Genomic DNA, 71,788 nt, shown 5'->3' with positions numbered 1-71,788 from the left:
TGACAGATCTTTCTTATTTTTTTCTCCGGATGCCCAAAATCAAAATATTGATCATATTTTTTTACATGTTAAAAACATATTTTATACTGGACAATTTTATCATTTAACTATTTTCTTAGTATTTAAATTTTTATGTCATCTATAATCTTTTTATTAGATCTTTTCTTATTTAAACTACTAATTTTAGTATACGCGCTTTGCGCGCGTTCAATTTCACATGTTGCCATATTTCCTTTTTAGTTTCGGCAAGAACATATAGCCCTTAAAGATTTAAGAGTTTTTCTAAAGATACTTTTTGAAAAGTTATTCTCAAATTCATTCGAAGAGACACAAATAGATTGGATTAGCTATAATTTTATTACGATTCTTCAAAAAAATTCAAATAACACAATAGATTAATTGTACATGAATTAATTATTTTTTAGGCTTAATTGTATATGAATTAATTATTTGTATAACTACGGTAAGAATTTTAAAATGCATATTTAATTGCTTTGCTCTCAACAATTTTACGTGCTTCATGTACTTTCCATGAATCTATTTTTATGTTTTCTCTTTGGTGATGATGTAATAAAATATGATCATCACGTTAAGCGTCTAAATATTACTTATATGGCTTTGTTTTCAATTACCACAATTTATATAAGGTAAAATGCTAATGGAATTTAAAGTTCTAAATATTAGGACTTTTACCTAGTTTAATAAGGAAAGATCTAATAAGTAAAATTTGAGTTGATTCTAAATTCCTAAATATTAGGAAAGTAATTTAAATTATAATTTTATCCAATGCAAAATATATTTTTAAAGGGTAAAAAAGGCGAACGATATTTTTCTAAGGGCCTTCGTGTTTTTAATATAAATATAGATATAGATATAGATACATAAAATCTTAATATGCAGGACTTCAAAATTAATTAAGATTAGCTTTTATAAAATTGTTCTAATGTGTAGATTTTAGCTTAATTATAATGAACCAAATATGTTTTAACTCAACAAAAAACTAAATATGTCCGTATTGAAATTGATTACGATAAGACCGTAAGACTTATCATAATCAAGTAGACTTTGTATTGAATTCAGATATCATTAGATAATATCAATAAAATAAATTGATGTCACAATTATGAAACTTATATAAAGAAATAAAATTTACACCACATACCATTTAAAACCATTTATTTGAGATAAAAAAATAATTTAATTAATTATGCCATCAGTGCACACCAAATTGCTTGTGAACAACACATGACCAATATATTAATTTAGTTTACAGGTTCCATTCCTTTCTACTGTTTACGTTATTTTATCATGACAATAACATATGTCCCAGCACTTACTAAGGGGTAAGCATAAGAAAATTAATATCGATAGTCATGGCCACATTCGTAACGTACCTTAGAACAATTTACCGAAAAATATCAATTAGCTCGAATAATAAACATGAGGATAAGCGAACAAACACATCTGTAACGACTCGATCGGTCGTTTTGAATATTACAACCCTGTTTCCCCATTTACTGCTCAAATTATGCTTTTACATCTGTTATGTGACTTGTCGGGGTAATTAATTCGGGTCCGGTGAGTTTTTGGAATGAATTGGAACACTTAGTTCTAAGGTTTGAAGCTTAAGTTGAAATAGTGATCGGATGTTGACCTATGTGTAAAAGACCCCGAAATAAAGTTTTGATGGTTCCAATAGCTCCGTGTGGTGATTTTGGACTTAGGAGCGTGTCCGGAAAATTATTTTGGAAGTCTATAGTGAAATTTGGCTTGAAATGACGAAAGTTGAATTTTTGGGAAGTTTGACCGGGAGGTGACTTTTGATATCGGGGTCGGAATCCGATTCTGGGAATTTGAATAGGTCTGTTATATCATTTATGACTTGTGTGCAAAATTTGAGGTCAATCGGACGTGAATTGATAGGTTCAGGCGTCGTTTGTACAAATTTAAAATTTTAAAAGTTCATTAGGCTTGAATTGGGGTATGATTTGTGATTTTAACGTTTCTTTGATGTGATTTGAAGGCTCGACTAAGTTCGTATGATAATTTAGGAGTTGTTGGTGTATTTAGTTGAAGTCTCGGGGGCCTCAGGTGAGTTTCGAATGGTTAACAGATCAAGTTCGGACTTAGAAGAAAAATCTAAAAGTTTATGCCATCTGATACAATCGCACCTGCGGAGATTGGCTTGCATGTGCGAGCTCGCAGAAGCGAGCATGGCAAGCGCATAAGCGGACGAGAGGCTGGTGAGGCAGTGGTCGCAGGTGCGGACGGGTGGTCCGCAGAAGCGGTGTCGCACCTGCGAAGGTTCGATCGCAGAAGCGGAAATGAGGGGGCTAGGCAACTACGCAGAAGCGGACACCTTCTCTCAGAAGCGGACTTCTTGTCCGCATAAGCGATGAGGCCGCAGATGCGGCTAAAAATCTCGCAGAAACGGAAACTCCTAGACAGTGCAAAAACAGAGGGGTTTCGAGTTTTTACCATTTTTGGGCATTTCAAGCTCGGGCTGGGCGATTTTGAGCGAGGTTTTCACGGGGATTCTTGGGGTAAGTTACCTGTGATCATTTCTACTCCATAATATTGAATTATCATCGAATAATCCGACTAGATTACGTATTTTTGAGGTGTAAATCGGGGATTTGAGCCTAGGGATTTGGAAATAAGATTTGATGATTTGGAGGTCGAGTTGATATCGGATTTGGATAGTTTTAGTATGGTTGGACTCGTAGTTGAATGGACATTCATATTTTTTTTAACTTTTATCGAGTTCCGATACGTGGGTCCCACGAACGATTTTTGAGTTAAATTTCTGATTTTTGTTGGAAAATTTGTGTTTTTATATGGAATTTATTCCTAGAATTTGTATTGACTAAATTGAATTAATTATGACTAGATTCGAGCCGATCAGAGTCGGAAAATCGAGGGAAAGGCAGTCTACTTGATTGATTGAGCGTGATTTGAGCTAAGTGGCTTGTCTAACCCTGTGTGGGGGAAATTCCCCTAAGATTTGATACTGTTGTAACCATTTGTGATATGTGAACGTCGTGTGCGCGAGGTGACGAGTGCGTACACAAGCTAAATTTGGAAATATCGGTTATTGCTGAGTAATCTTCTTTTAAATTCTTTAACTAAGTTGCCTTAGTATATGTAGTGATCATTGTTAGCCTAATATCACATGTCTACGTGCCTTAACTCTTACTTGCAATATGTGTAACATGCTTAGCTGAATTACCTGCTTTCCTCGATTTGATTTAAATCTTTAACTGTAAGATTTATTGCTGAAAAAATTGTTGTTCCTACAATTACCTACTGCATATTTATTTTGGGACTACAAGGCAGTTTCTCGGGAAATTCCCTGTACTACATATTTACTTTTGGGACTACGAGACGATTCCTCTGGAGATCTCCTTGTACTGGATATTTACTTTTGGGACTACGAGGTGGTTCATCGGGAGATACCCCTTGTACTGCATATTTACTTTTGGGACTATGAGGCGGTTCCTCGGGAGATCCGCTTGTACTGCATATTTACTTTTGGGACTACGAGATGGTACCTCGGGAGCGCCCATGTTGTTTACCTCTAATTGTTGTGTTGTTATCTTTCTGTAAATTTTGTTTATTTCTCAATCACTTCATTACCCTATTATAAATTTCTGCCTTATTTACTATTAATTCTAGTATGGCCTGACCTGACCTCGTCACTACTCTACCGAGGTTAGGCTTGGAACTTACTGGGTACCGTTGAGGTGTACTCATACTACGCTTCTGCACATCTTTTTGTGCAGATCCAGGTACTTCCTACCAGACCAGGTATCAGTGAACTAGTTGTATACGGAGACTTCAAAGTGCATCTGCCAGCGTCCGCAGACCTCGGAGTTCCCATCTATCCTTATTATGTTGTGTTCCTAATTTCTCTTTAGACTCTGATGTATTGAAACACTCAGAATAAATTCTTAGAAGCTTGTGACTTATTTCTACCGGGTTTTGGGAGTTGAAATTTTTGGAATGCAGTTTTATATTTATTTCATATGTTGAGAATTTGGCTTCAATTTTATTTTATGTATTTCTGCAAAAATTATTAGGCTTACCTAGTCTTAGAGACTGGGTGCCATCACGACATCCTACGGAGGGTGAATTTGGGGTCGTGACAAGTTGGTATCAGAGCTCTAGGTTCATAGGTGTTATGAGCCACAAGCAGGTTTATTAGAGTCTCGCGGATCGGTACAGGTACGTCTGTACTTATCTTCAGGAGGCTATGGAACTGTTAGAAAAATGTTCACTTAATTGATTCCTTATCGTGCGCATTGTTGACTTCGAAGTTATAAACTCTTGTCTTTCTATTCTCTCACAGATGGTGAGGACACGCACAACTGGATCTGATGATCAGACACCCACGCCCCTTGTTGGAGCCGCAAGAGGCCAGGGGCGGGTCAGAGGCCATGCCAGAGGCCGGGGAAGACCACGTGGTACAGTCAGAGCGCCGCACGAGCTGCTGCAGCAAAACCACTAGTAGCTTCGGTTAGAGAACAAGCACCTGAGACGCCTGTTACTACCCCTGCACTTCAGGAGACTTTTGCCCAGTTCTTGAGCATGTTTGGCACTCTAGTTCAGGCAAGGTTGATTCCACTTGCTCCTGCCACATCTCATACCGAGGGAGGAGCACAGACTCCAGCCGCCCGTACCCCAGAGCCACGGGCCCAAGTTTATCATGCCCTAGAGGTTATACCAGTAGAGCCAGTTGTCCCAGTTCGGCCCGAGGATCGGGTAGTAGTTTCAGAGGGGGAGCAGCTCAGGCTCGAGAGGTACAAGAAGTACCACCCTCCTACTTTCAGCAGTTTGGCTTCAGATGATGCTCAGGGTTTTCTTAAGGAATGTCATTGTATCCTCCGTACTATGGGTATTGTGGATTCCAGTGGGGTTTCTTTCACGACATTTCAGCTTAGAGGAGTGGCCTACCAATGGTGGCGAGCATACGAGTTGGATAGTCCGGCTGAGGCAGTTTCACTCACTTGGACTCAGTTTTCAGATATATTCTTGAGGGAGTATATTTCTTGAAGTCTTAGAGATGCATGGCACACAGAGTTTGAACAGATGCGCCGGGGTTCTACGACCGTGTCAAAGTATGCGGTTTGATTCATAGATTTGGCTAGGCATGCACCAGCCTTGGTTGCTACTGTTCGAGAGCGGGTTCACCGGTTTATTAAGGGGTTCTACCCTAGTATCAGATTTAGTATAGCCTGAGAGTTGGAGATGGACATCGCATACCAGCAGGTGGTGTCTATTGCTAGGAGATTGGACGGTATGCGGATCCAGGAGAGAGAAGAGAGGAAAGCTAAGAGACCCAAAGATTCTGGCACGTATAATAGTTATCGTGTCCCATCTACAGCTCGTCAGGGTAGGGTTTATGAGAGTCGTCCTGTTCATTCAGCACTTCCAGCCGCCAGCAGTACTCCGGCCATTCCTAGGCCCAGGATCCCTATTATGCACCGCCAGTGTCTAGTGTACCTCATGTACGGAGTGCTTCCAGCGGCCAGTTCGATCGATCAGGCTCGAGCCAGTTACAGCAGCCACGTACTCCGAGATCTTGTTTTGAGTGTGGTGGCACTCGTCATATGGTTAGAGATTGCCCCAGATTCAGGAGGAGTGCATTTCGCAGGTCCCACCTATTCCGTAGGGCCCTCAGGCTTCTTAGGCCATGATTACTACTCTAGTTGCCACTCCACCTGCACATCCAGCTAGAGGTTTAAAGCTTAAGTTGAAATAGTGACCAGATGTTGAACTATGTGTAAACGACCCCAAAATAAAGTTTTGATGATTCCAATAGCTCTGGTGATTTTGGACTTAGGAGCGTGTCCGAAAAATTATTTGAAAGCCCGTAGTGGAATTTGGCTTGAAATTACAAAAGTTCAATTTTTGGAAAGTTTGACCAGGGAGGTGACTTTTAATATCGGGGTCGGAATCCGATTCTGGAAATTTGAATAGGTTTGTTATGTTATTGATGACTTGTGTGCAAAATTTGAGGTCAATCGGACGTGATTTGATAGGTTCCGCCGTCATTTGTAGAATTTGAAATTTCAACATTTCATTAGGCTTGAATTGGGGTATGATTCGTGGTTTTAGCATTGTATATGCAGTACTCGGGAGATCCCCCGATACTGCATATTTACTTTTGGGACTACGAGGCGGTTCCTCGGGAGATCCCCTGTACTGCATATTTACTTTTGGGACTACGAGGCGATTCCTCGGGAGCTTTTGGGACTACGAGGCGATTCCTCGGGAGATTTCCTTGTACTGCATATTTACTTTTGGGACTACGAGGCGGTTCCCCGGGAGATCCCCTTGTAATGCATATTTACTTTTGGAACTACGAGGCGGTACCTCGGGAGCGCCCATGTTGTTTACCTCTAATTGTTGTGTTGTACAAATCTTTCTGTAAATTTCATTTATTTCTCAGTCACTTCATTACCTTATTATAAATTTCTGTCTTATTTACTATTAATTCCAATAGGGTCTGACCTGACCTCGTCACTACTCTACCGAGGTTAGGCTTGGCGCTTACTGGGTACCGCTGTGGTGTACTCATACTATGCTTTCTGCACATATTTTTGTGCAGATCCAGGTACTTCCTATCAGACCAGGTATTAGTAAACTAGCTGTACACGGAGACTTCAAGGTACATCTGCCAGTGTCCGTAGACCTCGGAGTCCCCCTCTATCCTCATTATGTTGTCTTCCTGATTTCTCTTTAGACTGTGATGTATTGAAACACTCAAAATAAATTTTTAGAAGCTTGTGACTTATTTCTATCGGATTTTGGGAGGAAATTTTTGGAATGCAGTTTTATATTTATTTCATATGTTGAGAATTTAGCTTCAATTTTATTTTATGTATTTCTGCAAAAATTATTAGGCTTACCTAGTCTTAGAGATTAGGTGCCACATCATGACATCCTACGGAGGGTGAATTTGGGGCCGTGACAACTTCCACGTATAAATATGCTTCTAGCAGCATTAGCATGATTTGATGCTAGTAGTTATTAGATGAACAATGAATGAGATCTTAAAAGCTATTCCGCACATTAGGAATGGCTTCTTATTTATTCAATCTTGTTATGTGTTTTCTCTGAGAAACAATGTAAGAAAGTTTCAAACAGATAATATTCAAATAATAAAGTTGGTTAGAAGCGTGTCGGCATCTTAAGGAATTAAACCCTACATGTATATAAAAGAATCACAAATTTATTTTAAAAAAAAAAACAAAAAATTACGGCAATAACATAGAACTAAATTGCTGACAAAAGAATTTTAATTTAATACGAGTATAACTTAAATATACCAATAGTTTAAAAAAATATTTATATTATTAGGTCAGTCAACAAAAATCTACAGATAATCCTTCATAAAAAAGTGAGATCTATAATCTTCTATAAAACTTAAAGATGAATATTATTACACTTATAATATAAGTTAAAACTCTTATAGTAATATTTTCCGGATTGCGTTTTTTGCATAACAATTATTCAACTTGTGAGTTCTTCTTAATCTTTAAAATCTTTGTACTTAGAAATCTAGTATAACTTTTTTCTATGTGAGTAGAATTAAGGTTGAATGATTTTCAGTTTCGTTTCTTTTACCAAGTACAATTTAACAATCACCGAATGCAATATATTAGAGTTATGATTCTACATGAAGTGTCGTTAGAGTGACATGCCTGAATGTACTAAGATACAATCTACGGATGTAAAAATTATCAAGAACTAAGGAATCATTTGTTTGGAAACGAGTTATCACATGATTAATTATCTCGGGATTAGTTATTATAGGATTAGTTATCCCACCCTCCTATAGATATTAAAAAAATATTATAATCCCGGGATAACTAATTTCAGAATTAGGTATACAACGATTTTATCTCAATCAAACATGGGATAAACTCATCTCAAATTCAATCCTGAAATTAATTATTCATTATCCCTCGTACCAAACGAGCCCTAAGAGTCGTGATATCCCTAGCATTAAAGTTGTACGCAACTAAGAAAACTACTAATGTTTTTTTCCCAAAGCAATGAAACAAGGAGTACACACTAAGCGCCATTGAGCTCTCAAGAAAACAGAAACATGAAAAAATGATAGGAACATAGATCCACCAAAATAATAAGGTATACCAATAGGTAGCATAGATCCTTGAAAACCCACACGAATCGTAGCAAAACAAAGACTGCGTAATCAAATTTATAAACTAAAACGTCAAATATCATAGGTTAGTTTGATCTTGAGCGGAGAATCAGACCCGTTTAAAGTCAGTAAAACAACATAATTGATAGCTTGTTTGGCCAAGTTTCTAAAATCTACTTATTTTGAAAAATATTTTTTTCAAAAGTGCTTTTCAAAAAAGGTATTTTTGGTGAGAAATAGTTTGTGTTTGGCTAATTAATTTGAAAAGCACTTTTGAACAACAATTAGTGTTTGACTAAGCTTTTAAAAGTGTTTCTAAGTGTATTTTTCTCAAAAATATTTTTCAAAAAAGTATTTTTGGAGAGAAGTTTTTTTTTCTTCTGTTTCTCGAAAACTGCTTCTATTTCTACTCAAAAATACTTTTTTTGATAAATACCGAATTACCGTATCGAAACATAAATTTTTGGTATTTAGTATTTTGGTATTTGGTATGATATTTGTTTTACATTTAAAAAAAAATTGATATTAGATATGGTGTTTGGTATTTTTTTTTTAAAATACCGAAATACCGATATCGTACCGAAATATATACTGGATTAATTTTAAATATCTTATCATCCTTGAAGCCCGCAATTACCAGAGAGCTTCAGGAGAATGTTTCTAGTTCCATGTTCTTTTGTTAAAGCATGTGCGCCACCTATTTTTGTCTATGTGGTTAATGGATGTTACCCGAATGGTTTTTGTAAACAACACTTGTGAAAAACTTATTTTGGTCACATTTTGAGAAGTTTACTGGTGTATGGTATATTACGGAGATGCAAGTTAGAGCTTTAGACTAGACATACTTACATGTTGATGAAGTTTGTAAACGTTATTCTAATCTTATGCTCCTGTTTATAGAAGCCCCATATATGATGTGTAGTGTTGTTGTATTCATAAGATTAATTTTGGCGGCTAGTTATAATTTAAATTTTGTTGGCTAGTTAAGGTGTTATTCTCCCCTAAATATAACGTTCAAAATTTGTTTTAGAACCGAATAAACCGAAACCGAAAGGCGAAAAATCGAATCATACAGAATTTAATTAGGTACGATATTGGTATAACATTTTAGGATATTGAATACCGAACTAAAATGTCTAAATACCGTACCGTACAGAACGATTAACCCCCTTACTTTTGACTAAAAAGACACTTTTGGCCAAACACGCTACGAGAGTCTAACCTAATAAGCAATAGAATTGTGAGTTGCGCAGAACTCAACTTTTCGTTCAGTCTTAGGATTCTTTTATTGATAATTTTCTAACCTAAGTAGGATTTTATTAAGATTCAATAGTAAATCAGGCAAAGAAAACGTATTAGTTTATAGTTATGTTGAGTAAGGAAACTTTATATGATATAAAATCTTTATTGATTTTCAGTCCCAAAATTTAGGAAAAATTTAATAGAAAAATTTTAAAGTCCTAAATATTACCAAAACATTCAAATGACAATTTTGTCATGTATAAACTTTATTTTTTAAAGGGTAAAAAGGACGAACGACATTTCGTTAAGTACCTTCGTGCTTTTAATATAGCACTAGTTTTTGGGTACGCGCGTTGCGCGTATCCCATATCTTAATGAATACAAAACTTTAAAAAATCACATCAACATTATAGAAGTTCCTAAAATGATGATTGTTGATGCTATTTAAACTCAATAAATGAAAAACTCTACCCATAGAAGTTCTTAATCTTAAATCTCAGTCAATATTTTAATTTAAAATTTATTAAAATTTTATAATTTACTACTTCAATTTCACAAGTTATCATGCTTTTTTTTTAATTTTTGTAAAAACATATTGTTTACCCTCAAAATCGGATAACAATTGAATTTATAAGTGATTTTAAGGATACATGGATTAACTTGATACAAAATGATAAATTAGATTGCAGTTGAAATAAATAATGACAAAGTAAATGCAAACCACACGAATTGAATAGTATCAACCTTGGAAGGTTAGCCACCCTTGAGTCGGGTACGCTTCGATCGGTGTCAGGATACAGAAGAACAAGAGCTTAAAGAGAAATGATAATAATGTATTGCTTTGGGATGCATGTTATAATGTGTTGAATGAATTATCAGACCCCCTTTATATAGTAGAGGAGTCTTACTTTGGGTACAATTTCATAAAAGGTAAAAAATCTCTTGATTAGCTGAATGTCGATTCCTTACTGATACGCGCTGAGATTCTCGCCGTAATACCCGACCGATCACGGGTATTTCGGTCTTCTGTTGGTTATGCTAACAATATTTCTTCGAGCTCGATCGGGGATAAGGTCGACTCTAGGATTACAGACTCAATGTTCTCGAAGACATGCATTCTGACCCCGGATTCTAGCTCGGTGGGACTTGGGGTCGATCTTCAGTCTTTAGTTGTCATGTTCCAAGCCTAACCTGTCCGTGTCGTAGGCGAGCTCGATTCTAACCATATATTAATAGTCCCCTCATTTTTCGGAGAGTAGACGACAAGAAACGACATGACCTTTCGATTCTTTCTTCGACACCACACGATAGAACAGTCAAAACGTCTCGTCAGTCAAGTCTTAATGACATTAAATATTTGTCAGTTGCTGGTTGGCTACTCCTGGATGCGAATCGTCGTTGAAAAACTATAAATACCCCCTCATTTGCTCATTTAAACTTTACATTCAAAGTTTCTGCCCTCGTACCTTAGCAATCTCAATATTTTCAGGCACTTATATTTGAGGTCTTTTTATATGAACTTATGTTGTGTCTTCATCCCAAACCATTAAGTGTACTCTTTTAACTTCCTCTTTTTCCTTATTTCCTCTCCATAAAGAAATGGCGAAAACTTACAAAATCGTTCCCCAAAAAGAAACTCTTTCTACCTCGCGGTCGGCTGAACCAGCACCGAAACCTCATCTAAAAATATTCATCCCGGAGGGGTGCCCGATCAATGCTAATTTTAAAGTCGAAAAGCCCTGCTCCATACCAGGCCGGTGTGAGGAGGTCTCGAGGTACATCTGCTTGATCACCGAGGATATTCTCTCCGAAATCAAGAAGGATTGTAACTGGGTTGACAAACATGTGGTGGTTCCCAAACCTAATAAAGCCATCACCACCCACTTCAAGGGATTTTTAAGTGTTTACACTTATCCCTTTGCGTTGGGGCCCTTGGACCCGATTATCGTCGACTTTTGCAAAAAAATACAAGGTAACCCTCAATCAAATTCACCCTTCTTTCTGGAGGATCGTGATCCTCCTTCGTTTCTTTGTAAGTAATATCGAAGGGTGCCCTTTCACGATCGACCACCTTATGTGTTTATACATTCCCCGACTCTACCGAGGGGGACTGAACAAGCTCGTCCATCGGGCCAGTAAAGTCATATTCTCGAGTATCGATGAAGATAGGGATCGAGGTTGACTAAGACGTTTTGTCCGAGTGAGGACCTCGGACTTGATCCTAGCTGAGCACATGTCGTTCCCTGAGAAGTGGAACATGAAACGTAAGTATATAATTTTGCTTCCAAGATTTTATTTATCGCCATTTTCCCTTCTTTCTTATCGATGTTCTATGATGGTGCATCTGTTGCTCGGATCCGGAACGCAGTTCCTTGACTCAAGGAGTGGGTCGAGGGCATCGTATCACAAAGGCCTTATTCCGAGCACTCGTGGCGCGAACTTTCAAAGGGCCGATGGGAGGCCCGTTTGCACGGTGAGATCTCTTTCATGAGTAATACTTGTTTTATTTCTTTTTGCTGGTTTACCCAAGGATGTCCAAATGAGGCCCCCATCCAGTAGTGATGATATCCCCACTGAGTCCCCTGCTCCGAAACAGGGTGGAGAGAAGAAGAGAAAAAAGGCTCCGAGTTCTCCGAGCTCGGAGAAAAAGAAACCAAGAAGGAGGCTGATCCGCAAGCCAAAAGAAACCTCCAACTCCTGAATACTTGATTTGGACTCCCTCTACCGGCTCAAGGACAAGTCTGAAGAGGATGAAATTTTAGTGGCTGGGATCCATCGGTCCCTGAAGAACGGGCATCAACCGAAGGGGGGACGATAGAGGCCAATCCCTCCCAAACTCAAGAGGTCAATGCATCAATGAGGGTCGAGAACCCTCAAGATGTCGGTTCTTCTCTGCCCGGTGTCATTGATATAACAAGATCTCCTTTGTTCTCAGACTCAATGTTCGGTGAAACTCAAGAGGCGAAAGAGCGTTCAAATGAGGGGATCCAAGGAGCGAACGATCCCATCCAAAGCTTTTTTGATGGTGTGGACTCTATTGCTATGGAGAATGTCATCGGATTGGGTGATTTAGAAGTACCAAGAAGAAGTCCACCCTCGGGGACATGTGGGTTTAGCTCGAGCCCGAGATTAGTCAACTGATTCCGTGTCCCGAGTGTCGATCCCGGTCGGAAGCGGTCAATCGCTATCTCTGTTCCGAAGGATGCCCGAGTCCTTTCTGCGCCTGTTGGGATAGTTAGTTACCTCCGGTGCCTAGTGACTAAAGAAGACCAGTCAAAGATGAACGAGGCAGAATCTTCATGCTTGTTCAACGAAGCACATCAGGCATTGAATCGGGTGTGGTGTTACCAAACCTTTTTATTTTCCAGCTTTGGTTACTTAATGACCTTAATATTTTTCCTTGTAGTCGGAGGCCTCGATGCTTCACCACGAGACCTTCCTTCGATATGGAGAAGAACTGAAGCTCCTCGAGGCAGAAGCCAAAGAGCTTACTGAGAAGAGAGATATGTACAAACTTCTCAGTGAGCAACACGAGGGGTTGGTTAAGAGCCTCCGAGCTAAGATGGAGGTGGCTCAAAATGAGCATGCCGACTTGGTTGAGCAGGTAAAAATATTTGAGGTTAGTGATGGAAACCTAGGCTCGGTGACTAACGGTCGGAATCCGCAGGTCTAACAAAAAATCGATCAGATCGATCAACTGCGAGTTAAGATGGAAGTTGTCAAGGCCAAGACCAATGAATAAAGGGGCAGGATGGATCGTCTGGCCTCGGAAAAGGAGGTTGCTCAGGCACAGCTGACTTTGGTTGAGGTCCATCTTCGAGCAGCAAAGGAAAAGGCCGAGGTGCAGACCAAAAAGGTCGAAGAGCTCCAGCCTTGGCTAAGTTCAGCTGCCTCTGATTGAAAAATTATGGCCAAGGAACTTGAAACGGCCAAGTCAGTGGCCGCAGTGGTTAAAGCCAACACCGACGAGGTGGTGACCCAATATAAGGCTGATGCCGAGGCGGCCCAAGATCGCTTGAAAGATATTGTTGAATACGAGAAGCGATAGTCACGAAGAGAGGCCCTCGAGGAGGTTCATGCTCGGGGTTTTGATTTATCGGCCGAGATCGAAATTGCTAAGGGCTCGAGGCCGAGGCCAAGAAATTGGTTTACCCCGAGGAAGAAGAAGAAGAAGACTTCGAGGGTTCCGATAGAACTGGGGGCAAAAAAGACCAGGCTATTTAGACGCCTTTGTAGATGTTTTTGCTTTTTTCGTACTTGTGCATTTTTGCACTTTTTGTCAACGCCATTTGGCCTTTGTAAAGACTGTATATAATAGGCTTGTTTTTCCCTTCAAAAGTTTGAGAATTTGTTTTTCCTTTGCTTTATTCTTTATGTTTGCAAAGATCAAAATGCCTTAGCATAAAATAGTTAGGTCATGTTCGGAGGTTCGAGCAGGCCTTGTCTTCGACATTATTTTGTTAAGGCATCGTGGGGGTTCAGTATTTTTCCCAAAGTACTTATGATTTTTGAGATTATAGTTTGCCGAAGGTAGCCTTTAGAACTAGTTATGAAATTTTGAAGGCCTTGTTTTTAGTTACAGGTCTCAGACATCTCCGAGCCATTTTAATATGGCCGTAGCCTTTACTTCGGGTGTTGCACAATGGGCTTGTTACCCCGAGTTACCCCGGCTTGCTTAAGATAACAGTCCCCGAATGGGGGTGGCCGTAGCCTTTAAGGTTCAGGCGCTGCCCAATAGGTCTCATGCCCCCGGGCTCCGATAGCCCGAGCCGTCCGAGTTTTGTTTTTGGACGACAGCCCTCGATTAGGAGTGATCGTTTAAACTCAGATAAAGGCGCCCTTGGGCTCGATACCTTTAGGGGATCGAATGTAAGAAATTTCTTAAGAGGAAAAGAAAAAATAGAAATTCTTAAGGGATAAGATATTTATTTGCAAGGTAGAAACTTCTTTTTATTATTATGTGCAATAGTTACACATATGTACAAGTTTTGTGCCAGGGCTCAAGTAGTCTATGCGTGCACGGTTCATTTGACTTTTTGGCCCTTACATTAAATTCTATCGATCGAGTCGAGACCATTCAATCATAAAGTTTCCTTTCTTGCTAAAGTCGTTATCCGAGGGTGATGCCCCCCAGTGTTTGGGGCCGAATGTAGAGATGCCTCTAATACTGTTATCGTGATCTTTGATACCAGTTAGTAACCGACCTTCAATTCTAAGTTAGTACGATTTATTATTGCCTCGTTAAAAACCTTGCCGGAAAACCCATTTTTTACAAAACCGGTTCAAGGGAAAAAAGTGCAATGTGTGCTTTCAGGCCTAAAGATTGTATTGTCCTTTGATTATTGCATGTAAGTATTAGTTCGTAATGTAAATAAATAAAAGGAAATGAATGGGGTCGTATTAACAGTAGTACCGCTTCAAGTGATTTATTTTTCAGTTGTTTGGTAGTTACTCATTATTCATTGTTCCGAGCTTGTACGATCCTTTACCAGTGATCACGATAATTTGATAAGGTCTTTCCCAGTTTGGCCCCAGTTTTCCTTCGTTCGGGTTCCGGGTATTTAGTATGACCTTCCTTAACACTAAGTCCCCGACATTGAAGTGTCGAAGGTTGGCCCTTCGATTGTAATATCTCTCGATCCGTTATTTTTGGGCGGCCAACCGGACAAGGGCTACTTCGCGCCTTTCATCTAATAGATCTAGGCATGAGTTCATAGCCTCGCCGTTCGATTCCTTGGTTGCATATCGGAACCTGAGACTTGGTTCCCAGACTTCGACTGGTATTAGAGCTTCGACGCCATAAACTAGTGAGAATAGGGTGGCCCCGGTACTGGACTTCGAGGTCGTAATGTATGCCCATAAGATTTCGGGCATGATTTCCTTCCATTTTCCTTTGGCATCGGTCAACCTCTTCTTGAGGTTTTGGAATATGGTTTTGTTGGTCAATTCTGCTTGTTTGTTCCCACTAGGGTGGTAAGGTGTTGATAGGATCCTTTTGATCTTATGATTTTCGAGAAACTTGCTAACTTTGCTGCCGATGAATTATTTCCCGTTGTCGCACACGATCTCGGCCAGCATTCCGAACCGACATATGACGTGGTCCCAATTAAAATCGATGACTTCCTTGACTTTTTCGCATGCCTGGGCTTCCACCCACTTAGAAAAATAGTGAGTCAAACAATATAAATTAAGCCTTACCAGGTGCCGACAGAAGGGGGCCAATGATATCCATTCCCCACTTCATGAACGACCATGGTGACAAAACCGAATGCAGCAGCTCCCCGGGCTGATGAATCATCGGAGCGTGTCTTTGACATTTATCATATTTTTGTATGAACTCCTTCGCGTTCTTTTCCATATCGATCCAGTAGTAGCCGGCTCTGATCACTTTCCGAACCAATGATTCGGCACATGAATGGTTTTCACAGGTGCCTTCGTGGATTTCCCTCAAAACGTACTCGGTATCCCCTGGTCCTAGACATATCGCGAGCGGGCCATCGAATGTTCTTCTGAGCAGGGTCCCGTCTCCGGACAGGCTGAACTGAGATGCCTTTGTACGTAGGGCCCTTGATTCTTTTGTATCCGAGGGTAATTTTCTGGTCTTCATATATTCTATATATTTATTCCTTTAGTCCCAAGTTAGGCTCGTTGAGTTAATCTCAGCATGGCCTTCTTCCACTACCGATATCATAAGTTGTACGACTGCCCCCGAGTTGAACTCGTCGTCCTCGACCTGTCACAACCTAATTCTCCTATACGCCGTGATGACACCCAACATTACCGCTAAACAAGCCAACAGTGAATTAAACCATGTTATGTCTCTTTTAATAAGTTTTCAAGTAATTAAATTTTACTTAATAATAAATTAGGGAGTGGGGAATTTAATAACTGAAATGAAGACAACTGAATGGCAATCATGATGATACAAGTACTCCAAAACTATAAAGTCTACTAGTGTGTGTGCCAAGATCGGAATTTAATATAAATATGAGCCAACCTCTCTGAAGAGTACGTGGTCACAACCGGAATGAAATGTGCCGACTTGGTCAACCGGAATTGAATACAAGTACACCCCAAACCAAATTGAATCAACTTATGAACTTCAAGTTCTTCCAACTTACTCTGAATGAGCCGAAACATACTTAAACTACTCGGAATGAACCAAATTTTGCGTGCAAGTCTTAAATCACCATACGGAGCTATTCCCCAGCTCGGAATCCCAAACGGACCTCGATAACACCAAAACTTACTCCAAACCAAATTTAAAAAACTTTTAAACCTTTAATAAGCAAACTTTCAACCTTAAGTGCCGAAACGCTCCCGGGTCATTCAAAACCCGATCTGAATATATGCCCAAGTCCAAAATCATTATACGAACCTATTGGAACAGTAAAATTCTGGTTCTGAGATCGTTTACTCAAAATATTGACCAAATTCAAACTTAGCCTTTTAAAAACCAACTAAGGAACTAAGCGTTCCGATTTCAACCCGAACCCTTCCGAATCCTTAACTAACCATTCTCGCAAGTCATAAAACAGTAACATCATGTACGAGGAGTCTTATTTAGGGGAACGAGGACCTAGGAAGCAAAACGACCGATCGGGTCGTTACACGACCGATGACCCTAAATTAGCGAGGGCATCGACCTCACTGTTTTGATCCTGAGGTACGTGTTGCAAAGTTAATTATTTGAACCGATGTAATGTTACCAACAACTTATCCAGGTACCTTTGCATTCGTTCTTCTTTAACTTCGAACATCCCATTAACTTGGTTCACCAGAAGGAGGGAGTCACACTTGGCTTCGATCACCTCTGCCCATAAGCTTTTGGCTAGTTCGAGACCTGCAATCATGGCCTCATATTCGGCCTCGTTGTTAGTCAATTTCACAGTCCTAATAGATTGTCTGACTACATTGCCTGTTGATGGCTTCAATACGATTCCATGTCCGGACTCTTTTGCGTTCGAAGCACCATCCGTAAAGAGGGTCCAGATCCCCGAGGAGGTTCCTGAGTTGATTAATAACTCTCTTTCGACCTCAGGTTACGTCGGCCACAAAGTCTGCCAAAATTTGAAATTTAATGGCTGTCTGGGGTCGATATTCAAAATCGTACCCACTGATTTTCACGGTCCATTTGACCAACCGGCCCAAGAACTCGGGCTTATGCATGATATTCCTCAACGGGTAAGTAATCACGACACATATGGGGTGACACTGGAAGTATGGGTTTAGCTTTCTAGAGGCGCTTAGCAAAGCGAGCACTAGCTTTTCTAGGTGAGGGTACCTAGTTTCGACTTCACCTAGGGTCCCGGTAACATAGTAGATTGGAAATTGCGTACCTTGCTCTTCCCGGACCAGGACTCCACTTACTGCTATCTCCGATACTGCCAAATACAAGTATAGTTGTTTGTCTGTCTTCGTTGTGTGAAGCAGCGGTGGGCTCGATAGATATCGCTTGAGTTCCTCCAAGGCCCGTTGGCACTCCGGGGGCCATGAGAAGTTATTCTTCTTCTTCAATAGTGTGAAGAACCAGTGGCTCTTGTCGGAGGACCTCGAGATGAATTGCCCCAGGGCGGCTAATGTGCCCGATTAATCTTTGCACGGCCTTCACGTTGTCCACAACCGTGATATCTCTAATGGCTTTGATTTTGTCGTGGTTGATCTCAATTCCCCCGTTGGATACCATGAATCCGAGGAATTTATTTGACCCAACTCCAAACGCACATTTCTCCGGGTTTAGCTTCATATTGTATTTCTTCAATATGCTGAAGGTTTCCTTCAAATATTTTAAATGGTCCTCTGTTCGCAGGGACTTAACCAATATATCGTCAATGTAAACCTCCATTGATTTTTCTATTTGTTCCTCGAACATCCAGTTTACAAGGCATTGGTAAGTGTCACCGACGTTATTTTAATCCGAATGGCATCACGTTATAGCAGTATGTGCCGTATTTAGTGATGAAAGAGATTTTTTCCTGATTACCCGGGTTCATCCGTATTTGGTTTTACCCGAAGTAGGCATCGAGAAAACTGAGCATCTCGTTGCCGGTTGTGGCGTTGATCATACGATCGATGTTGGGCAAAGGGAAAGATTCCTTGGGACATGCCTTATTCAAATCCTTATAGTCTACACACATTCTTAATTTGTTCTCTTTTTTAGGGACTACTACTACATTTGCTAACCAATTCGGGTATTTAACCTCCTGAATGGACCCTATTTTAAGGATTTTAGATACCTCGTCCTTGATGAAAGCATGTTTGACCTCGGACTGGGGTCTCTTCTTTTTCTTGACCAGATGGAATTTCGGGTCCAAGCTTAGTTTATAAGTGGTTATCTCCGGCAGGATACTTGTCATATCAAGGTGGGACCAAGCGAAACAATCTTCATTAGCTATAAGAAATTGAATGAGTTTTTTCCTAAGCTCGGGGCTTAACCATGTGCCCATGTATACCTTTCGATCGGGTAGGTGTTCATTCAATACGACTTGTTCAAGTTCCTCGATCGTTGATTTTGTAGCGTTAGAGTCATCGAGGGCTATAAAAGATCTGGGGACCTCGTAGTCATCGTCCTCATCTACCCCTCGTTTCTCCGATTCTATCGAGGTTGGTATCAGTGATTGCTATTTGGACCCGTTTTTGACCATATGGTTCGGATCCTCCGATGTTGAGATTGTGGATATTGGGATCACTTAATCGACTGCGAACATTTCCTTGGTGGCCGATTGTTCCCCATAAACTATTTTGATTCCGCTGGGTGTTAGGAATTTCAGCACTTGGTGCAGTGTTGAAGGCATTGCTCTTATGTTATGGATCCAAGGCCTCCCGAACAAAGCGTTGTACCTCATGTCTCCTTTGATCACATAAAACTTAGCTTCCTAGATAGTCCCGACGGTGTTCACCGGTAATGTTATCTCACCCTTAGTGGTTTCACATGCCATGTTGAATCTATTTAGAACTCGGACCGCAGACACGATTTGATCTTGTCGACCGAGCTGCTCCACGACCCTCGATCAGATGATGTTGGCCGAGCTACCTGGATCAATTAACACATGTTTAACTCGAATTTTATTTACGAGTACAAATATTACTAGTGTATCATTGTGGGGTTGCACGATCCCTTCCGCGTCCTCGTCGTTGAAAGACAAGGTTCCTTCCGGTATATAATCTCGAGTTCATTTCTCCCTCGTGATGGACACTTTGGTGCGCTTCAACATCGGCCCTTGAGGGACATCAACCCCACAAATGATCATGTTAATGACATGTTGAGATTTTTCTTGTTCGATCTGTTTGTTAGAATCCCTATTCCTGAAATGATTCTTGGCTCATCGCTAAGGAATTCTCGAAGATGCCCATTGTTGAATAGTCGGGCTACTTCCTCTCTCAACTATCGGTAGTCCTCCGTTCTGTGGCCGCGAGTGCCGTGATATTTACATATATGGTTAGGATCCCTTTGGGTTGGATCAGATTGTATAGGTCGAGGCAATTTGGTAGCTTTGATATGTCTGATAGCTGATACAATGGCGACAACATCGACATTAAAGTTGTATTCCGATAACCTCGATGCTTCTTTAGGGCCGATGGGCCTATCAAAGATGGTTTTGATCATGAGTCCCCGGTTGCCCTGACCTCGATCACTTCTCCTTTCATATCTCATAGCGTTCCGCCCAGATCCATTGCTTCTTCAGTCTCCATTATACGGCTGATACCGATCCCTGTTTGGTCTCAATTCACGATCGATGTCTCTCTTTACTCTGTCAATGGTTATGACGGGATAAACATACCCCGAAATGATCATCATCCACTATGATCTTTGATTGATACCGGTTATGCACGTCGGCCTAAGTAATGACCGGATATTCTATCAGGTTTTGTTTCAACTGATGTGAAGCCACCGAGCTTCGAACATTGAGCCCTTGGATGAAAATCTGAATGGCCCAATCATCAGCGACCGGTGGCAGGTCCATTCGTTTCATTTGAAACCGGGACACGAACTCTCTGAGCATCTCGTTATCCTTCTGTTTTACTTTGAAAAGGTCTGATTTCCTGGTCTCGACCTTGATGGCCCCGGCGTGTGCTTTCACGAAAGAATCCGCAAGCATAACAAATGAGTCAATAGAATTAGGAGGTAAGTTGTGATACCATATCATAGCCCCTTTTGACAGGGTCTCTCCGAACTTTTTTAACAGGACATACTCGATCTCATCATCCTCCAAGTCGTTCCCTTTGATGGCACATGTGTAAGAGGTTACATGCTCATTTGGGTTGGTCGTTCCGTTATAATTAGCAATCTCGGGCATGCGGAATTTCTTAGGGATCGACTTTGGAGCCGCGCTCGGAGGAAAAGGTTTTTGCACGAACTTCTTGGAATCCAGACCTTTCAATATTGGCGGTGCTCCCGGGATTTGGTCTGCCCTGAAATTGTAAATCTAAACCTTTTGTCATTAGCTTCGATTTCCTTCTCCCCTGATTCTATCCGTTTTGTCAGCTCTTCGAGCATCCTTATAATCTCGGGGTTAGCCCCCGATTCATTTTCATTTGACCTTTCTGCGGCCGGTTTATCCCTGCGAGTGACTTCCCGGGGTGGATCGGGTTCAACTCTACTCGGTGCACGACTTTGGTTCTGTAACAGAGCTATCACCGCCTGTTGAGCCTGCAACATTTAGAATATCACCCGTAAACTGATCCCGTCTCCTCCAATGTTTTGTGTGTTTTGACTTTTGAGTTGCCGATGAGGCTCCACCACATACGCTATTCTCGAGGTCGGTAGGCAAGTTTGCGTCGATAGCAACATGTGAATTAGTGTCAATCGGGCCCGCAGCCGAAATTTCGATGGGATCAACGGCGGTACCTCGTCACCGGGCGCTATATTGTTATTTTCACCGTGATGGCCGGACTCGTTGTCAACATGTAGGGGTGCTGATTGAGAGTTCGACATTTTTGAGTTTTAACCTGAAATTAGAGTCACTTCAAAGATCAAGTATAAAGTAGTGTGTATTATGGAGATTTGTATCAAATAACCACTATTATTCTTAGTCCCACGGTGGGAACAAAACTATTTACCCTCAAAATTGGATAACAATTGAATTTGTAAGTAGTTTTAAGGATACGTGGACTAACTTGAAACAAAATGATAAATTAGATCGCAATTGAAATAAATAATGACAAAGTAAATACAAACCACACTAATTAAATAATATCATCATTGGAAGTTTAGCCACCCTCAAGCTGGGTACGTTTCGATCGGTGTCAGGATACAGAAGAACAAGAGCTTAAAGAGAAATAATAACAATCTATTGCTTTGGGATGGGTGTTACAATGTGTTGAATGAATTATCAGACCCCCCTTTATATAGTCGAGGAGTCCTACTTTATGTACAATTCTATAAAAGGTAAAAAATCTCTTGATTAGCTGATTGCATGCTCCTTACTGATACGCGCCGAGATTCCCGCCGTAATACCTGACCGGTCACAAATATTTCAGTCTTCTGTTGGTTATTCTAACAATATTTCTTCGAGCTCGATCGGAGCTAAGGTCGACTCCGGGATTACGGACTCAATGTTCTCGAAGACAGGCGTCCTGACCCCGGGTTCTAGCTCGGTGGGACTCGGGATTGATCTTCAATCTTTGGTTGTCATGTTCCGAGCCTAACTTGCCATGTCGTAGGTGAACTCGATTCCGACCGTATACACATATATAACCCTAGGTGATTTGAGAGTTATTTGTGATCGGCTAAGTATCCATGTGCACCGCGTGTACATCACGAGGGTCTAACGCTACCCTAGTTAGTTACGGATGCCAACACAATTTAAATCGGACTACTATGTATGGATAATAACATAATCTGGAGGTAACAAATGCTTCCTCACTATAAAAATTTAACCTTTTTTTCCTCATGAAATCAGATTGAATGTTAACTCTCTCCCTCTCTTGCTTTGTGTGATTTTATTGGTAGTTACCTTTAAACAAAACATTGATCAGAGTATTATTTTGGTTATTTCCGGTATAGATTTGTTATAAACGAAATATATTGTATTCTTTTATTAGAACCATCTTTTAAAAAAGAACAACAAAATTACTATAGATCTTGGCTTATTTTATTCTACATTGAAATAAATAAAATTATATTAGAAAAGAAATTCATGTGATAGATAAAAGAAATTAAATTGCCTATGAAAAGATGGATAATATTTGTACATGCGACAATGATTGATATGTCTATTATTAAATAACGCAATAATGTCATATCAAAATTGATAAATAACACGATTAAAGCACTAAAGCATGCTAAGTTTCATAATTTATTCTCGATTAAAGTAGATGCATGAAGTTACTTATATTTTAAAGAGAACTTATGGAATGAAAAAATTACCTGTAGAAAAACTGCTATTCCAACAATAGTTACAACAGTTCAAGTTAAACGTGATCTTCCATATAGAGGATAGAAGTGGCCCAACATGTCCATCTTGAATTGTTATGGCTGGGAAATTTTAACCGTAAGTATATGATACAATATTTTAAGGAATTTGGAAGTTTGAAGATTTTAGAAGTTCATGAAGATTCGTATTAGACTTCACGAATACTTTCCATAATCAGTTAAATTTAAAGCCCTAAATGTTAGGAAAAATCTAATATATTAATTTTAACTTCTTTAAAGAAGGAGAATTTCAATTAATAGCCAAAATTTTATAGTTGATTTCATATTCCTAAATATTAGGAAAGTAACTTAAATTATAATTTTATTCAATACAAAATCTTTTTTTATAAAAGACGAACGATATTTCGCTAAGGGCGTTCGTACTTTTAATATAATATAGATTAGTTATTTATAAAATTGCTCTCCATATTCTTTAGCTTTAAGGATAATTTTATCTTTAGCTATGCTAATACATGCATTAATAGCCTTGATATTACTGATATCATGGTTTACTATGTATTAGTTATACCTATGATAACATCAAATATGTTATATAACTAATATTTGCATTAATAAAATATTCGTTAAAAAAAGGTGTATCAAATAAAAAATTAGTAATAACAAAAACTACTACATGCATTATTTTGTCCGGTGCATCCTGCAAAAGGATACATTAATGAAATTCTTGTCCCTCACCAAAAAGGAAGGCCAGAAGTGAAGATGACGATGAAACTAGTAGTTCCATCACCACCATGTCCAACATACGTATGTATACGCCATGGCCACAAAACCCTCCCCTCCTCAACTACACGTAAGCAAGAAGACTCTTCTTGTTCAACTCAGAAATCAAGAAGAGCTTTCTCTCTTTCTGCGCTTACTCTTTCATTCTCTGCTCTAATCTTTCCAAATGGATCCAGTTCAAATGCTCAAGTTCCACAGTTCACAGAGCTGCCCAATTCTGGTGGTGTCAAGGCCTTGGACCTTCGTATTGGTGATGGGGATACCCCCCTTGATGTTGATTATTAAAGCTACCCTTCTCTCTCTCTCTCTCTCTCTCTCTCTCTCTCTCTCTCTCTCTCTCTCTCTCTCTCTCTCTCTCTCTCTCTCTCTCTCTCTCTCTCTCTTCTCCTCAAATGCTATGAGCTTCTGCTTTATATTGTAATCACATATTATAGGTAGCAAAAGAAAAAAAATTGAGTCTTTGGAAGATTTTGAATGAAATATGTTTGCAAAATTGTGGAAGCAAATGATTCGACTAGCTGGAATTAAGGATTCTAGTTTTATTTAACTTCTAATTTGCTTAAAAGACAAATTAATTGGGATGAAATGAGGCCAATTAGAGCGGAATGTATATAGGATTTAGATAGCTCACTCCAACTAGCTTGGATGGAGGCATAGCTTATGATCGATTGATGTTTGCGAAATTTGGGACAAGAAATCTCCTCCTTTGAGTTAGGTTGAGATTCTAATGTTGAATTTTTACTTGCACGAAATAATGATATGATTATGGTGACATAGTGAAAAACAAGTTTCTCTAGCATATATATTGTCTACAAACAATCTATCAAATTATACTGGTCTTTCCTTGTTAAGTAAAATAGAAGCCTAGACAAGCATCTTTTTCTTATGTGGAGTTATCAATAAGTGCAGATAACTTCTTTTTATGACCTCTAAAACTAATAGGACCAAAATGCTAGTAATGGAATAAGTCAGAATTCGGCAAGTGTTGTTTATATAACTTTGTCACTCTGAGGTCAATGGTGTTGCATATGGTTTCTCTTTGAAGAAAAAGCAAGGAGGAATCAGTGGATCATATCTGAATAGAAGGTGCTCTTGCACATTAATGTCATCATGACATAAAACTTAAGTACTTATAGTGCTTTATGATGTCAGTTGCAGTTCTGGAGTAAAGTAATTAAGCTTTCTTCTTACTGTGATTGGACAGGTTGCAATTCATTATTACGGGAGACTTGCTGCAAAGCAAGGATGGCGCTTTGACTCAACGTATGATCACAAAGATGAAAGTGGCGAACCAATTCCCTTCTCTTTCATCCTTGGTTCTGGAAAAGTGAGTTAACCTGTCTTTCACACTTGTCCATTGAAGTTTTTTTTACCTGAGAAAAGAGGACTCAAGGTAATTAGTTGAACTTCTATGTGGTTGATCGGTGTCTGCTTGATGCTGTGGCCAAAGAGCTTATAAAACTGCTTCACCACGTATAAACTCCAATGCTCAACTTGACCTGATGATTTGTTGTTCTTAATACAGCATGTTACTATAACTACTTCCTTTAATTAAAAAAACATGTTACTGTACCTACTTTAATAACTGGTTGAAAATAGAATTAGTTTGGATAAAGTGAAAAGTTTAGACACCCTTTTGAGGAGATAATAGCTAAGCATATGAATAATAAACATGAAATTCACACTTGAGTTTAAAAAAAAAACATTATAGATGAATGTCATTTCCTTGAGTAGGCCTTGTGGATGCAAGACTATGATATGTGCTCTTTATGATGCTTTTGTCCTCTTTGGACCAACAGTTTTTAGGTAATACAGCATTCAGGGAAACAGTGAGGTCAATGTCAATCCAGACTTGGTATGAGTGAGTAAAGACTAAAGAGTCATTTGGTGATCTATTGCTGTTTTGGTTCTCAGTATTGAAGAGGGAGTTAAAAGTTTTTGTAGAAGAACTTGGGCATAAGTTTGGAAATTTCGAAAAGGGAACGGTTGTATAAATTAATTATGCTAATACAAAGCTACTAAATAGCAACTTGTGCAATTGGCCCATTGGACTTGTAAATCTTTTGGATTTTAGGATGTCAAAAATTTTAGCCTAAGTTTTTCTTTTATGATGTTGTATGCTTGATTCTTAAATCAGTAAATTTTCCCTCAAGCATGGCTGCATTGCTATGCGCTCAACATAGCAACATCTGATACTTATAAAAAAAATATAGCAACATCTGGCATGTACACCACAAGGTTCCTCCCCTGGTTGCATTTTCCTTTTTCTAGTGATAAGTTTATAGGGTGGTAATATCTGGCAGACAGAGCAAGTTTACCGGTAAACTTACATACAGATAGCAGGTATTGAGGTTCAATTTCCCTGCACCATTATGCTAGTTTCACCAGCAATTGAGCTAGCCAATCCTCAAACCAAGTTTGAGATCAAGTATGATCCAGGTAGATAGGGATATGGGGCAGAGTGGCAAGCTTGTCGTCTCAAGTTTAAGACCAAAGAGACATTTTGTTGGAAGTGTAACATTATGAAATTAGGTTGAGAAATGAATCAAAAGATTGATGTCTTGTGTATCGCGCTCTAAGGGTGGAGGATGGTTACTTCCTTTGTAGCTCAACACTTGCTCTTCTCTTCTGCTGGCAGTAGTTCACTGTGCCAGTATGTTTGATTTCTGGAAAAGTTCACTTTGTCAGAGGTGGTACTAAAAATTTTTCCCAAAACATGCTAGATGGTAGGAGAATAGAGGTTGCGTCGGAGGTAAGAGCGCTCCACTTCTAACCAAAAGGGTGGGAGTTCAATCAGAGTTCAATCACCAATGAAACTAAATAGAAAAGGGCCACTGTTGACTCCTGGGCGAGGGAATTTGGGGGTAGGATTTACCGTACTTACAAAATAGAGTAGACCAGAGAAGGGGCAATGGTGGTAGGGAGACAACCAGAGTGGAAAAGGATGAAGAAATGAAAGCCTACTTATAGCATATAGCCACCAATTGTGAGCAGCATGTAGGAATGTGCATTCCTCTGTGTTATTGTTTCTTGCTATCATCCTTTAGTCTGTTGGTGAAAGCACCAAGTGGGTCACTTCGATTATGTTTGTTTGTGTTTAGGATGGTTAGTAATAGTTACCCTGTAATTCAATTAAACTTATTTCTACTTGTTCCTTCCGGCAGCCCTATAACTAGTTGTGATGGCACCTAACCTAACCCGCTAGCTAAGCCAGTTAACCACTAACCAATTCCAATAACAATTAATAAAGAAATTAAGTAAAAAAATATCTGAATCTGATACATTCCTGTTACGGCCAAACACACTCACGCAAGTATACGTGGTCGTCAAGTAATAAAGTAGTGAATAAAGTATCGTTCCCACGAAGACTTATGATTAACTTTGACTAATTCAAACTCGAATAGCTTATTGATTCAAGATATTTCTAACAAAATATATAATTTTCTAACTTACTTCCTACGGACGATCAAATAATGAATCGCTACGAATTCAACACAACACTTAAATAGTTTTGTTCAACGATCAATAGGATATAATATTCCAGGGTCACGGGTCATCTAACATTCATGTTGCATTCGTATTTTAAAATAGCTAATTGATTTATCTGAATTGTTGATTCACAGGGTTAATTTCACTCGTAAGAATCTGTCGAGTTCTTACTCGCATGCTCAAGTTAACTTAATACCTATATGTCTATGGAATTAAGTTTAACAAGAACTCATTTACAATTCCTGTATTTTAACCGAGTAAGGCAATTAGGTATATGTCTATCCTAATCGCGAATCCTTTCCCCGATGCCCGGGTTTTGAAAACTTACTCTATTTACTTCTATATGCAATCTAGGGTTCCCACTTTCGAGTTCAACTCTAGATTCGTAGATAGTATTTCACTGTTAATTACTCAGCAAAATAATTAGAAACAGAATTAAATAAACAACCCAATATGATAAACCCAACGTCGTCAAATTAAACTTCAAACATCAACATTCATGTATACCCATGACCCGAGAATAATAGGGTTCTTAGCCACTCATATTCAGGCAATCATCCCAAATTTCATAAGATTGCATAAAAATCAATAAAAGAAAGAAAGGATAAAACTCCAGACGAATTCCGTGGTCTTTGAACTTGGTTATAGCCTTTTTCTTCTCTTCCCCCTGTCTCTCCTCTACAAGAGGCGTTTTAAAGCTTATATATTGCGTCCAAAAGTTGTAATCTAGAGTTCTCCTAACTCTAGTCCAAATCGGCTTCAGGGGTTGATGCTAAGGCGGATGCGACGCATCCACCTCGTCCTCCATTTCTTAACTTTGCATGTGAGGGTAGACGCGACGCATCCAGCCTTCTCTTCTACTTCCCAGTTTCGCACGCGATGGCGAACGCTATGGCCCAACTTCACTGCTAAGGTTGCACGCAGGATGATGTTTTCCTAGGTTGGATGCGACGCATCCAACCCTTCTTCCTCTGGCTAAACCACCTTTTCTTCATATTTTGCACTCCGAACACCTTAAATCGTCACACATAACTTAATTAGTCATCAAACCAATAATTACACCATGTTGGGCGTTTTAAAGATTAAATAACATCAAGAAGTGGTTAAAACATGGGTAAAGTAACATCAACACATATCGAAATATGCCAAACATCACTACCCCACACTTAAACCTTTGTTCGTCCTCGAACAAACCATCACTATAGTAAACAAAATAAAATTAAGCTCTTATCATTCAAAGCACACTACATCTATGACCATGGTTATTTGCTACAATTAGGCTCTAGGCTATGCATCACATACCCTTCCCTTTACTTATGCCCTTCTTTAAACATATTCGAACAAAGACAACATGCTCACAACAATCCTAACCTCAAAAACCGACTCAATGTCACAATGCACTCATGACTTGAACAACCAACATCATAGAGAAGTCTAATAACGTTACCTATCCCTCGTGAAACCATGTGCCCTCACAACAAAAGCAGAGAGAGTAAAATCAATCCACACATTCGAATCTCATGCTCACAAAGAAAATTGCTCACTCTCACAAAAGAAGTCACATGCATGTAATTGGTACCATAGGCTTGCCCTTAATGTAAATCTCTACTAATGTAAGCTCGCTCGATCTAAAATCAATTAGGACTTTTTCATGGTTGTAATGTGGGCTAAGGGACGGGTAGGATATATTTAAGGAATAGTGACTCACCCTCCTAAGCACTTTAACACATCATCAAATAACTTAAGCGCGAATTCTTCAACACCCTTTCAATTTCACCAATAATATCACTCCAAACAATATTTCCTCTTTCTTTAAGCACTACTTTAATTCATACCCACTAGCAAGAACAAGACAACAATTTATTCATTTATATTTTTCTTTCTTTTTTTTTTCCAGATTTTTCTCTCTCTTTTTTTTTTCTTTCAATTTTCGCTAGTGGTGTATTATTTTACAAAATAAGTGCACCCTTCTTTCTTTCATTGGTTCCACTCAAAAGTCACCCCACACTTAGTCCCTTCTTACTTCTTTTAGCGCTCATCTAACAATTAAAGTGCTTTAAGAGGTAAAAGGATCAAAACAATGTCAATTAAGAATAAAAAGGGTATAGGCTTGTAATGTGGGTACCAAATAAAAGGTCTACAGGCTCAAAAGGGTTAACTAGGGATAGATTTTATTTGTGATAAGCAATAAGCTCAAAAAGATCAAAGAAAGCCTAAAATCATTTTTCAAACCGAGCATCACCTAAAATTTCGCTTCAACTCACATACCGGGCAAGTTCTAGACACAAGTACACTACATGGACTACACAAAAACCTTACCACACATGGCACATGACTCATTAAGGACGGTCACATTCCGACTCTCAAACAATGCAAGTATTCACGGAGCAACGAGATATTAAGCATTAAGCGCAAAGTGAACACAAGTCAAGAAAATGAGAAATAGGCGCCACAAAACATGCTATCCATTTTAACAAGGCATCATCAATAATTTCAGAGTGAGAAGGGAAGATATTACATATGTAAAAGCCTAAATATGCCATTATCAACCAAGTCAAGGTCACCTAGGTTCATCATTCTTCCTCCTTTTATTCCCTACATTCCTACTCTACTCTAAAAAGAAAACAAAATTACCCGGTTCAAACTACATCCCATGGAAAAGAACCGAGGCACAAAGAAAAACCACAGGGGATTATTACTATCTACAAAGATACTATATATATATATATATATATATATATATATTTTTTTTTTTTTTGATAATGATAAACTGATAGTTACTCCATATAGATGAATTTACTGCTATTTTATGCCATTAATCCAGTGAATATTTTAGTACATTCATCCATACATCAAAACATGAATCACCCCCACCCCACACTTAGGACTGTGCGTTGTCCCCAACGCACATAAACAAGGTAAAGTAGGGTGAGAAGAACTCCCTCAAGTCAAGGTGGAGGGCTCATCCGCAGTCTGTGGAGGAGCATCTGCATCCATAGCATTCCTATCATCAACAACTGGTGCTGATTCTGTATCAGGTGTTACAGCGACCTCAGTAGGCCTGTTGAGTGGAGCCTCAGTGACTATGGGAGGAACAGGAGTGGATGGTCCGGCAGTGGATGATGCAATCAGCTGGGAGATGTCTGTACCTGCACATTGAACCAGAGCTCTGAGGAGTAATGATATCTCCTTCATCATCGTGGCCTGCTCGGTCTGAACTCGGCTTAGATCCGCACGAGTCTGTCTCAACTCATCCCTGGTGGCACTCAACTCGACACGAGTCGCTATCAGCTCAGCCCTGTTCTCTTGCATATCTGCTTGCATTTGCTCAAATAATTGTTGAATGGTGAGCTTAGAAGACCTTCCCTTGTTCGGCTCTAGAACATGAGTGACATCATATGGTCCTGGAGCTTTAGCCTCAATGTCGTCATTCTCCTTGTCCCATAGTACTCCCATCTCTGTTAAAAAAGCCGTTAGGGTATTCGCAAAGAACAGCCTCCACTTGTAATTCATCCTGGTTCGCTGCATTTGATCATGCATGATGGCTCCGAAGTTGAGTGGTATCCCCTCTAATAAAGCATATAATACGAGTGCGCGGTAACGAGGGACATCAGTTTTATGTTGGCATGGCATCAGGCGGTTACATATGAAATTTAGAGCCACACGTGCTAACGCACTCATGAATTCCTTGGCTATAGAGTGGTACTCCATACTCCCATGCTTCCATTCTGCATCCTTCCTGGTAGGGCATAGGACAGACTTAATGTGTGCATAATCTGGTGTTTTGCATATGGAGTCAAACCTATCTGTAAGTGTGTGTGGCACCCTTAAGAAGTTATTCAGAGCTTCAGCTGACACATTAATATCTACCCCTCTTACTCGCACAATGTTTCCCCTGGCGTGACGCCAATTGGCGTAGAGCTCTCTAACAATGGTGAGGTTGGCTTTGCCGTGACCTTTCAAGATGGGTCCCCATTTTTGCACCTCTCGAATTGACTTTAGAAACTTTGAGTACTTTGTCTTAAGTGGTCCGATGTTTATCGGCTTTTCCGGAATATACTTCTTTGAAACCAGTATCTTCTTATAGGCTCGGAATGCCTTCTCATTAACAAAGTATTTCTCCCAATCAACTCGGTCTATGGGTTCACCCTCGTCTTCATCACTCATGTTGACATGTAGGTGGTCATTGTCCGAATCGGAATCGGATTCAGATTCTGTAGTAATCTTCTCCTTCCCTTTATCAGTCGGATCACTCATTTTCGAAGCTTTTCTTTGGTATGTCACAGGCTCTCTTATCTCTATTCCTTTGCTTGGTGTAATACCCTTCTTCACTGTCCTCCTGACTAATGTTTCCTCCTCCTCTTGCTCTGAATCATCACTTAACTGCCTAGGCAGCAGTTCCATTTCCTTCTCCGTCCGCTTCCTTTTTTTCTGTGGATTTGGACCGCCCGCTGCCCTTCCGGTAGGCTTTTTGGGCGGTTGCTTGTTACCATCTTTGTCTTGTTGCTTGGATGGTTTACTCACTGCTGTCATTTTACGAATCTAAGTACCTGCAATGCAAAGAATTCAACAATTAGCAGATGAAACAGCGAAGTTCAGCTTGAAAGCAATTGCAACAGCTTGCAGACTTCAAATTATTCGTAAAGTCATGCCATTCACTACTTCATGGAATTGTAGCTCATGACTTTCAGCAAGTATGTGATAACTCTCTTCAAAAATTCAATTTCACATAGCCCCTCACTCGACCCCACACTTATTCTCAAGCATACACCAATGTTGCTCGGTTACTCAGACTTCACCGACGCCTAAATTTTCCTCAGGGACAATTCGTCGAACATGTGGTATGCAACAAGTGTGCCTAGTTCATTCTATCAGTTGAGCAATGCAACTACCCTCCCAAAGTTTGACGAGATGAAGGGAATTATAGTTTATCATCTCGCAACCATTACAACGACCAAGAACGACAGCCCTAAAAAATTTTGAAATTGCAAAACCTACTTGTTGCTACCATTGAGGGAGGGAAGAGAGAAGAATTAGGAGAGAAGCCAACGGAAGAACGAAGAGGATGATGCGTACCTGTCGCGTTTGTATGCGTTACAATTTCGATTAAAGAAATCTGTTCTGCGTTCGTAGGCGTCGCAAAAAGAGACGAGTGGATGCGTCGCAAGAAGAGTTTTTAACGAATTCGTTATCTTAAGATGTGTTAAAATATATAGTACTTACCTGTGCGTGCGAGCTTTGACGCGACGCATCCCCTTGTCTTCCTTCAAAAAATTTTCGGACGCGACACGGACGCGATAGGCAGACTTCACTGCCTTGAGCAATTGGCCCGTCAAAAATTTTTTTGCTGAGGGGGATGCGACGCATCCGCCTCGTTTTCTCATATCTGGGGAACCTTTTTTTTTTTTTTTTTTATTTTTTTTTTTTTTTTTTTTAAGATCTATGTCCTACAAAAAAAATAAAAATAAAAATAAAAATAAACTAACTAACTTGGGTGGCCTCCCAAGAAGCGCCTGATTTAACGTCGCGGCACGACGCAACATGTTCTTCATGCCTCCACTAAATCCATTGTGGTCTTGTGACGTGCAATGTCACCACCCCAATAGTGTTTTACTCTTTGGCCATTTACCAAGAATGTCGTATTGGACCCCTTATCACACAATTCTATCGCACCATGAGGTTTCACACTAACCACTTCAAACGGACCCGACCATCGAGATTTAAGCTTTCCTGGAAAAAGCTTTAGCCTTGAATTAAACAGTAGAATTTCTTGACCTGGTTCAAACTCACGATGTTGGATATGCTTATCATGCCATCTTTTGGTCTTCTCTTTATACAATTTGGCATTTTCATACGCATGCAATCGAAACTCATCAAGCTCGTTGAGTTGTAGCAATCTCTTCTCACCGGCCAAGTCCATCTCCATATTTAGCTTTTTAATCGCCCAATATGTTTTGTGTTCAAGCTCGACGGGCAGATGGCAGGCCTTCCCATAAACCAACCTGTACGGAGAAGTGCCTATTGGGGTCTTGTACGCAGTGCGATATGCCCATAATGCGTCATCCAGCTTCCCGGCCCAGTCCTTTCTATTCATACTTACTGTCTTTTCCAAAATCTGCTTGACCTCTCTGTTGGAAACTTCTACTTGACTACTCGTTTGGGGATGATAGGCAGTGGAAACTTTGTGCTTGACTCCGTATTTTGCAAGAATATTATTCAGCAGTTTGTTACAAAAGTGAGTTCCCCCGTCGCTTATCAACACTCTTGGAGTCCCAAAACGTGTGAAGATGTGCTTCTTTACAAAGCCTACCACAACCTTTGCGTCGTTAGTAGGAAGAGCAATGGCCTCTACCCACTTAGAAACATAGTCGACCGCCACCAAGATGTATCTGTGCCCGTTAGAATATGGGAATGGTCCCATAAAATCAATCCCCCAAACATCAAAAAGTTCTACCGCCAGAATATTTTGCAAGGGCATCTCGTGCTTCCTCGTGATAGTTCCAGTTCTTTGGCATCTATCACAATTTTTAACGAAGGCATGTGCATCCTTAAACAATTTTGGCCAATAAAAACCTGATTGTAGCACTTTTTGGGCGGTTTTATCCCCGCCGTGATGACCTCCATATGGTGACGCATGGCAGTCATGTAGTATAGCCTTCATCTCTTCCTCAGGAACACACCTTCTCACCAACTGATCTGCACACTGCCTATATAGGAATGGCTCATCCCACACGTAGAACCTTACATCATGTAGGAATCTTCTTCTATTGTCAGCTGTCCATTCTAGTGGCGTCACCCCACTTGCGATAAAATTCACATAATCTGCATACCATGGGGCTTCACCTGAGGTGACTGCTAATATTTGCTCATCCGGAAATGTTTCTTTAATTGACCCTCCTTCAGCTACATGGTCCCGACTTTCTAATCTGGACAAATGATCGGCCACTTGATTTTCTGTCCCTTTTCGATCTCGGATCTCTAAGTCAAATTCTTGCAAGAGGAGGACCCAACGAATCAGCCTCGGCTTGGCGTCTTTCTTTTCAAATAAGTATCTGATAGCTGAATGATCTGTGTAGACGATGACTTTGGTTCCCACTAGATAGGATCTGAACTTGTCAAACGCCCACACCACTGCAAGCAACTCCTTTTCAGTCACTGTATAATTCATCTGAGCTGGATTCATAGTTTTGCTTGCATAATAAATGGAGTGAAAGATTTTATCCCTCCTTTGCCCCAACACCGCTCCAATTGCTATGTCACTTGCATCGCACATCAACTCAAATGGTTGTGCCCAATCAGGGCCAATGATAATTGGTGCAGTCACCAATCTTCCCTTCAGCTCCTCAAATGCTTTCAGACATGCATTATCAAACTTGAAGGTAACATCTTTCTCTAGAAGCCTGCACAAAGGGGAAGAAATTTTCGAAAAATCTTTAATGAAACGACGATAAAAACCTGCATGACCCAAGAAACTGCGAATGCCTTTGATGGATGTCGGCGGGAGCAATTTTTCAATCGTCTCCACCTTTGCTTTATCCACCTGTAGACCATCTTTTGAAACCTTGTGCCCCAAAACTATACCTTCACGTACCATGAAATGGCACTTTTCCCAGTTTAGCACCAAGTTCGTCTCTTCACACCTAGCTAGCACTTTATCAAGGTTCATCAAACAACTATCAAAAGAACATCCAAACACAGAAAAATCGTCCATGAATACTTCTACAAATCTTTCAACCATGTCAGTGAAAATAGCCATCATACACCTTTGAAAAGTCGCAGGTGCATTACAAAGACCGAAGGGCATTCTCTTGAACGCATACGTGCCATAAGGACATGTAAATGTAGTTTTCTCTTGGTCTTCTGGGGTTATAGCAATCTGATTATACCCCGAATAACCGTCCAGGAAACAGTAGTATTCCTGGCCAGCTAATCTATCAAGCATTTGGTCAATAAAAGGAAGGGGAAAGTGGTCTTTCCGGGTGGCATTGTTCAGTTTTCTGTAATCTATGCAAATTCTCCATCCAGTGACAGTTCTTGTAGGAATTAAGTCATTATTTTCATTAACTAATACGGTTATCCCCCTTTCTTCGGCACACATTGAACGGGGCTTACCCATTTACTATCAGAGATTGGAAATACAATACCTGCATCAAGCCACTTAATCACTTCTTTTCTTACCACTTCTTTCATGATTGGATAGTTGGTGTTCTACACTTGGCTTGTGTCCGTCCTCCATGAGGATTTTGTGCATGCAGAAAGCTGGACTAATGCCTTTAATGTCAGACATTGTCCACCCAATTGCTCGCTTGTGCTCACGTAGCACCCTTAATAGCTTTTCTTCCTGTAATTTAGACAAGTGAGCAGAAATAATAACAGGTAAAGTGTCAGAACTTCCCAAATAAGCATATTGAAGGTGAGGGGTAGGGGTTTAAGTTCCAAATTTGGAGCTTTCTCAATTGACGGCTTTGGTGGGGGGCCACTTGGCCTATTCAGGGGCTCAAACGGGATTATTCCTTGCATGTAACCACATGATGTATCTAGGATATGCATCATCTCCTCAACCTCATCATCCATCTCCAAGCTATCAAACATCATGATTGCTTTTTCTAAACAGTCGTCTAGATATACACTCGTGTCAAGAAGTTTCTCATCCACCTCCACCACAGATATCATAGAGAGCTCCTCATAGTGGCGGGGAAGTTGGATTGCTTTGTAGACATTGAAGACTGCTTCCTCGTTGTCCACTCTCATAATCATTTTCCCTTCTCTCACTTTAATTATTGCATCGCCAGTAGCCAAGAGAGGTCGTCCCAATATGATTGGAACTTGTTCATCAGCCTCGAAGTCTAGAATAATGAAGTCAGCTGGGAAGATGAATTTTCCAATTTGCAGCAGCACATCTTCAATCACTCCTTCGGGGTAGGCTATGGACCTATCAGCTAATTGCAACATCACGGTGGTTGGTCTCGGAGCTCCCAGACCTAATTGCTTAAACAAGGATAAAGGCATCAGATTTATGCTTGCACCCAAATCACACAGAGCACGTCCCACGTCAATATTACCGATTTGTACTGGAATGGTGAAGCTGCCAGGATCCTTAAGCTTTTGGGGAAGCTTGTTTTGGACCCTTGATGTGCACTCCTCAGTAAGTGCAACCGTCTCGAACTCAGTCAATTTCCTCTTATGAGCCACTATGTCTTTTATGTACTTAGCGTACTTTGGAATTTCACGAAGTACATCCACTAATGGAATATTTAATTGAACCTGACTCAACATGGAGAGAAATTTGTTGAACATGCGATCGTCATTCCTTTTCTGCAATCTTTGGGGGAAAGGTGGTGGTGGCCTTGTAACCTCCATTCGCTCTGAACTTGCATCATCTTCCTTTGACTCTTGTGTTGCCTTAGGTGTCAACTCCCCCACAGGTATAGGTTTTTCTTTTATCTTCCTTGGCACTTCCTCTAGTTTCCTCCCGTTTCTAAGTGTAACTGCATTAACTTGAGGGTTCTTCTCTGTATCACTGGGAAGTGAGCCTGTAGGTCTAGTATTTTGGTTTGCTGCTAACTGCCCCATTTGCCTCTCAAGATTTCTGAAATCGGTCCTGAGCTGTTGATTGTCTAGCAACAACTTTTTCAGCAAGTCATTCGTACTTTCTTCCATTTGTTGGGGTGGCTTCTGAGGTTGAGTAAAATTCCCTTGAGGCCTATACTGATTCTGTTGACTTCCGCCCCATGAGAAGTTAGGATGATTCCTCCAGTTTGGGTTGTAAGTGTTCCCATATTGCGCATGTTGATTCATAGGACCTCTGTTTTGTTGCCCCACATAGTATATAGATTCAGGATTCGTGGGGCACATGTCAATCATATGACTGTCTCCGCATAGTTCGCAACAAATAGACATCTGCTGTACATGTTGCATTTATTGTGTTGTCATTCTATTCATCTGATTTGCCAATTTTGCTATATCGGCTCTCATGGCGGAAAAGTCATCAAGCTCAATCAAACCGGCGGCCTTCTGTTTAATTCCCCTTCGTGAATCCCCCTCTCCTTGCCAATTATGGTCATTAGCAGTGAAATTATTTAGCAAGAGTTGTATTTCACTATACGGTCTTGCCATGCAACTACCCCCACAAGCTGAGTCAAGATTCATCTTTGATGCTTCATCTAACCCATCAACAAAAGTGTGACCCAATACCTCATCAGTTTGACAATGATGCGGGCAGTCTCTGAGTAGCTTCTTGTATCTTTCCCAAGCTTGACGAAGTGTCTCGCCATCCCGTTGTTGGAACCCAAGAATTTGGCTCCTCAGCGACTTTGTCTTCTTAGTTGGGAAAAACTTGATCAGGAATTTCCTTGCTAGATCATCCCAAGTGTGGATAGAGTTCGCGGGCTCCTTTTGCAACCATTCTTTAGCTTCCCCCAACAGTGAAAAAGGGAATAGTGTCAGCCTGACATAGTCCTTGGAGACGTTCGGATAATTGTAAGTGTCCGTGATTTCCAAGAAGTTCTGAATATGCCTCTGCGGGTCCTCATGAGATAGACCCACATATTGTCCTGTGGACTGAATCAGCTGTACCATGTACTGTTTGAGTTCAAAATGCCCAGTGATATCAGGCTTCACAATAGCCTGAGTCATATTCGCAAGATTGGGCCTTGCGGCTTCAATTACCGGACGCTCTTCATTGCCTGCCATATCTATTGGCTGTGGTTGGACTGCGATGTCCAACTCTCTTTCTATTCTCGTTCTAGCTTCGTGTTCCCTTCTCACTCTATGTAGTGTTCGTTCGATTTCTGGATCAAGAGGAATGAGGTTGTTTGCACTTCTACTCCTCTGCATTCGAGAGAAGACCCTGCGTTGACACAAACCAGGCAAACTGAAAATTAAAACTTGAAAACAAATATCTAATAAAAGCTTAACTTAGTCACGTAGCTAATTTCTAAGTCCCCCGGCAACGGCGCCAAAAACTTGTTACGGCCAAACACACTCACGCAAGTATACGTGGTCGTCAAGTAATAAAGTAGTGAATAAAGTATCGTTCCCACGAAGACTTATGATTAACTTTGACTAATTCAAACTCGAATAGCTTATTGATTCAAGATATTTCTAACAAAATATATAATTTTCTAACTTACTACCTACGGACGATCAAATAATGAATCGCTACGAATTCAACACAACACTTAAATAGTTTTGTTCAACAATCAATAGGATATAATATTCCAGGGTCACGGGTCATCTAACATTCATGTTGCATTCGTATTTTAAAATAGCTAATTGATTTATCTGAATTGTTGATTCACAGGGTTAATTTCACTCGTAAGAATCTGTCGAGTTCTTACTCGCATGCTCAAGTTAACTTAATACCTATATGTCTATGGAATTAAGTTTAACAAGAACTCATTTACAATTCCTGTATTTTAACCGAGTAAGGCAATTAGGTATATGTCTATCCTAATCGCGAATCCTTTCCCCGATGCCCGGGTTTTGAAAACTTACTCTATTTACTTCTATATGCAATCTAGGGTTCCCACTTTCGAGTTCAACTCTAGATTCGTAGATAGTATTTCACTGTTAATTACTCAGCAAAATAATTAGAAACAGAATTAAATAAACAACCCAATATGATAAACCCAACGTCGTCAAATTAAACTTCAAACATCAACATTCATGTATACCCATGACCCGAGAATAATAGGGTTCTTAGCCACTCATATTCAGGCAATCATCCCAAATTTCATAAGATTGCATAAAAATCAATAAAAGAAAGAAAGGATAAAACTCCAGACGAATTCCGTGGTCTTTGAACTTGGTTATAGCCTTTTTTTCTTCTCTTCCCCCCGTCTCTCCTCTACAAGAGGCGTTTTAAAGCTTATATATTGCGTCCAAAAGTTGTAATCTAGAGTTCTCCTAACTCTAGTCCAAATCGGCTTCAGGGGTTGATGCTAAGGCGGATGCGACGCATCCACCTCGTCCTCCATTTCTTAACTTTGCATGTGAGGGTAGACGCGACGCATCCAGCCTTCTCTTCTACTTCCCAGTTTCGCACGCGATGGCGAACGCTATGGCCCAACTTCACTGCTAAGGTTGCACGCAGGATGATGTTTTCCTAGGTTGGATGCGACGCATCCAACCCTTCTTCCTCTGGCTAAACCACCTTTTCTTCATATTTTGCACTCCGAACACCTTAAATCGTCACACATAACTTAATTAGTCATCAAACCAATAATTACACCATGTTGGGCGTTTTAAAGATTAAATAACATCAAGAAGTGGTTAAAACATGGGTAAAGTAACATCAACACATATCGAAATATGCCAAACATCAGTAATTGATGTTTCTAGGCTATTTGATTCTAGTCTTGTTACTGCTACAATGTTCCTTCCTTTTTGCGATCCTTCAGTTCTAGCATCCCATACAAAAGTGGAAAACCTTAGCTTCTGGCACCACCTACAGCAATTGAAGATTACTACTTGATAAAGTTGTTTTGGAATGCTTAACAGAAGCATGATGAGGGAAAAAGATAAAAGTAAATGCATTTAGAAAAACTTGTCCAGCATTGCTGAAGGGAAAGGAAGAAGGTTCTGGAAGTGTGGAGGTCATGATGGAACAAGTACTAATGAGATTTGCCAAGCCTGCAAGAACAATGAAGGGTAGGTGAGGACTACAACTGAGGTAAACTTCAAAAGTAGGTTCAGAGTAAGGTGTATCCAAGAGGAGAATATGATTAGAAAGGACGATGTTGAATGTTTATCTTTTTCTTCTGAATTTCAGATTATCACTGTAAAACCAAAATTTGTTATTTTTGTTTTACTTTAGAAAAGATCACTAGTTGATGTTGTCAATTCCCAACTCTACCTATCTCGAATACATTTTCTAATTGTAGTGGATATTCAAATGAGATATTTCCCTTGTCTGGTTTCCCTTACTTTTTTGGTATTTCACAGCCGGTGTACTATCCTTGTTTTGGTTGGTTTCAATTTGCTTCTATCTTCGTTTGAGTTTTTCCCTCTGATATGAATTTATCTTCTTTCTTTTTTTCTATATTAAATTCTTTGTTTCTCAATCTTTTTGAAGTAGTATCCGTTTGACTGTCCGGACCTACTAAATTATATAACAATTATATATAGCAAATAAAACTGTAGCAATTAATTCCACATCTTTGTCTATCTATTTATTGCAGGTTATATCAGGGATTGAAAGTGCTGTGAGATCGATGAAAGTAGGCAGCCTTCGTCGAGTTATTATACCACCATCTCAAGGATATCAGAATGCATCCCAAGAACCCCTGCCACCTAATGTGTGAAGTTGCTCTTCTTCCTTTATAATCTATATTTGGTCCTACTCAGTCGCATTCTTTTGGAGAGACTTGATAGGGAATTCTAGTCAGTCTTCTGAATTCGAGATGCTCTTTCTACATAAATTAAGCGTGGGGTACTTACCAGACTTGGGTTTTGGAAAGTAAAAGGCATGGAATCATGTAGTTAATCTCCCTTTCCTGTCTGATATATGTTTCTGTTATTGAACTTTTACCCTTTTCTTAGATAAGGCATTACATCTTAGATAGGGAGTTTTCATAAGGGAAATTTGTGCAAGAATTACTTTGCTCTTTTGGATATAGTAAGATCATACCACCTTCCATGTTTTGAATTACAACCCTTTTACGATTTTTAGTTTTAGTGACTAGAGAAAAAACAAATTTGTATTATCACATTGGAGATTCTTATTCTTATGCTTCAAATAATAGTTAAGATGTATGTGCATGGGGTGGCCTGTTTGGTTTTTTCGGAGATGGAAGGTTTTGCTATTATGGCTAAGGGGTCTTGCAAACTGGGATAGACTAAATGAGAAAGTAGGTCAACTGAATTGGGAACGAGGAGCATCCAAATTATTATTTTTTGACACATTCAAACTTATTTAGAGCTAGGAGTTTTCTTGTTCCAGCCCTTTTCCATTGGATGATTCAGTCATTTTTAAAATCCGCAGTAGAAAGGTCTTTAGAACTGATTGATTGTATTTATTTGGAGTTGAAACCGAGATTAGTATTGCTTTTAGTTCTTTATAGAAAGAAATTAGATATACTTTTAATTTCATCAATGTATTTCATTGGGGACTTGAGTTAGCGAACATTTTGTCCCTGTTTCAGTATTTTGATCGGCAGAGGCTTTTTACTACCATTTTTAATCCAACCCGTCTTGCAAATGGAGAAGGCGCGACATTGGGGACAGTCATATTTGATATCGAACTGGTCAGCCTGAGGCATCTTTGATCTGCAGGCATTTTTCTCCTCTTAACTGGAGTACGGAGCAATTGTTGTCAGTTCGATGACGATGAAAGGTAAATCTATTGTTTATAGGAGATGTTTTAACATTATTGATGGTGATTACCTGGTTACTTATTGCATAATTATCTGGCAATGTTTTGGAAAATGTGTTTCATCAAAAAGTCTATCCTATATCTCCATTTAGGCTTCACATATTTTTGACAGTACCTAGCTACATCTTTTCTGATGCATAAGTGAGCATTTTGATATACCGTTTTAAAGTTGATTTACTCCTTGTACAGCATATATAGTTGCTGAATGCTTTATAGAGGATTTAGTGCTAAGATGCGATAAATACCTCTTAACTCTTGGTTATGTATAATGGAAATCCATGAGCCTGCTAACTCGAGCTCACTTTGTTTCTATGCTTGATAAAGTTTGGTGTTTCTTGTAAGGCAAAATGTCCTCCTGGCCACTTAAACTTGCACCCAATTGCCAACCCGGTAAAGAAACTTACAACTTTCCCATTTGAACATCTCAACTCGCGCATATGTGAAATAGTAAACACTTTTGACCATTGATTATGCTTATGTGACAAGAACACATGTGACATGGACAAAGTGCGTGCAGCTCACATAATTAGCGCGCGTGAGTACAATAATTTTGGATTAATTTTTTTTTACAATTAGGAAAAAAAATAATAAATTAAAAAGAAAGAAAGGCCCCCATCCCATCCCTTTCTTTACCAGTACACCCTTTCCCCCTTCTTCCTCGACCATTGTGTGCCAACCCCCCAACTAAGGTCTGCAGTAGAGAGATTGAGCTCAACAACTTGAGCATTTGAGCATGAAATCCCGTTTCTCTCATAGATTCAGATGAACCAAAGAGAAAGGAAAAGCGGCACAATTCAGGAATTCTTGCTCCTATCCAGTTTTCTGATGCTCTGGTGAAGTTTCTTGGTACATGAGAGATTGAATTGCTACGGTACAACGTTGTTAGGAGAATTTGAGAATACATTAAGCAAAATAACTTGCAAGTGCAGGGACTTGAAGAAGAAAAACTCCAATCATTCAAAAACCAATTTGAATCAAACCCAACAATTTCAGTGTCACTAAGCACCCTTCAATTTTCTCCCAAGCTATTCTTTTACTTAAAGTCAAGGGTATAGTTGAGAGGGACATTAAGAATCCAAAACTTGCGTGCCAATTTTCGAATTAGGCAAAAACAAAGCAAAAATCAATTTTGGAATTCCATGTGGTTGGTCGTCAGCGAACTGGAGGTGGCGGCCATTGGAGTTTTCTAGTGGTCAAAACTCAAATTTTATTCTTAATTGAATTTAACAGAAATAAGAAGAGAAGTAGAAAAGGGGGGAGTGTTTGAGTGGAGAAGAAAGTAAAAATAAAATAAAAATTTGATAAATTAATTTTAAAAGTGGGGTCCACAAATAACACATGTCAAGCAATAAATGGTTTAGCATATGACGTGTTTGACATGTCAGCGCAATTGATATACACACTCGATTGGATGTGTTTATTAGTATTTATTCCGTCAAGTTGAGGTGTTCAAATGGGAAAATTATAAGTTTGTTTACCGGGTTGGATGCAAGTTTAAGTGGCCAAGAGACAATTTTGCCTCTCGTAATGCTTATTTACTTAGTAGCCTGTTATGCTAGCTACAAGTTAAAAGATATCTCCTCCTTAGTCAATTCATTGTTGTTGTTCCTGATTTACAGATGATGAAATAGTTTCTGGCTAATGCTTGGGTGTTAAAGAAGCCTCGGTGAAAAGTTTGGTCATCTGATGTGTAAAGGAAAAATGACACTGTATAGCCGCTCTCAAAATAATAGCCGAAAAAATATATATTTTTAGTATATTTTTTGGGTGTGTGTTGTGTGTGTGTGTGTGTTTGTGGGGGGGGGGGGGGAGGAGTATTGATAGTTATGTATCAATTTGTGAGGTATATGGTATATTTCATGTTTTGTGAAGTACTGTATTCAGACATCAACTTCATTCCCCACGGACACATATGTAAAAAGCTCAAGCCATCAACGAGAGGCATCATTTGTTTACATACCCAAATTCAGGGGTGGATGCATGCTTACCGAAGTGGTGTCACGCGACACCGCTTTGTCGGAAAATTTTACTAAATATATATATTAATACTGCATGAAAACGGATAAGTAGGAAAAAATGACACCATTTGACATAAATTGTTTCTTGGCGTGTTGGTTATGTGTTTAATTTTGCTCTAAGAGGTCAAAGGTTCAAACCTCAACTAGCACATTCTTCTAGAGCCTTTGTGGTTAAAAATTGTGATGAAGTAGAATTGAATTCTTATGTAAATATAAAGTTGGGAATGAGAAAGATGATGTGGCACCTTTCTATGTCCAACAATTGTATTTATCTTTTTTCTCCTTTTTTTTGACAATTTTGCTTCTATCTCTCTATGATGTTGCCCAAAGATCTGCAATTATATTGGTTCTTTTTGAATTCTTTAATTTGCCAAGAAACGGATGAAATTATTGATATATTTAAGTCCCTATTTAAAGTCCTTAATTTGCCAAGAAACAGGTGAAATTATAGAAGAATATTAAGGGTCAAGGATAACATTTCTTCTATATAAAGAGACATAATCTTCGTTAACCATAGCAGCAGAAACATGATATAAGGTTTATTTAAGTGAACAATACACAAAAAAGTAGACCAATGGGTAGAAGAGAGAAGGAAAGCATGTTTTTCTTTACTCTTTTTCGTTTTGCCCCAGGAGAGGGGAGGGGAAATCTTGGTATAGAGGATGTTCTCCAACTCCCTCTCAGTGATGGTCATAGAAATTCATTTGATAGAATGATAGGAGCCAGTTGTTGTAGGAAGGGGGCTGTAAAAAATTATGTACAGTTGGCTGAATTTCGATCCCAAAAAAGCATAGTTTAACTTGCTCAATTTCAGTTTCTATGATTTATGAGGATAAATTATTTAGCAACTTTCAAGTTGGAGTATCTTCCATTTAAAGTGAGTCCTACTTGGATTTGATCTTTTTTTTCCATGGCTTTTGACCTACTTGCTTAGGGAAAAGATAGGCCGCGCTACTTGTATCAACTATTGGAAATTGGGGTATTTCATGTACTTTTACAAGGAGTTTAGTGCAGTTTGTATACCAACTGAAGTATTAAAGATCTACTGCTATTTCAATTATCTGCAAGTAGTTTTGTATTTCAAGTTTGCCATAGTCCTAATATGAAGTCTCTTTTACTTGCTCATTTATCTTCAATTGAACTTTAAGTACTCTTTTTCAGATGATTTTTGTTTTAGGTTTTTTGTTGTTGCGCGATCGTGATTACTTCTTTTAATTCTCACTTCTTTGTTTGAGACAAATTTTTAGCCAAGGATTGTAGTTTTAGTCGTAAGGTGGATTGTGTGTATTTTTTGTTTGGACATGTGAGATGCAGGACTACAATTTTTGTTTCTCATATAATTCTTTAAGTTGGTTTATATTTTATGCAGAATGCATATGGATTGAAATGTAATCTTGTATGTCCAGATTATTTTTTGAAAGAAAAATTAAAAGTAACTTTTTGTTTACACAAATATATTTTAAATTATTTTTAATACTCAGATATCAGAAAAGGATTAAATCATAAATTCAATGATACTTTTACAATCGCGCGAAGCACGAATATATTTACTAGTTTTTTTTTATATATATATATATATATATATATATATATATATATATATATAGAAATGTGGTTAGTAATCATTGATTAATAATCAAAACAATAACATATGAAGCCATCCATCAAATATGGGGTGCACAGTCGAAACTCTATGTAGTTGTGCTCAAGTCTCGTAATCGGAATATCAATCGAATATGTAAAACTAGAAAGTTAATTGGATGAGTATGAAAATACCCTATAAGTTGTAGAGACCATTCTCTAAAAGGTGAAACAAGTCTTTTTACGAAAATATTCCATCTTTAAAATCACTCTTTTGTCAAAATCAAGTTTTTCATAATGTAATTACAAGGCTCAAGTAAAAAAGCATAGTAAATCTTTCATAAACATTCCTTAAAATATGCCTAGGGAAGTTCCTATTGGTCACATGTATACATCACGACGTTCATCACTCTCCCGATCAATTAGACAACTGTATTAAGTCGTAGTAAAGTACAAGCTCGATTAAGTATGGCGGTAAAACCCAAATAAATGCCAATTGTTAGGGGCATCTTACACGTCGCCATTTATGTGGTTTCGGGCTTCGGCATGCTTTAAGTGTAGTGCGGGAACACCTATCCTTTTATTCCGAATATTAATTATTTCAAACAAAAGCATTTATCAATATTTTTTTACTAAACTTATCAAATACTTCTAACTAATTTCACCACTTCTATATACATGATTATGCATTTGTAGGATAAATTTCATTACTTAAAATACTGTTTTATATGCTTATAAGTAACCAGTAGGGGTGTACAAAGAAAACCGACAAATCTCACCAAATTAAAAATCCGAATCAAACCGGAAAATAAAACCCAACTATGGTTTGTTTTGATTTGGTTTGGTGTTGGGATGAAAAATCAACCATAATTGGTTTGATTTAGTTTTAACTAAAAAAAGTCAAATCGAAACCAAACCAACCCGACATTACATGTATTGAAATTTTAAATATATTTAATACATAAAAAATATTTATTGTAGTTTATTTTATAAATATTTTTTAAATATTTTCATAATTTTATCTTTTAACGTATTATTTTAAACTTGGACTTATAATTATTGAATGATACAATAAGTTTTATAGTCAATATTAATGCTAATAAAAGACATTCAATTAAATTGTACTAGGAATGACAATAGTGTTGGATATCTAATTTTTTAATTTTTTCATGATTTAGATAAAATGCACAACTTATTTTTTTTATAGTGTTTAGTCATATAAAAATAGTACTTGTTAGTCGTACTTATTTTAGCAACTTAGTAATTTTAGATTATGTTTATTTTCATTATGACTTATTAATAATATTTATTTTATGCACTTTTTTATCTTTATTGTTGAATATTTTAGTACAATGACATAGCTCATATCATATTTTATATTATTTTATTGAAAAACACCTTATATAGTTATGTCTTACTAGGATCTAAGAGTAACATGTGGGTCGGGCCGGGCCCTAAGTGGGCTTCGCGGGCCCGGTCATAAGTTTGTCTAAGATAGCTATTGGCAATGTTGTGGCTTACTATTTCGCTTTTCAGTGCATGTCCTATTTACTAGCTATCGCTTTTGCTTTGCATCTTTCTTCTAGATTTCACGGTGTTCCTATTTTTCTTATGATTGTTGTGGTGATACTAATATTTACTAATATTGTCTCCCTTTGCTTTGCATTTTTCTTCTGGATTTCATGGTGTTCCTATTTATCCTATGATTGTTGTTGTGATACTAATATTGTTTTCTTTTTGTCATTTTGTCATTTTGTCTTTTTATTTTTTTTGAGCCGAGGGTCTTTCGGAAACAGCCTCTCTACTCCTTCGGGGTAGGGGTAAGGTCTGCGTACACACTACCCTCCCCAGACCCCATTGGTGGGATTTTACTGGGTTGTTGTTGTTGTTGTTGTTGTTATATATAGAGATATATTTGTGAACTTGAAGAATATATGAAAACCTATAAGGTGTATGTGTGCCCCAAAAAGTCAAGAGAAAATATTATTGCGAGAAAATTATATTTGTTCTTCTACCTTTGAGTTATGATTTTTGAGAAAATTTCAATACAATATTTTGAAATACAATATAAAAAGATAATTGATAATTCTCTGCCAGATTTCTTATCTCGTGAATATTTACAGGATGGAACCCCTCTGGGGTAGGGGAAGAGGTAGAGGTTGGGGAAGATCATCTCCACAGTCCAGAGGAAGATCATCACCTTCAGGATCGTCATACGGATCCACATCAAACTCCCCAGTTATACAAATGGGAAGAAAGAGTTTAACCAATGAGAGGATATCTCTCAGAGAAGAAGCATCAATCGGACCATCTGGAAGATATTCCAGAAGATAGTCCATTATACGCACATTTGCAGGTATATTTGACTGCTCAAAAACAGAAAGATACTTCTGCTAAGCAAAGTGATACTTTTGCTTCCATTACAAAAGATGACAATGATGATATCAAGTCATATGAGAAAGTGTCTAAAAAAAATGATATTTCTTTTAGAAAATTCTGATATTCAGAGAAAATAAGAGCCGTGGAAGATATTCCAAAGGTATTTAATAAATGGATTATATTACCCCGGTGAGTCATACAAAACCCGCTCTTATTATGAAATAATACTCACCAGTACTGGCAGTGCAGAGTTTCAACACTTTTCTGGTTATAGCACATATGAGAACGTTTATAACTTCTCGAAGATCATAATTAAACAGATTATATCTGTTGAAGACTGGGATATATCCACAATGAAAGAAAGGCAGATAAACCTTAACAAATCTCGAATGAATTTCACCTATTGGGATTATATCCAGGCATTTGATAAAGTGTTATACTACAATAATGATCGACACAAACATACTTGGTTTATTAAAGTATGTGCAAAGATATTTGCAGAGGCTATTCCTAATTGGTTTCTAAACTGGTGGTCATATCACGGTCCTACAGTAAAAATTTTACCTAATCCATTTCTCATGTTATACAAAGAATGGATAAAAATTTCCCCTTTTATAAATAATTTATATCACACAGATCATATCTGTTACCCAAAAAAAATTGACCAAATTTATTTCTTTCTGGAATTCTCTATTCCCTGAATTCATAAATGGACTCCAAAAGTCGGATTCACCGAAGAACAAGTCCCGTGCTTATACAGGACCTTTTACAACAACTTTTGGGATAAACTAATGAAAAAAGATCCCAAAACAAAGACATTATATGGTCAAGAACTCTTGGATTCCATCAAAACGAAAATCCAGGAATATTCCAGCAGACCTCAGAAAGAGGTGATTGATGACAGCTTAGTAAGGCATATTGCCAGAAAGATCTCCTTTCAGGAAGGAGATAAAGAAGAAATGATTAACAACTACTTGGAAGAATTCAAAAGAAATTTACTTCGTTCCATTAATCAATATGAAACATCAGACACTTCTATGTAGAGTGAAACCAGTAACGATGATATCGCTGAAGATTCTCAACCCTTTGAATCAGAGAAAATACTATCTGATGAAGATTTACAGAATACGGAAGAATTCCTTCGCAAAATAAAAGAATCAGACAAAAGACTAGCACGGTGAAACAGCTAGACCCCACAAACACAGTGAAGCCGCCGGACCCCACTCAAACAGTAGATACACTGTTCATCAACAGTAGATACACTGTTCATAAACAGTAGAAATACTGTTTTGTATAGTAAAAAATACTGTAACAGGGACCCACGGGACCCACTTTTTACTGTTCATAGATTCTTTTCTTTTCTATTTATACGTTTCATTCGTTCAGAAAAAAAGGGAAGCGAAGCGAGACCCTCTCTCTAAAATTCTCTCTCTCTCTCTTCAAAGTGTAATTAAGAGTTTGTAGTTTGTTGATTGTAACAAGAAGAACAAGTAAATAAAGTTTTCAGTTCTTCATCTTCAGGCCTTGCATCCCGGCCAAAAGGTACTGATTTCTTTCTTAGTTAGTTTCTCTTCTAGTCTCTCCTCTCTGGCCGTGACGATGTCCGGCTAAGAGACTTCATATCTATGTTGAGTATCTAACTTCTCTCCTATATAAACCATGAAAGAGACGGCATCTATTTAAATATAAATGAACTTTATATATAGAGTTTTGACTTGGTGTCAAGATGGTTGGTACAGTCTAATATAACACTGCTCTTATTGGCTTTGCCTTAGTGGCTTCGTCTAGCCAGCCGTGAACCTCAGCCCGATAAAGGAGTTAAAAGGGCATCTTCTTTCACGGTTAGAACTGCTAGACACATGGGCTCAATAAAAGTATGTATTATATTACGACAGACCCCTTGCTTGAGTAAAGGTTTTAACCTTCCATACAGTCATTAAACTATATATAAAATTCAAGTATATTTCAATTCTTATATCCTTACTGATTGTGCGGATTACCGCCAGTCTTTAAATATAAGGGTACTGAATTAGCTAGATTAAGAATTCTCAAGTATGTTAAGATAGAAATCTTTAACTGGTGGAAACCTCGGTGGACATATAAATATCAGCAAAGGTACGAAACAATTCCAGTTCCCGGTCAAACGGTGATTTCTGTTTTATCTTAGTTGAGGAGGCTGTGCGGATTACCGCCCGCCACTTGATCCTGTTAAAATGGTATCAGAACCTAGGTACTTTCATAGTATATATGAGATAGATATGAAATATTCGACATAGATATATTTCTGAAATATGGATTTAGGAGAAACTAGTATGAAAAATATTAGGTTGGAAGAGGTAGATATACCTCAAAACCTTGATTTGTTAAACAAATGGACTATTTCTAAAGTCCCTATTAGAATAATCTATGATTATGAATGATTTGATAAACTCTCTTTTAAACAACTTGTTAAAACAACTGAGCAATCTTTAGCTTTAAATTCGTCTGAACAGACTATTCATTTGTTAAACAAGCATGATGTAGATGTTTATAAAAACCAATATAATTATCTGCATATTGGTATGGTACAAATTGCTTTTAAGCCATTAACCCTAAAAGGGTTACTAGAGACGTTTTTGGCTACTCTCAGAGATGCCAGAAATCTGAATTTTAGACAGTCTCTGATGGGTTCTATTGAATCTACTGTTGCCTACGGCCCAGTATATTTTAATACTCAACCCAATCTGCAATTATCTCTATCTAATGTTAATATACTTGATGCATTAACATTAAATGTGAAAACGCATGGTTATAATTATGCGCCTGGTTCTGATAAATCAAGCAAATCTATTTCAGCTTCGGATTCTGACTCAGAATAATAATCAGATTCTGATCCAGAAGTATATAATAAACCATAAACCTTATCACGTAACTCATCATCTAGTCCTAAGGTTTTCATCTTTTGAAGCTTACAATTCGGGGCTATATGGCCAAATTTTTCACACTTATAACACTTAATGTCACTAAGATCTCTCTTAGACCTATTTTTGGTAAATCTAGTAGACTTGCGATGAGCTTTCTTAGCTTCTCGTTCTTCTTTGGATCTATATCTAGATCTCTTTCTCCTATAAGGACTGTCTTGGTTAGGGTATCTATGATACTTATGTTTCTTCTTCTTATGAGTAGAAATCTCGGATAAACCGGACTGGGTACAAAAGTCCCCTAATTGGTTTCTTTCCTTAAGCTTATCCATTTTAAGTTGTCTGAACAATCTTAATTCATTGCACAGGTTTAACCCTTCCTGTGTGCAAATTCCTATTAACTTACCATAGGTATAGTCTCTGTATGGAATTTCACCATAACTAACTCTTAAAATTTTTCTAACTCTAATTGGAGTCTATGCTAGTAAAAGGATAAATAGCGTTAATAAACGGTGTTCCAAGTATAATTGGAGGGTATAACTGGTTTTTAATCAAGAAAAAGAAGTGAGAAATACAGACTTTATTCTGACAAATACCCGTATTAGGCAATTTATACTTTATATCTAAAGCATGTCCGGATGCAGATCTAACCATGTGAGTAGTTTTTTGAAAATATTTCGTAGGTATTAAACCTTCTTGAATGCAGCTAACATCTGCTCCATTATCAATCATGGCAATGTTTGTAATAGAAAAACTATTATCAATAAGAATAGTACATTTAATATACCATTTATGAGCAGTAATAATTTGCATCATTCCTAAAAACATATCATGTTTAGGATTAAAACTAATAGGTTTTTTTTCAATATCATTTTCAAAAATACCTTTGTTTTTATCATTAGAATTCTCAGCTGGAGAATTGATTTTCTCAATTTGAGTAATCCTATGATCACAAATCATCTGATTCTGTTTAAGAGATTTGATTTCTCATTTCAAGTTTTTAACTTCAACCTTCAAATCATCGAAAGAAGAATCTCTTGCTGGAGTTGCATCTTTATTTAAAAGACGGTTATTAACCTCCAGTAAAGAATAAGGCGGGGAATATTCAAATTCTTTTTCAAAAGGTTTTGAAAAACTAGAACTTAAACTAGCAGCCAAATTAATAATTTTTTCACGAAGTTTTTCGTCAGTAACTTCTTTTAAAAGTTCTATTACATTATCAGATGTAATAGTTTTCATGTTCAAATCTTGAAACTGTGATTGCAATTTATAAAATTCATCATCATCACAAGTACATGTATCACCTTTGCAAGTTGTACAATTATTATCAACATTTTTATCACTATCAGATAAATCAAGCAAATCTATTTCAGCTTCGGATTTTGACTCAGAATAATAATCAGATTCTGATCCAGAAGTGTATAACAAATCATAAACCTTATCACGTAACTCATCGTCTAGTCCTAAGGTTTTCAGCTTTTGAAGCTTACAATTCGGGGCTATATGGCCAAATTTGCCACACTTATAACACTTAATGTCAGCAAGATCTCTCTTAGACCTATTTTTGGTAAATCTAGTAGACTTGCGATGGGCTTTCTTAGTTTCTCGTTCTTCTTTGGATCTATATCTAGATCTCTTTCTCCTATAAGGATTGTCTTGGTTAGGGTATCTATGATACTTATGTTTTTCTTCTTATGAGTAGAAGTCTGAGACCTATTAAGTGGGAAGAAATTAATTTTCCAACTACATGGATTTTGGACTCGGTAATATCACCAAGTCAGATTACAAATGCTGTTAGTAATACTGAATATTCCCATATTACTCAAAATCCGGACGGCTACTAGTTCTAATTATAATAAACATTCCTTTACCAATCATAGACTGTTGCCTGATATTCAACACATTTCTCATGTTGAACCAGTCTATGGACCAGCTAGAAATCGTGCTGCATCTCTGCACACAATTTCTACTAAAGTAGGTGATAAACCTGTTGAAAGGATTAAGATTAACCCCAGGACAAATATTGTTCAGGATAGTGATAATATTTCTGATAAGGATATTCCTTCTGCGTCCGAGATGGATTTTGACCCAAATGATGTTTAAATGATTCCACACCAAATTGATTTTAGTCCAGGGTCACAAGCTAGAGGTTATATTTAAAAAGAATTTTTCAGTGATAAATGGAACCGGTTTAAAACTTGGTTTTTTGATACTTATAGTAAAGAGGATTTAAACAATATTTCTCAAGAATTTTATGAAACTTGTGCTTTACATAATCAAATTATGTATTTTATTCCTTGGTTTATAACCACATATTTACCACTTTTTATAAAAGTTTTGGAAAGATCTTATAAAGACGGGAGTGGCAATATTACTAAAGCAATTTACCCTCCTCAGACACCTTTTGTTTTACCTAATAATACAGGTATTATTTTTAGTGCATTTCAAAAATTTATTGATGAAGATATTGCTGCAGTCAGCATCGCAAAAATTAATAAATTAATTTCTCAAAATAATTATTTAAGCTTATATGTTAAGGTTTTGGGAGAACAGATTAGTTTTCTTGATAAAAAACTTGATGATTTAACAGTTTTGATAAAAGATATGAGTACTAGCAAGAAAATAACTGATATTGCCTCTACTTCAGGAAGCAAATCAGGAGCTCAAATTGTTTTTACTCATATTCAAAGACCCCCTGAGATTCAGGATTTTAAATTTAAATCTTTTTATGATTTAGAAGAACTTCTTGATAAAAAGTTATTCGGTTTGAATATCAAACCTATTGATTTATCAAAAGATTTTATAGAGAAGATGTTGTTTATACTCTTATTCTTACTATATTAGAATACTTCATCGGTAGATTTACCAACCAGAATAAGACTGTCAGCACTCTCCTTAATGGACTTAGATGTAAGACCTTAGATGAGTTTAGGTGGTATAAAGATACTTTTATGAGTAGAGTGATGGAACTACGAGAAAATAAGTTTGAACATTGGAAAGCTAAGTTCATAGATGGCCTTCCCTCTTTATTTGCTGAAAGAGTTAGAAAAATTTTAAGAGGTAGTTATGGTGAAATTCCATACAGAGACTATACCTATAGTAAGTTAATAGGAATTTGCACACAGGAAGGGTTAAACCTGTGCAATGAATTAAGATTGTCCAGTATTTAATAAATGGATTATATTACCTGGGTGAGTCATACAAAACCCGCTCTTATTATAAAACAATACTCATCAGTATTGGCAGTGCAGAGTTTCAACACTTTTCTGGTTATAGCACAGATGAGAACGTTTATAACTTCTCGAAGATCATAATTTAACAGATTATATCTGTTGAAGACTGGGAGTATATCCACAATAAAGTGTTATACTACAATAATGATCAACACAAACACACTTGGTTTATTAAAGTATGTGCAAAGATATTTGCAGAGGCTATTCCTAATTGGTTTCTAAACTGATGGTCATACCACGGTTCGACAGTAAAATTTTTACATGATCCATTTCTCATGTTATACAAAGAATGGATAAAAATTTCCCCTTTTATAAATAATTTATATCACACAGATCATATCTGTTACCGAGAAAAAATTGACCAAATTTATTTCTTTCTGGAATTCTCTATTCCCTGAATTCATAAATGGACTCCAGAAGTCGGATTCACCGAAGAACAAGTCTCGTGCTTATACAGGACCTTTTACAATAACTTTTGAGATAAACTAATGAAAAAAGATCCCAAAACAAAGACATTATATGGTCAAGAACTCTTGAATTTCATCAAAATAAAAATTCAGGAATATTCCAGCAGACCTCAGAAAGAGGTGATTGTTGACAGCTCAGTAAGATATATTGCCAGAAAGATCTCCTTTCAGGAAGGAGATAAAGAAGAAATGATTAACAACTACTTGGAAGAAGTCAAAAGAAATTTACTTCGTTCCATTAATCAATATGAAACATCAGATACTTCTATGCAGAGTGAAATCAGCAACGATGATATCGCTGAAGATTCTCAACCCTTTGAATCAGAGAAAATACTATCTGATGAAGATTTTCAGAATGCGGAAGAATTTCTCCGCAAAATGAAAGAATCAGACAAAAGACTAGCACAATGAAACAACTAGACCCCACAAACACAGTGAAGCCGCCGGACCCCACTCAAACAGTAGATACACTGTTCATCAACAGTAGATACACTGTTCATAAACAGTAGAAATACTATTTTGTATAGTAAAAATACTGTAACAGGGACCCACGAGACCCACTTTTTACTGTTCATAGATTCTTTTCTTTTCTATTTATACGTTTCATTCGTTCAGAAGAAGAAGGAAGCGAACCGAGACCCTCTCTCTCTAGAATTCTCTCTCTCTCTCTCTCTCTTCAAAGTGTAATTAAGAGTTTGTAGTTTGTTGATTATAACAAGAAGAACAAGTAAATAAAGTTTTTAGTTTTTCATCTTCAGGCCTTGCATCCCGGCCAAAAGGTACTGATTTCTTTCTTAGTTAGTTTTTCTTCTAGTCTCTCCTCTCTGGCCGTGACGATGTCGTAACTAGAGATATTAATGCTTTAATTGATATGAAGCAGAAACATGTTGATTCTTTACAGTTAGAGTTGTTTAGTATGAATATATTTGATACTTTGAATTCTACTAAAGTACAGAAAAAAATCAAATTGATTTCCGAACAGATTGCTATTGATATTTGTGCTGAGCATCCTAGTGCTTTTTGGAATCGAAAAAAGTATATTGTCACTCTTCCATATGAAGACAATTTCTCTGAGGATGATATTCCTACTAAATCTCGACCTTGTCAGATGAACGCAGAATTGGTAGAATTTTGCAAAAAAGAGATTGATAGTTTGCTATCAAAGGGTTTGATAAAACCCTCAAAATCTCCTTGGTCATGTACAACCTTTTATGTTAATAACGCAGCTGAAAAGGAACGTGGTGTTCCTAGATTAGTCATAAATTATAATCCCTTGAATAAATATTTAAAGTGGGTTAGATATCCTATTCCTAATAAAAGAGATTTATTGTCTAGATTATATGACGCCAATATATTTTCAAAATTTGATTTAAAATCTGGATATTGGCAGATTCAAATATTTAAAGAGCATACTTATAGGACTGCTTTTAATGTTCCATTTGGGCAATATGAATGGAATGTTATGCCTTTTGGTTTGAAAAATGCCCCTTCAGAATTTCAAAAAATTATGAATGATATTTTTAATATATAATTCGAATATACTATATATATATATACTATGTATATAGTATATAGTATAGTATAGTATATACTATATTATACTATATGTATAGCTTAAGATATATAAAAAGACAAAAATATTGTAAAGAGATATTCAAATCAATGCGTTATATATTTATTATAGCATTAAAAATCATGGCAATATCTTTCTTAGTCTTCCTCCCCCCTATGGAATGAGCACAACAAGATGCTAATACCACCATTGAGAAGAAAAAGAAACTAATCAAGATGTGCCAAAATACAAGTTACATATTAATTTATATGGTATCTCTTACAAATTTTATAAATCCTTCAAGGTCCGGAGGAATTTCCGTTGGTAGTGGCGGAATTTCATAAATAGCCAACGGCTATTTTTGACAGCCCAACGGCTAGGCCCGCTAAGGGACCGGGCCGGTCCCGATCCGATCCCGGGCCCTGGCGGGCCTATTTTAAATACCATAAAGGCTATAATGTGGCAGATTTAATTTTTAAAAAATATTAGCCCTTGGGCCCGGATAGGCCCGTTTAGGACCGCTTCAACCGGCCCACTTCCCAGCCGGTCCCGGTCTCGCGGGCCTCGCCTATGAGACCGGCCCACTACCCAGTCCACCTCCCCACGGTCCCGGTCCTATCCGGTTAGAACCGTTTAGGCCCACTGCCCATTTGGGCTTGCGGTCATGGGCCGGGCCCGATCCTAACCGGCCCACATGCCACCAATACTAGAATCAGAGAAATATTTGGAGCACAAATTTTTTGTTTTGTGTTATGAAGACTTTATGAAAAAAATCGAAATAACTTGAAAAAACCGAGATTAAAAAACCCGACTTTTATTATTTTGGTTTAGTCTTTAGATTTAATAACCCGATACAATTAGTTTGGTTTGATAATTGAAAAACCCAAACTAACCCGACCTATGTACACTCCTACTTATAAGCTATTTTAAGTCAAAGGCAAAGGGAAATGTATATGAGATTTTTACCTTCCTATACTACATATGAAACTTAATTACCACCCCTAATCAAGTTTTAACTTAATTACATGGTCATATACAATTTACCAATTATGTACAAATTAGTTTTAAATGAGTATCCCTTGATTGTAGCCTTTTAATTTAGTAAATCCGAAAAAATCTTCATAATTCCTTAATTACATAGACCAACCCCAATCTTTCTAAAATATTTTTTTTCTTTCTCTCTTTGAAATCAACCCTCTTTCTACACCGATTTCTACAAAGTTCTTTCTTTTAAAGCTTATAACTTTCTCTAACAATGGCTAAAGAAAGGGATTAATTTTTTATCAATTTGAATTTCGCCATGGCTGGAGTTTGGAGCTTTTTCGGGCTTCCCTTTTTCTTGTTGGTGTTCCGATGGTAGGCTGTGAGTAGATGTATATTAATTAGTTGGTTGTATTATTCGAATTGAAATTATCAATCAATAAATTTTGAAGGTGTTTGGCTCTCCACCATTGACAACCATTAAAAAGTTTCAAAACTTTGAATTTGAATTCGGATTTTCAAAAAATATTGTTTGTTTGGATTGGGTGTTATTGCAAACGATTGAAAATATTTTATGGAATTTATATCTCGATTTTGAGGGTATTTGGTGAAAATTAGATTTGATTTGGCTGGATTTTTAGATTGAAATTCAAAGAAGAAGCTGAAGAACACACCACATACAAAATATATACAAACTATATACAAAATACATACAAAAGACATATTATATTAAAATTATATTTAAGTTGTATGACATTATAGTTGTATTTAACTATGTAAGAATGATGTATGAAAGTTGTAGATAAGTTGCAAATAAATTGTATATTGTATAATTAATTGTTAGAAATTTATTTTTAGTATGTATGTAGTTGTAGATATATTAAATTTTATATTAAATTTGTATAAATTTTATTTTTATCTTGTATGATGTTGTATCATACATCATTCTTTTCTTAAAATAGGCAATTATGGCAAAGAGAGAAGAGTTGCGCTAATTATGGCTTAAAATAGGTAACACACGAAAGACAATTTGAACTTTGTTCCCTTCAATTACGTTATTTTTCAAGCAAAGAATCTCCAAATTAAGGTGCTAATAATAAATTGTATATAAATTGTAAGAAAAAAATATTTATGACGGGTAATATATAAAATTGGGATAATTTTAGTAAATAAGTTTGAGGAATGAAAAAATATTGTGGTGGAAGATATTTGTTAACATAGGTGTCATGTCAACACCCCTCATTTAAACCACCCTTTTTCTCCCTTTCACTCAAAACCCCCCATTCGCTTTCTCTCTCTACAAGTCAAGAGTGAGAAAAAGCCACAAGGATATAGAGTGAAGGGTCTCCATAGTCTACATTTTTTCTCTTCTTTGAATTTTACTTTGGTTATTTGCTAAGCAAATACAAGAAAACCCCAAAAAAGAAAACCCAGATCGGCGATCCAGCAAGAAATCAAATGGGTCAGCAGAAGGCTTTGATCTATGCGTTTGTGGGTCGTGGGAATGTGATATTGGCTGAATACACAGATTTCAGTGGTAACTTCAACTCCATAGCTTATCAGTGCCTTCAGAAGCTCCCTGCTTCCAATAACAAGTTCACTTACAACTGTGATGGTCACACCTTCAATTACCTTGTCGATAATGGCTTCAGTCAGTTCTCTTTTTCTATTTTTCAATTCTCTTTCTTGTTATATAAATAGCTGTTTCTTTTTCTGTTCTTATTTGTGTTTCTGTTTATGGGGTTTGCTTACATATGAAAAGGGATCGAAGAAATTTCTGACAACTGTGGATTACAATGTAAACTCTATTAAAAAATGAAAATTTGATGATTTGACTAGCTCTAGTACTGGAAACCATACTGATCTAAAAATATATATTATTGTGAACTATGGTATTTTTGTGTTGGGGGTTTCCTAATTTTGTTGTACATTTAAGAAAATGTTCACCTTCCACGATACATTGTCTTAGCTGCTTACTTTACTGTGATCTGCTGATCGTATATTTACTTTCAAGTGAAGAGCATCGTAGCTTACTGTCTAACCTACAGAATTCAATAAGCTATTATGAGAAAGATCTGATGCTATTAGAAAATTTATTCTTTAGATATCTTTCACTTTCAGAAATATACCAATGTTGCTAGTTTGTTAATTAGTGGACTTACCTATGCTAACTTAATGATTCATCTTGCAGCATACTGTGTGGTTGCTGAGGAGTCCGTTGGAAGACAAGTTCCAATAGCATTTTTGGAGCGCGTTAAGGATGATTTTGTGTCGAAATATGGGGGTGGGAAGGCTGCGACAGCTCCTCCAAACAGCCTGAACAAGGAATTCGGGTGATTTTATTAAATATTTACTTCAGTGGCATGTAAAGGCAGAATTTTCGGTCGAGTCATCTAACTGATGTGCTTTCTTAAGTGCAGACCTAAGTTGAAGGAGCATATGCAGTATTGTGCTGACCATCCTGATGAAATTAGCAAAATTGCGAAGGTGAAAGCCCAGGTTTCGGAAGTTAAAGGTGTTATGATGGAAAACATTGAGAAGGTAAAATGTCTTCTCATAGTTGCTCATTTGCTCACCCTTGTGTCTGGTAGGTAGTTTAACTTTTTACATGATAGCTTGACATTCCATGTCTGCTCTTTCTGTGTAATAATGACATGAAATAATACAAGGCAAAACCATCCATGCATTTAATGGGAGATTGGGGCCATTGGACAATGGAATTTAAGAATCATTTGGACCTTGGAGAGGTTCCTTACATTAGAGAGACATCAAGGCAAATAGTTCGAATATGATGAAGGACCGTCATTTTTTTAACTAGCAGTTTTCTGCATGTATGCTATTCTAAATCTGCCTGCTCACCAGACCAGAGGACCTGTTAGAGTATTTGAAGCCTGTATCCTTCGTTGTTTAGTTTAAATTGTGTAACCTAGACGAAACAATACAGGAAAGGGTATGATTAAGGGGGTGATAAAAGGGGCTCTTATTTGACTAAATGAAGAGGTAGTTGTCCTTCACTATCCTTTGATCTCAGTTCTGAAATTGTCACATTTGTAGTTTGTTTATGGTTCTGGACAACTCAAATAACAGGGTATAAGGTTTTTCCCCGACAATCACCTAGATCCAACCTCGGATTCTAAGTGGGCTATTTTATAATGTCAAAATCTTTACATGGAGAGCGGAACTACCTCGAACTTCCAAAAACCTCTCTCTTTCGAAAATGCAGAACATGCAGAAAGCTATGTAAGAGACATATCATATATATCCCCTATTTATGAAAGGTATAACTAAATAATTGAGTGAGGTGAAGAGTCTCCTCACTGCAATTTAATAAAGTGCACAATGAAATCTACTAGGAATTCCCAACATATCAAAAAATTGAGCAGATTCTTATTATCTTGGTGAAGAGAGTTTACAACAGAGTAATAAGAAATAAGAATTTTGTTGATCATGAGCTGCATAATTAGCCAAGGCATCAGCCACTCTATTCTCTTGTTGAAGCCCCATATCCCCGGAGTAACTATGCGATTTCTCATAAAAATTCTGACTTCTGAGGATAAACTTGCCATGTTTTTCCTCCTAACTGTAGAATCCTAGAGCTAAATTTGTAAATTTCTTTGATCATTCCACTAACACTCCAAATGGAGTGGAATGGATAATGAGGATATATAGCCGATCCTAACTAGCTTGGAGTTTAAGTGTAGTGGCTGCTGATGTACTCCACTAATACTCCACTGCACTACATTAAATATATGTCCGATTGTTTGGAGAGTGGTTCTACATAAGAAAAGCAATTAACCATTATTAATATCCATAAGTTCCTTATTAGAAATGATTATTGTGATTTGCTTGTATTGCCTTTCATTTCAAAATCTTTCCTTCTTTCATATGTTATGCTTTTCACTCTGCTGGTCGACATCATGAGAGTTGATGTGGTATGTTATCTTTGTTTGAAATTCTAGGTTCTTGATCGTGGAGAAAAGATAGAGCTTCTTGTGGATAAGACGGAGAACCTTCATCACCAGGTTATCAATCTTACATTTAAATGCTTCTTTTGTTTTACTGTTTGCTTTCTGTGTTATCTTACCGCCATGCTGGTTCAATTTTCCTACACATTGAGAATGGGATTGACTCTTGTTGGTGTTCAATCTTCATATGGACCCATAGGATAGAACCTCGATCGGAACTTCTTCTTTTTTTGCATTTTAACTTGAGGTTACATGTAGCTAATGTTAATCTGTGGTTTGCAAGTGAGCTACAAGTGTACAACCAACTTGCTTTTGGATGTCGTTCAGCTCATTCTGGGTTGGGTGCTAACTTCACTGATGGTGGGGCTCATCAGGCATTTGTTTTATGTGTTGCCTGGTGTTCTAACTTTATCCATAGGCAGAGGTGGTTAGAATTTCAACAAAATGACGCCGCCTTTCATTTGCTTGATTGTTGCCTACCTATCTTCCATCTTTGTTCTTGTTTTTCTGCTTACATCATATTTAATCTGTCTTTTCCATAACCCTATGACATTGGAGGCACTGGCATTCATATCTTCCTCAACCTATACAAAAGAAGTCAAAGAAGATTACCATTTTGCTTGCCCCTTCTTTATGTTGTAGTGAGATGTGTTCTGGTGCTGTATAGGTAGCTACTAATCTGATGCATGGCAATATCTATGTGACAACTAAAGATATTATGATATGTATCCTTGTCAATTTTGATCTGTTCAATATAACATTTGCTGTCGACTTTTCCCCAAAAAAAGGTTTTGTTGTCAAGGTTTGACTACTTTTTTCATAAAAATAGGAATAACTTTTATTGTTGTTCTTCCCTCCAACTTTTGTGTGATAGACTTCCAACTTTGTTGTAGTTAACCAACATTATTAAACCAGCCACAGTACAGAGCTCAACCGACTGTTGTACCAAGTTTTCTTTTGCCCCAAAGCAAAGTTTGTGTTATCTGTATATAAGCAATAACCAATTCCAGTGGTCTTCTTTGATTGTAACAGGCACAAGACTTCAGGAATACTGGAACCCAAATCCGGAGGAAAATGTGGCTGCAAAACATGAAGATCAAGCTGATAGTGTTAGGTATCCTGATTGCTTTGATCCTCATCATTGTCCTCTCAGTTTGCAAGGGGTTCAATTGTGGAAAGTAAACATGTTTATGTTGTGATGCTACAATTCTACGAAAAGCGTCGTCCTATATCAGCAGCATTGATGATTCTGCGAGAAAAGAGACAGATGTTATGTTCTGTATGTATTAGTCTATTAGAGTACTCACTGTTTCTGTTTGTTGGAGCAGAAAGGATCCGTTTTGTTTTATTTACATTTGGGTCGAAATGTCATAGTATATGAATGTCATTGTGAGATCGTTTTGTGATGTGAATGATTTGTTCCTTTTAGAAGGAAAAAACTTGCAATGCTCGAAACTCTTATTAAAGAAATTATGTTAGGTTTTCGACTCTTTTACAGTATATTGGTAAACTTGCATACTACAGCACTCGAAGAGGTCTCAAGTCCTATGGATAGATTAAAACACAAGTAGACTGCAAAAAAAGGGTAAGACTTGTACATTTTTCTTTACGAAAATGATGTATTTTTATTTTTTCCCTCTCTGTTTCTTTACCTTCTTGCTAAATCCATTTATTGTTTCATTTATGTTTTTTTCCCGCTAACGCTCAAATCCATTAGGGATCATTTGATATATGGGATAAGGATAATGATCTCGGGATATAATTCGGGATTGTTTTATTCTATGTTTAGTTACAGGTATAAACTAATTTTGGAATAAATTTTACACTAAAATATAAGGTGGGATAGTTAACCCACCTCATGGAGTATCGAACGAACATTGTACCAGACGACCTAAGGTATTAAAAATTTTGTTACGAAGAAGATATTCAACATGCCATAAATCATTATGACGTAAGTCTTTTGTCGTCTTTATTCTTTTTCTCTAGTTTCACCCTTAATTTTCAGTCCTTGATTTTTCTTTTTGAATTTAAGTTCTATGCATTTGGTTGTTTCGTTGGAAGGAATGAAAAACAATCTTGGCATAAAATATGCATAAAAGAATACTATGTTTGATTTGAGAGAACTTCTGGTTGGCTGTTATAATAAATAATTCATGCATAGTTTTACGCAGTGTTTAGTTAATGATATTAAATAGTAGAGACATTAAATTATGTGAAAAATTAATTTTTTTTGTCCTTTATAAGTGTTCCTCTTCCTCCACCTGACTCAAATTTCTTTCAACCAATTAGCGATCGAGATGCTTACTAATAGAGCGAACTTCACTCGTCATTTTCTTAATCTAAACAAATAACCTCAAAAAGAAAAAAACTAAAGGAAAACGAAAGTATCAAGAAGGTACACGAGATAACAAAGTCTAGTGGGGCGAAATTGCCTAATCTAACTTTTGCAGGGACCAATTAGAAAATTCAGTGGGAAGCTAAGTAAAGACAAAAGAAATGGTAGTGCCCTTTAGCTAAAACCCTAGTAAACGTGATCCTTCTACGTTGATTCTCATTGTTCACATGCATATAAAATATAATATTAATAAAGGCTTGTTAATAAATCCATTTTTGAATTGGATTAATTAACGCGTAATCGGCAATATTATATTAATATGAAAAGTTCATAAATAAGAGAATCCAACTTTGAGTTGGAGGATTCAAGTGAAAGACTCGGCAGTGACGTTTCAATTGAGACGTGATTTTCCAGTTTTCCATAAAATTCATGAAGTTTTATTTTTGGAATAACTATATTTGCCGCGTCTCCATAAAATCAGTGGTCTAAAGCCAAATTTTAATAAGAGACTTTATACTTTTTTATTAGTACTAGCTTTAGTGTACGTGCGTTGCACGTATTTTTTGCGTGTATCAATAAAAAGTGTATAAAATTTAGAATAAGAATAAATTATATGTAATAGGAGTTGACATCGAGATAAATACAACATAAAAAATAATTTTTTTAGTCTATCAATGTTTTTACTCAAGCAGTCATATTTGTCTAATAATATAGATAGATATACATATAAATGACTTAATGTTTTTTTAAAAACTTAAATATGGCCTTTATGCACGTACATTGCATCGTATTTTGTGTTATGACATGATTTAAAAGTAAATTATTGAAAAGATGTATATACCACAATTTAAGGAGAAATTCTTTTATACTTTCTAATAAATGAAATCATCTTGTAAATTAAAATTTAAGTAAGATTAGCATAAAAAAAGAAAATAAATTATATTTAAATTTTTAAGGACCGAACTCGTGACAACTTTTGTAAAGGAGCAATGACAGTTCGTTTCTTTGATATACTTTAAAGTCGTATAGAACATTTTCTTAAAAACAGTTTTTATTTGTGCTTATAAAAATATGCAATTATGTTATACATAAAAAGATAAGTAAGACTGAATTATGTAAAAAAAAAAAGAAGATTAATTAATTTTGACATTTAGAGGCAAATTCATGGCATAAAAATCTATAAGGAAATAAATAAGATATATTTGGAGGCTAGCACCCTTGTGTTTATTTTGGATGATTTTGAGAGAGGTAAAGAATGTCCAAAGGAATTGAAACAGCTAAACAAAAGATCGAAAACTTTATTTTAGTTTTATTTTAATTAGACTCTGATTTAGACTCTGTTAATATTTTGTACAGAGCTAATTACTTGAAATATCATATATATGTCCAGATACTCAAGAGAAGAAATTTAGATTGACTTACAAATTTAATAGGTTGTATTATAAGTTGACTTAAAATTTATAAGTATTAGGTAAAGTTCTACAAAATACTACAACTTTATTTAGCTTGAACTTATTTTAGAGAATTAGTTTACTTTTTTAACGTAAAGTATAAAAATATTGTGAAATGAGGCACTTCCCATAAAATTTCGACTTTTGATGTGTTTATCTTAAAGCATTTATAATATTGATGAAGAACCATTAGTTTATCTTTTTTAGCCTTTTTGTTGGCAAACCGAGAAGTAAAAGTAGCACGGCTTTGCTCGTTCGAATAAATTTAAAAAATTCAAAATAAGAAAAAATATTATTTTAAATACAAAAATAATCTATATAGTTACTTAGACAATTCAATTAAGAAAATAATTTATATGAGTAAATTTTCGTTTAAATTTTAATTCTTAAATATTATAAGTTTCTATATAGTTCAAACAAGAAAAAATTTAAAAATTAAAATTTTCAATTAATTTCTAAGTTTTTATTTAGGAAATAAAATGAATTGTGATTTTATTCAATGTAAAATCTGTTTTTAAAAGGATAAATTATATTCTCACAACATTCATCTACAAGGAAAAATAATGTTTTATTATTTAAAAATAGTTATGAAAAACTTAAAAGAAGCAATATTCTCATAAGCAACGCCATGCATGCATCTTACAATGAAATTAGAATTTTAGTTATTAATTGAAAAAAGGTCATAGAATTTAAGTGACCTCATAAAATTTAGGAGAGTAAAAGTGAAACATTCATAGTTGAATTCAAAATTCAACATATTAGCTCGTTCTAAACTGAAAAAAATTAATTGTAAATCCAACATTTAAAATATTGATGGCAATTAACATTATAACCAACATGGAATGTACATCTATATTAATATATTTGTTGTTTATAATCAAATTTAGTCTAAAATGATTAATTTACTCGGGGAAAGCAGATAGTAAAAGATTTGAAGAAGCAAATTCTCTCACAGCATATTCCTATAGTATTTAGTAAAGTCATCGTATAACTATAAGGACATAGAGTCCTCTTTTAATTAGTTTGAAGGTTAGACATCTAGAGAAAACTTTTTAAAAAGCAATACTATCACCACATTCCTAACGTGTACTATAAAGTTTCCATAAATTGACATAATAATGGGATTTAGCTCTTAATACTATATTATAATCGATTTTACTTTATATTCTTCTTACAAAAACAAAATTATATACCTTAAACTACCAATAATAATTTCAATTTCTTTCTAACCAATAAAAAAAACATAACGATAATTGAAATAAATCAAATGCAAATGCATCAATGTATTGTTAGTCAAACTGAGAATCTTTAAACAAAACATCTTTATTGTAACGACCCGACCGGTCGTTTTGAGTTCTAGCGCGTCATTCAGCGATTTGAGACCCTGAGCAGTTTCACTTCAGGTATTATGACTTGTACGCGTGGTCAAAATTTAATTTCGGGAAGTTCGGAGTTGATTTTGAAAGAAAATTCTAATTTCGGAAGCTTTAAGTTGGAAGAATTGACTAAAGCGTGATTTTTAAGTAAACGACCTCAGAATCGGGATTTGAAGGTTCCAACAGGTTCGTATGATGATTTTTGGACTTGGGCGTATGTCCGGATCGGGTTTTGGATCACCCGGGAACGTTTCAACGCCTATTGTAGAAGTTGGCATTTTGAAAGAATTTCATAAATTTGGGTTGAAGTGTATTTCAATGTTATCGATGTCCGTTTGGGATTTCGAGTCTGGGAATAGCTCCATATGGTGATTCTGGTATTGGGAGCCCGTCCGGATATGGATTTGGAGGTCCGTAGGTCATTTCGGCGTCATTTGGCGAAAGTTGAAAATTTGAAGGTTTTCGAGAAGTTTGGCCGGGAGTGGACTTTTTGATATCGGGGTCGGACTCCAATTCCGAAAGTTGGAGTAGGTCCATAATGCCAATTATGACTTGTGTGCAAAATTTAAGATCAATCGGACCTGATTTGATAGGTTTCGACATCGAATATAGAAGTTTGAAGTTCTAAAGTTCATTAAGTTTGAATTGGAGGGTGATTCGTGTTTTTAGCATTGTTTGATATGACCTAAAGGCTCGGCTAATTTCGCATGATGTTTTAGGACTTGTTGAAATGTTTGGTTGGGATCACGGGGGCCTCGGGTGAGTTTCAAATGCTTAACGGATCGATTTTTAGGCTAAGGAAGATGCTAAGGCAACTGGTATCTGGTGTAACCGTACCTGCGAAGTTTTGACCGCAACTGCGGAGCCGCAAAAGCGGCCAAGAGGGTCGCAGAAGCGGTTCTGGATGGGGAAGGCTGGGATCGCAGATGCGGTTAAGTTTCGCAGAAGCGGGACCGCACCTGCGCACGAAGAGCCGCAGAAGCGGAGGCGCAGAAGCACTGCTGGGCCGCAGATGCGGGAAATATTGGACTGAGCTTGAACCGCACATGTGATGGAATTTTCGCAGGTGTGGAGCCGCATGAACGGCTGATGAACCGCAGAAGCGGAAATCGTATCTGGGCAGTGTCTTCTTTAAAATGAGAGTTGGGTTCAATTTCACTTCATTTTTTGTCCATGGGAGCAGATTTTAGAGCAGGTTTGGAGTGCCATCTTCAGCCTCTATTATGGGGTAAGTGACTTCTTTTGGGTTAAATACATGGTTTATATATGGATTTAAATATGAAAATTGGTAGAAATTTAGGATTTTGAAGAAAAACCTAGAAATTGGTATTTTTGGATTTGACCACGAAATTCGATATGGAATTTGGAATAAATTATATATTTGAGTTCATGGTGTCATGAGTAAAGTTTATCTTCAAACATTTTCGGAATCTGGGCACGTGGGCCCGAGAGTGATTTTTATCGACTTTGCAAGCGGAGTTAGGAATTGTTGTAAATTGAATTATAATGAGTATTAGAGTATATATTTATGGATTTGCACATTTATTGAATAGTTTTGGAGCGTTGAGTATCGATTTGAGTTGTTGGAAGGGCTTGGGAGCCGGTTATGGAATTTCGGAGCGAGGTAAGTCTCCTTTCTAACCTTGTAAGAGGGAATTAACCCCATAGTTGAATTAAATCATTATGTGCTTCTATTTGAGGGGACTACGTACGCACGAGGTGATGGAAATCCGTGCGTAGCTTCTATTATGCTTATGTCCGGGTAGTCTAGGACCCAATATCCTGTTGTACTTGCGATGTTGTGCCCTACTTGTTAAATTAATTGTTTAAAATATTTAGAAACTCGATAAAGGAATTTTAAAAAAAAGTTAAACTTCATTTACTTGACCGTTAAATGGAAATTTATAATTCTTGGAATATTTTCCCCTTAATAAATCTTGAATTGATTGTTTAATGTGTTTTCTCTTTTGTGGAGCGGGCCGAGCACCTCGGTAGTAGATAGATGCATCTATGGTTCGTGCCGTTCGAACCTTGGCAGTGCACAGTTTAAATATTTATGTTGGATCGGGCCATACGACCTCAGCATGATTGAATTTGTTGCTTTGGAATTTATGATAATTGATATTGCTTTATTGGCATGAGATACAAAATGATAACCGATGAAAAAGATAAATTTGGAAATTTCTTGTTAACAAAAGAATTGTTTACTTATTTTATGATATTGAGCTTACAACCGTTCTACGTATCCATGCCTAATTATATCATTGATATTTTATTTATAGCCCATAGTAAGTGTCGAAGTCGACCCCTTGGCACTACTTCTTCGAGGTTAGGCGGGATACTTACTGGGTACGCGTTGATTTACGTACTCATACTATACTTGCTGCACGGTTTTGTGCAGGTGCATATATATCTAGTGGCCTTGTGGGCGCAGAGGCACGGTTATTGCGGGGACTTAGGTGAGTTGCATTCCACGTTACGAGTCCGCAACCAACAGAGTCTCCTTCAGAGTATTTATATTTCTCCTGTCCGAATTTGTATTTCGGACAGATGTTATATTTTATTTTACATTCCTAGTTGAGGCTCATGCACTTGTGACACCGGGTTTTGGGTTGTCCTGTATTGAAATTATTAAAAATATTATTATTTACTCTGTAAATTCTATCTTTTACTATTTAATTGAAGAAAATATGATTTTAAAAATATTAAAATGAGAACCAAATTAAGTATTTATTTTTGGTATGTCTGACAGCGGTGTCCGATGCCATCACGACCTTTAATGGATTTTGGGTCGTGACAACATGGTATTTGAGCACTAGGTTCACTTAGGTCTCACGAGTCATGAGAAAGTCTAGTAGAGTCTTGCGGATCGGTACAAAGACGTCTGTACTTATCTTTGAGAGGCTACAGGGCTGTTAGGAGCACTTCCCTTCTTGATTCCTCATCGTGCGATTTGATTTCCTTTTAGGCTTGTGCCTTCCTTTCCTTCCTATTCGATCTTTTGCGACGTGAAGTGCTTGTTATAAATTCGGAATCGAGGAATTTTAATGGCACTACTGATGTAGAGCAGGATGTTTCTCCCTGCGTATTCGATTGGGCTAATGTCGTCGCCTTGTGGAAGGATGTTCTGTCATCTCAGCTCAGTAGCGATATTTCTGATGGTTTTGGGGCTATGCACCAATTGCTATGATGTTCATGAGTTGTTATCGCCCAGTATTAAAGTAATGGTAGAATACTTGTCTACGTGTAGGGGCAGTGAATGAATTGAAAGGAGGTTTTTCTCAATGCGTGATTTAGAGGTTCAGTGTTTTATTTCCAGCGGAGGAAAGGCAATCAGACTAAGAATGTTCAGGTTGGATTGATGGAGTAACGAGACTTGGTATTTTCGAGTGTGGTGGAATCTTCATCCGAGATGTGGTGTCGTCGTCCTTGATTGAATGTGGTAAGTTTGCTGGTGTTATGGCCTTATCAAATCGCCTTTGGGCCAGAGTATTGTGAATGGTGCCAGGGAAGCGACTGTCAGATGTCGCAGTGTGCTGTGGTTCAGAATCGAATTGGTAACCCTAATGTTGATGGCTCGAGAAGGATAATCTTCGGAGAGGTTTAAAGTTGGTAGCGATTTATTGGTTCAAGTGCTACAGAGACGGATTTTGATTTAAGGCAACAACTGGGCAGCGGAGGATGAGGAAAGACATGTGGGAGGTGTCTTGTCATGGTTAAGTTTCTAGAAGGCCAAGTATGAGAAGCAGAATTCGAGTAGTTGCTTAAAGGAGAGGGTTTGACCAAAGTGGGAGAGTGGCATAGTGTCAGATGGGTTCTGTGGTAGGATAGCTACATGAGTTGAGGAAAGTTTAGAGTGATTTGGAACTCATGGTGGACAGTAACTAAGTCTACGAACTTAATTTGGAATATTGGCTGCTATACGGAGAAGGGTTGGATACGACGAAAAGGAGTTGCATGATATGAAGAAGGATACAGCATGACTTTGGATTGGAATATATTGTCGCACCTTTAGTTGATGTCCATGAGAAGTGAACGGACTTGTATGACTGGTGAACGAGCACGGGCCCAGGATGGGTTATTGGTTTCGTGGTAATTGTACTCGGTGCAGCATTGTTGGAAGATGTCGGCATGGAATTTCCATAGGTGGGTTATTTCTGGTGAGCAGGTTAACTGTTGCATCTTGTTGATGAAGCTCCTACGAAGAATTTTACTTGCTATCCGGTAAGAGGTCGAATATGTAAATGTGGCTAGTGATTCAAAGCGTTCATGAAATGGTTAACATGAAGATTTCGAGGAATTTGGCGGATCGATTGCACAAGGTCATGTCAGTAAGGAAGAAGGAATATTGGTAGGTTCTAGGGTCATGTAATGGTAGCTTCAAGCTTAAGTGGGAGAGCCCCACCGCCTACGATTGGATTGCATGGTTGTCTACTTGTGAGGTTTCTGGTTATCGTCATATTGATGGGTTGCTACGACTAAGGAAAGAGAACATCAGTGGTGATTTGAGCCAAGGATTTGTGAAATGTGTGTTATATTTTATCGGTTCATTTTCAGGTTTTGGGAAGACTTAGAGTCTATGCTTCGTGTGGATATGATGTACAAGGAAAGGAATTCAGCAGGTTGCTTCTTTGAGAGGGTGTTCATGTGCCAGCAGGGCCTTGGAGTTTGATCATAATTGGGAACAAGTCAGAGTGGGTGAATCTCAACAATAGTTCTAGTGGGTTCAAAGTGCGGTGCCTAAGGATTTCAAGCCAATAGTATGGTTAAGTAGTGAGCTTTTGCAGTGGATTATGAAAAATGGCTTGGAGTGTTCTACATTATCTTCGGTCTGCGGTGTGGCATTGGAGGAATGGGAGAAAATAACTTCGAATTCATAGAGGGATTATCAGAATGGTGTACCAGTTGAAGATGCGAATATGCGCACAAGGAGGGTATGAGATGGTTCGTGGGTTTTGAGACAACGTGGTCTCGTGAAATGAGGTCACTCAAGATAAGTGCGGATTTGGGTTCGTTATGTTTTGAATGGAACCATTATTATTCCTAAGGCAAGTCCAGAGTAAATTAGAAGAAGTCGGATCAGTTAGCAATGGTTGAATGGCATGATGGTGGCAATGATCAGTTCCTTCAGCGTGTTAAGTATACATGTGACTTGTGGCGGTACATGCGAGGCTTGACGGCCGCCATAATTGATTTTATTCGGAGGCATTCGAGTATTATGGCCTGTTATGTGTAGATGGATCCTGGAAGAGTTATGGTGGCTTAGACCACTACTTGAGGTTTGTATTTTCTGCAGTTATGTGAATTCAGTCACGTGTTGCAACGGTTCTCCTAAAATAAGTCAAGTGAGAGGTTCCTATATGATGAAGTGTGTATTCTATTAGTAGTTCAGGAGTTATGATGAAATTCTTGTACTCTTGCGCATTGGCATGATTAGGTACAGTGAGTAGCATGTGAATTGGAAGTTGAGGATCAAGGTTGTGGTTCGGTGTTGGCAAGAATTCCACAAGCTCAGATGAGCAGGAAAAGGAATTCAGATGGTTAGAGTAAGCTGGTATTGTCATTAGCGTCACCTGAGATCGGTGTCCTGTGTAGGAGTCTTTGCGTACTGATTGCAGATTCTTAATTTGCTTTACAACATTAGTATGACCGGTGGTATGGATATGTAGACTTATTATCTGGTGTGGAAGGTCGTGGGAGCGTGTCCCACGGGAAGATTATATAAGTGTGACATGTAGTCACTTGCTTGATCGAAGATTGAAACCAAGTATGGAGATCGTGGTACTATCGCTAATTTGAGAATTTATGCCTGAAGGGCGCTCCATTCATTTGATTGTGGGCTGTGTAAGTTTGTTCCGGATTTGATAGCTGTTCTTGTGTGTCATGGGAAAAAAGGTTATTGTGGATCCTTGAAAGGTTATTAGCCCAGTGCGGTACGATCAGAATCGACTTGAGGTCTGTAGATGGATCTAAATGTGAATATGGGCTCTATATCAGGATGGCTGTGTTCATTTCAGCATAGCGCTGTTTTCGGAGGGGTCTTCGGGCCCTGGATGTTATTTCTGTTGTCGGCCCTTCCGTGTAGTCTCTATTGTGCCATGTGGGTTGTGAGGCGGTTTG

General features: G+C 37.6%; 1 protein-coding gene and 1 pseudogene across 1 annotated transcript; both read left to right on the top strand.

Moving 5' to 3' along the window:
* Positions 1-23,479: 23,479 nt before the first annotated feature.
* Positions 23,480-43,392, top strand: LOC107783556 (peptidyl-prolyl cis-trans isomerase FKBP17-1, chloroplastic-like; annotated as a pseudogene).
* A 14,443-nt stretch (positions 43,393-57,835) lies between these two features.
* On the top strand, positions 57,836-62,006 carry LOC107811510 (vesicle-associated membrane protein 722-like). Its single transcript, XM_016636458.2, has 5 exons — positions 57,836-58,192; positions 58,733-58,874; positions 58,962-59,082; positions 60,501-60,563; positions 61,539-62,006. Exons 1-5 carry the CDS (start codon positions 58,000-58,002, stop codon positions 61,686-61,688), a joined length of 669 nt encoding a protein of 222 aa, XP_016491944.1. The 5' UTR covers positions 57,836-57,999; the 3' UTR covers positions 61,689-62,006.
* Positions 62,007-71,788: the final 9,782 nt, after the last annotated feature.

The sequence above is a fragment of the Nicotiana tabacum genome, chromosome 17, assembly GCF_000715075.1.
Source record: "Nicotiana tabacum cultivar K326 chromosome 17, ASM71507v2, whole genome shotgun sequence".
Classification (NCBI taxonomy): domain Eukaryota; kingdom Viridiplantae; phylum Streptophyta; class Magnoliopsida; order Solanales; family Solanaceae; genus Nicotiana; species Nicotiana tabacum.
This window is presented reverse-complemented; position numbering and strand designations above follow the sequence as displayed.

Bases quoted from the DNA above. Each gene is read 5' to 3' on its own strand.
- LOC107811510 (XM_016636458.2), top strand. From the start codon at position 58,000: ATGGGTCAGCAGAAGGCTTTGATCTATGCGTTTGTGGGTCGTGGGAAT. The intron at 58,875-58,961 runs GTGATTTTATTA...TCTTAAGTGCAG, and splicing joins AGCCTGAACAAGGAATTCGG to ACCTAAGTTGAAGGAGCATA. The intron at 59,083-60,500 runs GTAAAATGTCTT...TTGAAATTCTAG, and splicing joins TGATGGAAAACATTGAGAAG to GTTCTTGATCGTGGAGAAAA.